We start from the raw sequence: 70,161 nt of genomic DNA, 5'->3' as shown, positions 1-70,161 counted from the left end.
AGGAGCATTAAATATTGGAACGCGGACAGATTGGCAGTACCTGTCTGATATCAGCACTGTATCTCTTCCCTAATCAGAAACACTATTAGCAATTTACTCTGACTGATCTTTTCTCTAATTGCAATAGATGGGATGAACATTGCCAAAAAGATATCAGAATTTAATTAAATGCTTTGATAGGCTGTTTTGATATTGCAAAAAAGCTTACACAAAAAAAAAAAAAAAAAAAAAAAAAACACACAACAACAATTTTAAGGAAGGCGATTAACAACATGTATTTAAATCTAGTTGCAGAACGGCACTTTTAATGGTTACAAAAGTGGATAGATATAATCCTTATAAAGTTTAGATTTTCAATTTACTTTGCTTTTACTATGCAAGTGCTTTAAAGAGGTTAGCTAAATGCTTTACCATTCTTCTCAGTGATGTTCCATGTGTTGCTGTGTTTTATCATGCTTTCACTATCCTTTTACAAGGCAAGAGTGATGTGTGGAAAAATCTTTAAGATATTTGCAGCAGTTACAATGTTTGGCCACCTGGTGGCGCTGTGTGCTTAGTTCAACTAGTAATCAAAGAAACTGCAGTTAAACTATAAAATGTGGCCATGGCACTGTGTTCCGAGTGTGTTGAATCACTGTGCATTATAGTAAACAAGGTACAAAAAAGTGGTAGACTGAACAGAAAAACGACTGTGGTACTCTTTAATAAAATAGTACTATGCACAAATCCCTGCCCAATATATATATATATATATATATATATATATATATATATATATATATAGTCAGAAGGCACCCTTCTTTTGTTCTGTGTAAATATTTGAATTTCTCAAAAACGGACAAACCTATTCATCATATAAAACAAGACAGGACATTGCATATTTTTTTAGCTAATTGTCATTGTTTTGTAACTATTAATAACCCAAACTCACTGCAAAGCACTGCCTTGATAAACCCATTGCTGCTCCAGCAATTACTCAAACAGCAATAGCAATTGCCTAAATCTGTGTTTTCATTGTCCCAGGGGAAATTGATAATCTCTTGTCTTCAGATAAGGCTTGTGCCCAGGGCATGAACAAGCGTACAGAAGCATGGCGCTGAGGAGGAAGCATCCTGAATTTATAACAGAAACCAAATTGAAAGCTCACCTGTGCTTCCTTGTATAAAATTTGGATTGCAAATCCGAACAAGAGAGTATAATAACCTGCATTAACTTCAACCCACATGATATGAATTCTAATCTTTTAAAAATACACCACCTTTTAAAGTTGAAAGGTTACTGGCCGAAGATTAAGTTATTAACCTCTGTTACAGCAGCTCTGCTGAAGACTCCAGGTAATTCACACAGGAGTGCACACAGCAGCGGATAAACCTGCTGACCCTTTCGATTACAAAACGCAATCACAAGAGAGAAGGGAAAAAACAGCGAGATTGGGTTCGCTTACATCAGGAAACGCTGTTTGTAAATATTGTAGGTAAAATTGGATTTTTACAGTACCTTGGAGAGATCATTTGTTTCGAAATGAAGGATTCTTTTTTCCACAATCAAATTTAAAACACAAATAAACGAACTCCCTAACTACTATAATATAGTAGAGTCAATTATCTGATCTTTGATCAACCGCACTGTCTAATCAACCGAACGCATCTGTAATCACGTGATGAATTATGTGTAGTGTATTACGGACACAGCTTTTGCTGCTAAAACGGCTACCAGATTTAGCTGCCCAAAAAGTACCTGAGTCAAATGAAAGTTACAGAATTATTCAGACCACCAAAACCTTAGATGGAGCATTGTGTGCTTTAAATTGTTGCAGTTAAGCAAATTAAAAGTCTCCTCGTTCTTGATTTTTCTTCTATTTTGTCAGTACAGACTGGAGATCCTGTCTATGTGATTGAGCAGCTAATAACTTTTATTTTATTCATTTCAATTGCACGTTATTACAATGCCTTAACAGCAACTATCAAAGTATAGAATCATTTTACTGCATTTTTGAAGTTTAATGATTCATAAAGTTCTGTAATGTGTCAAAGTTGTCCTGAATTGTATTATTTGATGATTTTGGTAGATGGCACGTTTAATTACAGTATTTCATTACCTTAACTGTAGGTGTTGACATTTTACTGAATTGCATTAATTTAATGATTTGTAAAGCTTTGTAATTTTGTATGCCTAATGTGATAGAATAGGTTACTAGCTATATATCATCAGTAGGTACTTGTGTATGTTAACTTTATTCTATACGTTATTAAAGGTACAGTAATTGTTATTAATACCTGTTTGATTATCCATACTAATCGATTATGCGAATTAGTATCAGTCCCAGTTAGTTTGGATAATTGACTTTCTACTTTACTGTATAATGCACTTTTGAAGGCGAAAAGCTAAAATACCCAAATATGCACCTCACATTTATACACGTGGTTTCATTTCCTGCATTTGTGGTTGATGGAGATGCATGGTCCACGTGTGATGTGTGAGTTTGCAGAAGAGCTTTGATGGTCAGGGAGCCTTGTTATGCTAAAACTTTTTTTTAGCGTCATACCAACTCAAACACTCATTATACTTACTCACAAAATGAAATACTGTACCTACTACCAGTTAAGCACATCATTAAATCAAATTGTTTCTAAACTTCTGGACATGGCATCACAACTCCAGACTGAGGTTCAGCTAGCACTCTAATCAGAAGTCAGCTTGCACTGCTCTACATATCGATAAACCTGTTCTTTTCAAACTCGTGAGCAAAGGCCACAGGTTCCTCTGTACCAACACCATGATTACACGAGTGGACAAACCTGAGCTTGTAATCACTTTGTGCGAAAGATGACGTGCGGATTCATTTTTCCATTACTCTCTGGTTTAATCAAATGTAACTGATAAAGCACATGTTTATAGAACTGCTGAGGCAAGCATAAATAAACATGTTGAATTGATTCCAATCAGCCCCTGTAAACGTTTCTGCCTCTCACTTATAGCTCACCACCCAGGCTGTTTGCTGGAGTTCCTTTATGTGCTGGAATTATAAATCTGTCCCCTGATGAATGTTGCTTATTAAATATTGGTCCCTGAAGCTCAGTGACTAATGAAACCTATTGAATGCGGGTAGACCCTGGGAGGACTGAGACGCAGGGCTGACCTCTAGAATATAAATACACACCTCCATAGCCGTTGTTTCATTATATCTCTTAGTGTATCGGTGTGTGTCTACCCCCTTTGGTAACATTAACCTGAATGCACACCACATCTATTTCACTGCACCTAATGTACTACACCTATTCCACAGCCCCTCTCATATCCAATGCTTACAAAGAGGGTACTCCGTGAACATCCACGAGTCCTGTCGTTATTCCACAAATGAGTGAAATAAACACAGTGCTCTAGGTATGTTCCTGGAGTATACTGTTTATATAACACACACACACACACACACACACACACACAGGTCTCCGGGGCTGTGGTGCTGTCATACTGACTTTGATATGCACCGGAAAGCAATGTAGATTGAAAAAGGAAATATAAGGGCTTGGTTGGATTGAAAATATGCTTTTAGCTTCTGATGTTCCCAGTTGAACAGTGATGTCACATGCGGGCAGGCTGCTGTCTCAATGGTTTGATTAAACCAACTAGAGGATTTCTTGATAGATGACATTTAACATCCTGTAGCTCCCTGTAAGAAGACTCATGACTTATCTGATCTTTAAGTCTGGGCCAAACAAGCCTCTGCATTTTGTCACAATCGCTAGCCAGCCGAGCGCAGTTTCATATGTTTCAATGATGAATTTGAACCAAAACATTAAACGACTGGTATATTTGCAGTGATCTTTATTCATTTTTGAGTAAGATATATGTATATAGAACGTGATGTTGGGTGGTAATATCTTACATCACTCTTATGTATCCTCAATTTACACTTTAGTTTGTTTTTACTATACAGTTGACTGCAGTGGTTTGTCAGAAATTAGTAAAAGCTGATTTGTACCGATTCCTTCTTCTCGTTTCTGCTTAAGGGCATATAATTTGGCAGAACAGCACAGGACTTCGATTTGACCAGCCAGAGAACGCAGCCAGGGCTTAGCAGCCTGTCTCCTCCCAGGACAGGCTTGTCTGCCATGGGTCTGGACCAATGAAGCACTGCCTAAGGGGTGGGAGCACAGGAACTAAATCAACTTATCAGCTCTGACACCTCGGAGAGGCATATACTGCGACGGGTTTAACTCCAGCCTTCTGGATCCGGGGCATTCTTCGCTGTCATGATCACGCAAGGTGTGAAAAACCCTGTTCGGAGCATGAATCAACCGTGTCTGGATCAAGTTTAGCTCTTTTACTTTATTTCATAAATTATTGGTGCATCAGCTTTAGCAAGCAATGACAAGTAATAATAAGAGCAATATAAAGACTATTAACTTGTTGACACTTTGGGGTCAGTTTGACATTCTGCTAATGCCGCGACTGACAGACCATAACAACTTTATTATCCAGAGTTAATGTTCCTAATAGCTCTCGGCTACTCTGCTACTCTGAAGGGTCCTGCCTGTGAACCAGGGGCTCTGGCAGCTTCTCTGATTGTACACAGACTCAGTCCCATTACTCTGCCTCAGCTCAGCTTGTGTGCCTGGAATATTAAACACTGCATATCTGCCGCCGAGCAGGCTGCAAAGGATATAGAAATGCGATTTTCTTTATCTCCAAACTTGCTTGGTTAAAAGGCACCATGGCCACCTGTGTCTAAGCAATATCGATGCCAGCAATGCACAATTAACATGGCATGTATAATATTTAGTTTTAATTTTAAAAAATAACATTCAGCAAAATGTAATAAAGGGAGGCATTCACCCTGACCTAATGTAGTCATAATGTAGTGAAAAGGATCAGTATATCTTGTAGCACACTTTTATAGCAGCTAAATTAAGCCATCAGTGAAAAACAGTAAATAGGTTGATAGGCAGGTTGATACTTTGACGTATGAAACTTGCCTACCATTTAAGTCACTATCTTACAAGATAAAATAACTTCAGATAACATGTACTTCCACTGATGGCTTCACCATAAAATTCCAAGTCAGAATTGAGAATTGAGGGGCTCCCGAGTGGCGCATCCGGTAAAGGCTCTCCACGTGGAGTGCAGGATGTGCCCTATAACTTGGAGGTCACTGGTTCGTGTTCAGGCTATTCCACTGCCGACTGTGGACGGCAGTTCCCAGGAGGGCGGCGTACAATTGGTCAAGCACCGTCCAGGGGTGGGGGGTGGGGGCTTATGTTGGCCAGGGTGTCCTCGGCTCACCGCCCACCAGCGACCCCTGTAGTCTCACCGGGCGCCTGCGTGCTTGCCTGTAAACTGCACAGAGCTGCGTTGTTCTCTGATGCTGTAGCTCTGAGTTGGCAGGCCTGCAGTGAAAAGAAGCGGTCGGCTGACGGCACACGATTCGGAGGACAGCGTGTGTTCATCTTCACCGCTCTTGAGGGATGGTAGCGGTAAGCTGAGCCTAAAATACAATTGGATATTTCAAATTGGGAAACAAACAGGGTAAAATCAATTGGCAACCACTAAATTAAAAGAAATAAAAAGAATTGAGAATTGTTTTGCTTGTAAATTGAATGCACACTTGAGGGCACAGTTTAAGTTAAACAGCCCAGTCTTGAAGAGCATTATATTTGCTACACTAAATAAATCATTCTTTTTTATTACAGCGCAGTGGAAAACAGCACTCAGTACAGCCAGGCACAGTGCTGGCAGGTGGCATGAGAGTTTACAAATACTACTCAGTTAAGCTCACCTCAATCCAGACCTGAATACCCCTGCTAGACAGAGGCTCAAAATCAATGAACTTTTAGCTAGGATTTTCCCCAGCTAAACAAAGTGTATTAATGAATTCAATTAAAAAATATATATAGATTGCAGTTCTATGGGGACATAACAACACCTGGACAAAACATGGCTGTGGTGGTGTTATTCCAGAAAAGCATACAGGGCCAAAGAATATGTTTAAATAAAAATTCCAGCTCAGGGCTCAAATAAAAGAATAGCTTGTTAGCTGTTAGGCCATATAACCCCTTAGCACCCTATTTGTGGGACATGTAATCAGTCTAATACACACATCTCTGCTGTGGTATAAAAGGCTCTATTTTTACAGTGTACAAACAAACCCAGTTGTAGATCTGAGTAGATTGTGTTTTCATCAATGCACTCTAATCTCTGTAAGCACTGTCATTTACTGTCGCCTGGAGCGTGGGAGTAATAGCTCTGCTCTCTGCTCCGTAGCTCTTACTTCATACCAGCTTATCTGGGGATTGTTGCTTTGTTTTAATTTTTTCTCTTGTATATTTCAAGCAAAGGGCATACAGAAGGTTCAAGGGTTATTCCAAAGGTTAATGACTTATGTGAAATGAATGCCTGAATCTTTAAAACAGTGCACTTACTGTTGTAAATCCATGCAGGAAGTGAACAATTCCAATGCAGCTCTGTGATGTAGGATCCATTCCATCATGAAGCGAATCCACCCTCTGCACGAGCTTCCAGACTCCAGTAGAAGTAATATGTGAGATAGGCTGATCAACAAACAAACAAAAAATCATACCCCATTGAAAGTAGTGTCAAAATGTTATTCAGCGAGCGTCATTTCAGCGGAACAGCCAAGCAAGGTACAGTAACTGTTCTCGCACTTACTCCAGGCTGTTTCTGAAGAAGTTTTAATGTTTAGTATTTCACGATAGACCTTAAAAAAACGTAAAAAATCCTGCAAATCTCTACCCACGAACCCATTCTAGATTTTATTTCTCACATACTTCCTTTAGGAAAAACAGCATCACTAGATAGGTCTGCCATTTTGGAGATGGTGCCGCCATGGTGTTCCCTCGATATTACCTGATTCGATAGTTCACAAATCTGGTTTATTCACGTTTAGGCCATGTTGACAGTACATGACTTATACTTTACTGTAAAAGGGACCTTCACTTACAAAGCGTTTTCACAGAATTGGATCATGCTTACCAGTATTTCTAATCCAGTTACTCTGGCATAATTCAATATTTAAACAGAACAAGAGGGGTCATTAAGTTCTGTTAATGTACAAACCCCAAATCAGACAGAGGTGTGTTTAATTTGTGAAAGAGGATTCATTCCTGTGTGTGGTAATTGCATTGGGAGGGAGGGAGGGGCAGGCAGGCAGACAGGCACACTTTCTGAGATTGCCTCTTGTCCCATGGGGCTGCCCCTCTGTCCTAACACTTTGCATTACATCACCGTCCCCCCCCCCCCCGTCCCCCCCCCCCCCCGTGGAGGAGCGTGTCACACTTCCCTGTGACTTATACTCTTTATTAGTCAACCTTTATCATAAATGCTTGGATGACACAGAGAAGAAAGTCCATCCTGCCCCCTGGCAGACAAAGCCAAAAGCATGAAAGCCCTCCAGAGTTTTGGGTCAGGTGGATGCCATGGGTTAGCTAGTGCACTAGCTTTCCACCTCTGAAGACCTGGGCTCCAATCTACCTTCGGTCAAAAGTGAAATATAACAAGACATTCAGGAATGAAATATGCTAGGCACGGGTCTGGGACCGAATGATAAGAGCTGATTGAAAAAGAAGAATCTAATGCAATGACATATCAAAGAAAAAGGGTAATTTTGATACCACTTAGCAACTGTGCACTTCTGCTGTTAAGGCCAACCTTCTTACCGAATTGACAGATGCCATTGGTCGAATGGTTTTGCATGTGCCTGTGATAAAGCAGCTTTTAAAGTTATCTCAATGAGACAAATGGTGGCCTATTAGATAGTAAACAATAACAATTAGTATTACCTACAGCACCCGCGTGCTACAGTAAATAGTTTTACCATAGTAACAATTTTCACTATTTTTATTCAATTCTATTGAAGTGATAAACAATTCCTGATCAATTCCACAGTTTTATTTGAAATGCTGCTTATTGTACAATGTTTCAGTCAGCTTTGGCAGTAAAGTGTTGCTTCTGTGCATTTCAAGCAAACAAACACAACAGACTAATGAAATGAGCTCAGGTGTGGGTTCAGCCTTCAATCAGCTGAAAGAGCACACATCACGATGTCGCCCTTAATTATGCATTAACATTTCCATCCACTTGCTTGTAAAAGCCCAAGTGACTCGCTGCCAGCTGCAAGCCATCCTATTCTCCTCCTGCTTCCTCTACAGTTCAAAGAAACACACGCACACACACAAACACACAAGCGCGTACACCGCCTCACATCAAGGATGGGGCTCGTACTCAAGAAGCTTAATCAAGGCAAGTGAGCCACAAAGGGGTTTTATGGAACTTAAACACAAGCAGGCTTGGTGAGCAATCTGGCCTTAAGCAGATGTTGTGTCCCTTTATGACCCTTAAGGGATGCCTCAGTGACACATGTGAGCACACCGCTGGTAGTTGGAGGCTAATTTCATGGAATATTTAGTGGAAGCAAAACAATTCTCCGTGGACACGAGGTACACAGCGTTTGTTTGTTCGTTTATTTCAAAGTTTGAAACAATCAGTTATTGGTTACTGATGGAGCATGGAACAATAATATATATTTCTCAAGAAAAGTCCATTCCAAATTCCTGCCATTTATTTCCTTTCCACAAACTTAAACTCCCAGACGCCTTCACCTCTTGACTTTCCCAGTTGTGATCATTTCTTTTTAATGACTGACGTATTTTCAATATCAACTGGCTTCCGTCATGCAACCTCTTCATGTAGTGACCTGAAAGTGTTGCATTTAAATATCTGCAAGGAAGGATCAACATATTTCTTAAAAAATAAACCATTAAAAAAAGTAATTCACCGTTTCCCTAATGTGTGCTTCTTTCATATAGAAAAAAAAACTGAGACCTTCGAAATGATGTCAGTACACAGTAGGTACTATAATTATTTTATTAGCTGTATCTACTTTAATTAGTCGGAAGGAGATATGGGCACCAGCATATCTTATTATTCATGCAGAAGAGTGGATTTCAAAAGCCTGCTGTTTGGTGCACCTTTGCTTTTCAGGATCACCACACAAACCAATCCTATTCCTCATTTACATTAGTTGTTTAATACAATAACGCCCAAGGAGCTCCGATAGCACTGATTGAAAAGGGGTCTACAGGTTATTTATTGCAGCCTTAAAAATAATAAGTACCTGGGAAAGATAGGGATGCCTCCAGCTATAAACACTATTATCGTGTAAACATTGCAGCCTCCCGATGAAAGCATGCAGTTAATGTAATGTTGCCCCAGGACTCGCAGTAATGATTCAAAGGCATGTTGTTCTTATTAATTGCATAGCTGCAAAAAAATGATGTTTTCCCAGTGTGTGTGTAACCAGTCACAGTGGACCACTTGGTTATTTATTTGACTGCAAACAGAATGAGGGTGCATGCATGCGTCTGTGTGTGTCTGAGTACTTGCCTTTTTGTGTAAAGATATAAAAACAATATAAAGAAGCTACCAAATGAGGCCCACGCACTACAAATCTTTGTGGAAAAAATAATATTGATGTTAGGTTTCTTCTTTAGATTTAGAGAATTGAGAAGGTTGCTACGTCTTTTCATCTCAAAAGTAATGAAGAGTTATGTGTGTGTGGGGGGGAGGGGGGGGGTAGGCACCAGGCGATGACAATCCCAGCAGCCAGACAGATGAAGCAGGCTGCGATCTATGAGGTTAGCTATAGGAGACTCATCTCTATTACTGTGTGAAAGTGAGTAATAGGAATAGGTTTGATTTTTCAATAATATGATGCAGTGTATTCTCCAGCCAGCCGCCCCAGTGTGCAGTAAAAGACGCAGTCTGCTTAAAAGAAGCAATGATCAACCTAATCGAAGGCAAAGACCCAGGCAGGGATACGGCTCACTCAGAGTTTGCAAGTGAAGATAGAAAATAATTGCAGGCAAAGACCGTCCTTTGTTTATGCACTTATATTTATTTCATACCCCAGGGAAAGACTTGAGTAGCATACAACTCAATCTGCATGTTTAAGAGAAAAGCAGATATGAGTGCTCAAAGTGAGGCTTCGGTGTTAAGGGAATAAGAGCTGAACTGGACACAGGGATGAGAAAGGAGAGAACCAGTCCTTCTGAGGTCTTCATTTCGTCACATGGGAATGATTACTAAAAGGGCAGGACATCCCAATACCCAACCAGCCTGCTTAATGAAAGACCTTTTCTTGAGTAAGTTATTTAGACCTGGAATAGCTCTATCGGTACCTTGGGGAGTATAGTGGGTACACTGACCCTTGTAAAAGTATAGTGCGGTATATGCTTTTACCATGGTGTTCCGCTGTAAACTTTAACACAGGATGGGAAATGCATAGCAAAGTGTAGTAAAGTATAACAAATGAAAGCATGGCGAACCACAGGAAAACAAGGCAGCAAATCACACACTAGTAAAGCAAAGCTGTAGCTACCCGCAATAGATCACAGTCTGTATAGGCAATGGGCCACGTATAATAAACTGCAACATTATAGAGCAAACTTTTCGAAGGGGTATTATCATTAACATTATTGGAAATGGACTGCAAAATCCAATCAGACTAATGTGACTCTCCATTATTGGGTGTAACAATACACTAAGGTCACCATGGTCCGCAGATCACAATATGATACTTACAACAGCAACTGTGGAAAACAAAAGGGCAAAGATATAGGTGCTGTATTCCTGAAACGTTTCTGTTGCATTCTTGTTTATGAAATTACTGCTGGATGAAAAACGTCCTTGACCTACCTAAGTGGTTCTCCTCCCTCCGCCTCCCTCTGCTGTTGCATCTGCATAACCTTTCTGTTTCATAAGCCATCGCATAAACAAGGGAAGACAATCTTCTAATATCATGTTTTAAAAGATGCAACCCAGACCTCAATGAAGAGTTATGGTAAGTAAGCCCACTGTACTGTACTGCACTGTACTGTACTCAATAGCTGAGTGAGAGGGCTCCCATTGAAATGATGCACAGGGGCCTGAGTCACTCTCTCAATTAGTCACCATTCTTTTTGAAGTTATGCACATGGGGTTAACCAAGGGTTTACTGAAGGTCGTTTTAATGCACATGAAAGTAAGATAACATGTTAAAATAAATAAGTGAATTATTGTACCACATTTGTGACATGACGTCACAGCTCTTGGGGTTGCGACCTTGGCAACGCTGAATCGAGTTCCTATGGATGACCTCAGTTTACTGGCATTACTGTATAAAGAGGTTCACTGTTTAACCATTGAAAGGCCTAGTGGAGATGGAAGTTATGAAATTAATGAAATAGTTCAAGTGCTTGCCATTCAAAGTGTTTGATTTCTTTTGACTAGCTGCTTTTCTAACGTTACCGAGCTGCTTTGTACTGCTGTAAAAGTGTGAGAAATTGGTTGATAGAGTGCCATAACAGCATTTACAAATGGTTTTACTCTGTTTTGGGACCATTTTAACGTTCACATTAAACAGGATCTTGATACTTGCATTTTATACAGTAACATGGTTTTGAAGCAGTCAAAGCGATCCATTCCAAACAAAACCACATTTTAAAAAGGGATTCCTCCACTAAGACATTAGCTCAGTCCATGATAGCATTAATATTCTCTGCAGGGGCCATTACCAATTGATCTTGGGAGACCTAACTGTTGCTGCAGTCAATTATCTGCAGGTAATGACCACTGAGCTGGGCATTAATGCTTGATTCCATTTGTTGGCCGAAGTGTTTTGTGATTTTCACAATGCACTTATTATTACGGTATACTAAGTATACAAATTACAGTGCCACAAAACTGCATTTCAATTTCACACTTTTTTTTTATCCTATTACAGAAACAATAAAACATTTATCCTAAAAACCTAGACTTTTTAAAATATTGTTTATATAAATAAAAAGGTTGTTTTGGTGCTTTTCCCTTTCATTTGCCTGAAACGACTTAATTTCTTTACTGAAAACATTCCAAAGAAATTGTTACACGCAGCCACCATTCGATTAGCTTTTCAGCTGGGAAACATTGTCTCCTATCACACAGCAGACCGAGTGAAAGTGGAACACGTCGTTTATTTTTCTTTGAATAATGCATCATTGAGCAATGCAGAGTACCCTTCTTTAAAGATAGGCTCAGTAAAACTACAGTACCGGCACTACTTATGGGAACAAATGATTTACAGCAAGAGTAGGGCTAGGGATTGGTATTGCCCATTTTTCTGCTACACTGAACAGGGTATAAACTCTTACTTAGGAAATCCCCAGGCATTTCAAGAAGACTGTACTGACATCACAACTGAGTAAAGTACAGTTACATAGCTCTACTAGCTTCTGGACCCTCATAATAACCAGAAACAAATACCAGGTCTATCACTGTACATGCAAACTATTGTACAGAATATTATGTAATAAGTGGAATCTCTGCCATTCGCTTTCATTGGGATTCCAAATCCAGTTATCCTGTGCAAATACAGCACAGTACAATTTGGATAAACAAATGTCACAAAGAGTCCAGTGACAGCATAGTGACTGTGCCTAAACAACCGACTCGATTGAAGTCAGAGTGCACACGGCACCTACCGGACTTTTAAAAAATAAAACCCAAAACTTAAAAATGTTAAGGCTAACTAAACACATTACTGGTGTGCATTTTTTGTAAACTGTACTGAAGCAGTAGCTTAGCAACTGGGAATCCCTAAAGGGATACACCTCAAGACTGCAGGCTTCTCATTAGCTCAAGTGCTGCAGGGGCTCCTGCAGGCTGAATAGGAGAGGGCAGGCACAAGACTGCAGCTGCATGAAATCTATTTCAGGCGCTGCATGATGCCAAAAAAACATACATTTCATTTTATATGAATGAGGTCACGAAGTAGAGGCTATGGAACAAACTTTGAAATGTCTCCAGTATGATCACATAAGTTATCAAGTCATAAGTACTCTTTCCTTCTGTGACAGAGAGAACCCTGGCTCTGGCTCTTGCGCGGATGTGTGCAGCTGGGATGCGTAACAGGAGACACGTTGCTAAGCAACCAATTGAGCAGGTGGGCTCGCTGGGCGCTGAGCTGATCGGGAGGTCTGGATTGGTTGGGGGGCGTGCCCGGGGAGGCTGTGTGGAGCTCAAAATGTGTCTGCGCCACAGCTCCAGACAACTGCACACCATGTTCAACTTGAAGACGGTGCCTGTGAAGGCTCTGCCCAGCCAGGACCGTCGCAACGACCCAGAGTCACTGGGAGGCCAGGACTTTGGGACCAACAGCAGTAGGTTAGTTTAGGGGATGTAGGTCCCAAACAGTACAGAGAGGGTTTGCGTAGTGTAGTAGGTTCCTGGAGCGGGACGTCTCTTTTAACGGTGCTAGCACTCGCCTTGTGTGGCAAACTTTTATTTGTATCTTTGTTTTGTTTTGTTTTCTTTATTAAATGTGGCACTAGGGCTACCATTGCTGGTACTCGAGTGGCAGCACTGTGTTAATTAAATCTGCGCTCCTGTGTGGCATGTCAACACCCAATGCTCTGTGTCTGACTCACTATTATTCAGTGACGAGCCATGCATGTTACACCTTCTGAAAAACAAATTCAATTGCTGCCATTGCATTGGTAACGAAGCGTATTCGTGTTGGGCGGTGGAAGCGCGCCCTGTATTTCTGATGAGTCTAGCTTTCCCTTCTACAGGGAAGCACATTCCCAGACATTGGGAAAGTGAGCAATTGTGAGCCCGCCCATTCTAGATTTTCATTATGTATAGCAGTCCTGAATGTTAAGTTTAATAAACAGATTCTGAAACAACCATTTCAGGTCAGCAGCTTACCAACTAGTATTCTGATCTCATCAGACATTAGCAGAATGGGGCTTGCTCCGTACTTGAATGGGTGACCATTTCATGAAGTGTTGTTGATTTAAAAAGGGAGCACTATTCTATCTGAGCTTAACCAGCCTGACTTTAGAAGCCATTTTAATGCAGGGACTGGCATCCCTTAGATGAGATGTTTTGGTGAAATTCTAATTACTAGTTAAACATCTGGCCGGGGTAATCACTGCATGTTGGCTAATTCCCCAGAAAATCTTGATACACCTTCCCATTAAAATGGACCTTGATGCAGTGAATCTGTGTGTTTAAATATCTGCAATACCATATTGTCAATTAACTCTCATACCCAGACAGGCAGAAGCAGATGGAAAGCCAGTTCATTTGGCTTGAGATGAACGGTGAATGATATGTTTGACAGTAGTGTAGAACTCCTGCATTAGACACCATTTGCCAGAGGAACAGATCAACTAGAAACGTCTGGGGTTACACATTAAATGTGCTCTCATCAAGCTTTTAGGACCATCACATGATGAAGATAAATGGTTTATTAAAATAAAATGTCTATTTCATGTGCACAATAAACATAACAATGGATAGGCTTTCTCTGCATTTCGCATAGTTTAGTAAGGTTGCTACAGCGAATTAACAAACTCTGGGTCATATGTTTTAAAGCACTACCCCCGTCTTTAATAAACTCCTATCATTACGAAAGCAGGAAATTCCATGTTAATGTTACACAGTGAGAACTAGATTCAGGGTTTTAGCAAACTTTAATTATATATTTACTTTTGCAAAATGAACACAAAAAAAAAAATCACACTTGACCGTGTTTTCACAATTCTTAACTTCTATTTGTTACGACTTTGACCGTTACATAAACCAAAGGTGACAGCAGCCACCTGACCAAATATACAGAGAGCAGTTCACCACAGCTTCTGTTGATTGTAAAAGGGGTTGGATCTCAGATGTGTCTTTCTTTATCCAGAGGGAGCAATGCCCCAATACACACACCCACACGTGTGCAGACACGCAAACAGAGATGTCTCTGCTCTGCAGATGAGGTGTGTACACAGATCTCAAATCCATGGAACATGATATCCAACAAGTGAACAGCAATGTACATACTCTACGCAACTCATCCCCATCCTGAATCAGGATGTTTCTGTGTTTACCACAATAAATACCACCGTAGACTTGCAGATAGAAGTTATTTTGTGCTAGATTCTCGAAGCTTTCGATTTTTGCAGTGTTAACTGGGGTGATAGATTTGAAGAGGTGATGCTGTATGTTTACAAGTGTTCAGTGGGTAACCTGTAGAGAGTGTATATCTTACTGTCATACAAAGAATGCAAGAGAAAGCACACTCTCAAAATGATTAGAGGTAGCCACTGAACACTACACATTACATCTGAATAAATAATGAGATGAAAACCTGATATTAATGTAAAACCTGCTGTGGTTTAAACATTTCAAATGCTTTGTCATTGCCGTTGTGAGTGCCAGATCTACACTATATACATTATAAGTGTAGTTGCTGCTAATTGGTTCCAATGGGGATTAAAATGTTTCTTATATTAACTATGATATACAAACCCTATTGCTAAAGGGTGTCTTATTCAAGTGGAAGTAGAATTTTAAAGAAGCAGGTGTACTAAAAATAACTAAATAACAATATAGTCATTTAACATCTTTTGCCCTTTATTGTTTGGTTCTGAAACACAATATAAAAAACAGTGCAAGGTGAAGTGGGGTGAATTAAACAAACTAGGATTTGAAGTAGTGTCTTTGTGTCAGCGTGATAGAAAACATTCTGTCCATGGGAGGTTTATAATTAGTCCGCAGTCCTAGGGGACCTAAATATCTTAGGATTCCCGTGGCTGTAACCCTAGACTCAGCAGGGAATGCAATTATTGGTCTTACACTGACAATAAATATAGGATAGATAAATCCATACACAGAATTATGTTCCTGCATAATCAGGGGCAGTCACAGGCAACACTTTAATAATTCCAATGGGACAGCTGTTACTCCCATCATAGCCCATTGTTTCCATTAATATTTCATTGAATTCAGTTTTGTGAGTTCCCAGGAGTGCTCTTATGTACAGTAGGTTCAGATATTATTGCTTTGTTTTATTTATTTTTCATTTTATGTCATTATGTCAAAGTGTTAACCACCTCTGTAAAATAAGACATGCTGAATGTGAAAGTATTGCACCAGTTTAGTATTGTTCAGTGAAGCTTTCTGGAATGGTAAACAAGCGGCTTTCTGCAAGAGAAAAAGTAAGTGTAAAATGCAAAGGTGCGTTTCCTATAGGAATATAACAATTTTAAAATGGTAGAAAACGAGCAGGAAGGAGCTTAGTTGCAGGAAGGAGCAGTTACATGTTTTTTTAATTTTTTTTTTACAGCTTAAATGATTTTCTTCCTGTCAGAATATTTGCCTTCAGAGAACCATTTCCTGTTTTTGTTAAATGATAAACTCTCCATAACCTCAGCTTTGCAAATACAGAGGTTGGATTTCAGAACGTTGTCAGATGTTTAGAACTGGTTTGTCAGCATCAATATTATTTAAAGGCCAATAGCTTCAGAATGTCAAGTTTCCCAAAAAGCACAACGTTATATGGAGCTGAACTGAGAGATTTAAAAGAGAAACCGTTGAGATGTTTTAACTTCACAGATTCAATTTCATTTATTAGCATCTGGCTGGCTGATGTATATAGAATACTAGGCATTGAACCGAGGGGCCCAAATGAGGGCCTTCACTATTAAAATTAAGCCTGTGATTTATGAATAATCATGTAGTGCTCCACACAGTTGATATATATATATATATATATATATATATATATATATATATATATATATATATATATATATATATATATATATATATATATTTACTGTATGAGCCAATAGAGGAAATGTGATTTTGATGTCTGTACCCACCTATTGTCACGCACTCACCATGACCCTGAAAGGTATGTACACCAACACCCCTGCTGGATATGTGGCATATTACAGATACATGTGAAATTAAATCTTAAGAGGAATACATTAAGATGAATGATATCTCAAACCCATACCAAGTTGCCCTTTAAGTACAGTATTTTATAGAATTACATTTTCAAAGTTCATCCATCAAGTTAGTTTTAAAAATGTTGTGTCGTTTTACTGGATAGGAAAGAAACTGTTTTAATTTGATTTGCTAATCTGATTTGATCACTGTGCCCAGGTGTTAGTTACCTTAATGGTTTAATTTCTCAGCAGCAAATAATGTTATCTTAAACTGTGCTAGCTGACAAATCAGTTTTGCCTGGCTGCTGCCGAGGTCTGTAAAATCTTGTTAGATATCCCCATGGACCAAAGCAATTGAACAGTGCCCACACTAGACCAAACCGCTACACATCCCACTAATAGGGTTTCCTTATGAGATCTGAGCACCCCACACAGAGTGAAACTGAATACAGATGATGGCGAAATTGTTTAGAGATTTGCAGACTGACAGCTGAGAAAACCCAGCCATAGACTGGAGGAAACAGGAAGGCAGGAACATCCAATACCACATGTGGTATGGTTTATAACAGTGCTCAATGTGTATTTATTGGCTGTTTGATGGTACCTTGTAATTCATCTCTTTATATTTGTACCACACTTGTTTTTATAGGAATGTGGGATTAGTCGACATGTGCTTGCAAAAAAAGAAAAAAATATACCCATGCTAAAAATAAAACAACAGCATGGTACCAGTTAACTGTGTTTCTCCACCACTGGGTATGCTATCTGGACATAACTACTGTGGGGTCTATTCAATTGATCTGAACCGCGGCAGACCTTATCACCACTGCCATTCAAACGTAGTCTGCATTAAAACTGTCTGAGGGATTCATTGCTGGTGCTGTGCTATCAACTTGTACAACACAGCTGATAAATCAAAGAACAAACTCAGGGGTGAACTAAATCAAACCCTCCCAGGCTGTGTGTGTGTGTGTAAATATCCATTTTCATATGCGTCGCCCATAACGTGGGTAAATACTGAATGCTGCTATTAAAATGCATTCTTTATGAGATGATGGTTGGGTTATCTTGAGCAATACCATCATTTGAAGCATATTTCACTGATTCTATGCACTTTACTTCTTTGCATTAATATTATTATTGTGATTATTATTACTATTTCTGTGTGTGTGTGTGTGTGCGTGCATGCGCATATGTGTGTGTGTGTGTGTGTGTGTGTGTGTGTGCGTGCGTGCGCATGTGTGTGTGTGTGTGTGTGTGTATATATATATATTAATGTGTATAGAATTAGAAGTGGTATGTATATGGTTTTAATTAATTCTTGTTCTTTTTTTCACTCAGTAGTCACTGTAAACTGATTTGCTTAGATGATTTTATTGCTCCTAACCATTGTTGTTTACCAAATTGTCTCAAAAGTACATGTTTATATTAAATCTGTTTTTGTCTCTTAATATTTCTGCATTATGCTTGGTAACGGTAGCCGCTGGTTACACAAATGATTAAAAAACCTCTTGACTTGTCGGCTATGGTAATCTATGTTTTAATACTCACAGCTTCTATCCTTTCAGGAGAAACTGTCATGCAACGAACAGAAGGATTGGAGAGGAATATTGTTTTTAATTGAATTAAACTGACTAACTGCAGTGGTGCCCATAAGTATTGACACTCTGTGGTTTCTGAGGCTCAGCCCATCTTTTAGCTGTCTCAGTGCACTGTTACTAACATCATACTTTCAATGACAGAACCTGCAATGACAATACCCTTTGTTACCTTCAGTCCTATACTGACACTCATTCCATTTATCTTTGCATAAACTTGGTATGACCTCCTTGAATTCCAGCTTCCAGATGATTTGATGATTATGTACTTTACTAGCACTTCGAACAGGTCTGGGTGATGTCTTTCAACTGCTCCTTACTCAATACTTCAGCGGTAAACAATAAACTAAATCAGCATGTACCGCAGGCGACTAAGATGGATAACATTGAAAATAATAAAGGTTAGACATGATTTAAAAAAGTAACCAGGATGTGACAGCTGCTACTGAAAACGATACAGAGTGCACCCAAACAACAGGAAGGATGGAATAGGTTAACTCTGATACAGCCGGGTTCCTACCAAGTTGTTCTTTATGAAGGGGTTATTAAACACTAATTCCCTTCAGTTGAACTTTTTTCCGCACATTTGTCAGATTTACACAAGGCTATTTACTGGAGATGGTTATCGAACCCGGGCTCCGGAGACCCAGGGCTGATATCAGGCGAGCGGGTGGATAATTAACTGGGAATTTCATAAGGCCTTGAGGAGAACATGCATTAGCCTGGACTTCTGCTATATGCCAACTGGAAAACCTGTTTAATTAAAAAGACACTTCATTGGGGCAGTCGGCTGTGGAGGCACTGTAACTAACTGTTGATTAAAGTAACAATTAACAGTGTATTAATGCAAAAGCACTGCATTTCGATAGATTCAAGCTGCAGGTCTGTTCAGAATAGAAGTCGTTCAGAATAGAAATCTCTAGCTATCGGCCTGAGTATCTATATACCAGGGTTTAGACAGCTGCATACAAATGGTTAAAGTTTGGTAATAATTCGGAACCTCTCAAATCAGACAATTCCAAAGCCAAAGGCTGTTAATGAATGATAATAAAGTATACAGATCCAATAATTTTACATCAAGGGGGCACCCTCGTCAGTATCGTGTACAGACCTCAGAACAGCACATTTCACCTTAATCAGTCTTGTTAGTAAATTGTGCCATCTACAGTTTAACTGATGTATATCCTCTAACAATGGTTGGTGATTCATATTAACTAAAGCTGTAGGACTCCTCGAAGCGATTCCCTGTGGTGTAAGAGGATATGCAAACATTAAAACTTTTCTCTTTTTACAATAGTAGTACTAGTCGTATTAAATCAAACGTTAGCCACCCTCATAACAGTAAAAACAAATACATAGCAATAAAAATAAAATAACAAGATTTGAGATAGAGAAGAACGCCGCTACCCGATTGGAAGTTGGAAGGAACTAAACGTCCAATGACAGATCCGATTATTGTGATATTCAGTGTTTGGCGAGAGTCAGTCTCCCGTAGTGTGACTGGTTGGGGTGATTGTGTATGAAAAATGGCGGCGCTGAGCAGTCAGTTCGGGGATCTGGTAGAAATAAAGAAACAACTTACTGTCATCATAGCGCTGTCCAGGGAGAGGGGGTTAATGCACAGTGTCAAATGGTGAGTCTTTAACTGGCTTACTTAGCAATGCTCTCGATATGTCTGAATCAATAGCACCGTGAAGCCAGTGGACGAATAAAATATTCAGTGCACTATATATATATATATATATATATATATATATATATATGGCTGTGTTATAGTTGTTTTCGGATAAGTGCTCTCTGTATTACGAATGCACCCTTTAAAAGTGAGATGCCATTCATTTTCCCCTTGTTTACATCCCTCAACTAATCAGCATTGAACTTCAGCGTTCTGCAGATAGCATTCTGAGCAGCAGGATCGTGACCGTTGAGTTCATAGAGACAGACTGGAAAGGAGAGCTTTAAAAAGGGAGGCAGCTTGTATGCCTGCAGCCGATACCACAATCGTAAGGGAATGTAAACGGACTCGAGAGACAGCAAGGTCTAGTTTCTGAAGTTAGAGAATGAGGCACTGCAGCTTTGTAAGCGTGTTTGGATTGTACCGATAGTTCACCACTGCTCACCAAAGAGTGCTTACTTTAAGTTAACCCGGTCAATAAACAGCACGTTATCAGCAAATAGGCAGTTGTCATGGTCTGTAAACCTCTGTTTGGTTATCCTTTCAGTACACAGATGAAGCACTGCTTTTTTTTCCCATGCCTACAATTTTCTTTTTCAGGGCTTCAGAACTTGCATTTGCGCTTGACCCTCTCCCTATGAACGAGCTGCCTCCACCCCCTCCGTTTACAGAGGTACCTGTACAGTGGCATGTTGTTTATTATCTCCAGCTTTAGAGTTTCTCTAGAGAAGTGTGATGAAATGGGGACATTCTTTAGCACAAGATGCAAATTAGCTTTACATCATGGATATGGTAGACTTTCATATGCATTCTTACCTCTTATCCAGTTGTGATCAAACGTGGTTACTTACTGAAACTCTTTCTCGTGACCTAAAGCTGGCACCATTCACACCCATACAGATGTATGTTTAAAATGGGATTTTGCAATAAGAAAAGCACATCTGAATTCTTTTCCCTCAGGAAGACGCGCAGGATTTGGATGCTTACAGTTTAGCAAAGTCTTTCTTTGACTTGAAAGAGTATGACCGTGCTGCATACTTCTTGCGAGGCTGCAGAAGTCAGAAGGCATACTTCCTTTACATGTACTCCAGATATCTGGTAAGATAATGCGTTTTAATTGTGCATATGTTTATGGAACAGTCCCAGCCACGGAGTTTGGAATAAAATGCAGTATTTCGGTCCAGTCAGTGGAAAACTGTTTTTGTTTTGAATGAAGCAGTCTAAGTCAAATTCTTTGAGGTGGGGGATGTCTTTTAAAAAAAAAAAAAAAAAGAAAAAAAATGTTTTGATTAAATACTTGAATCTCAAATTATTGATAAAAAATGAAATGCTGTTGTATCAGGTGATGAGCTAAATGCACTTTAATACCAAAAACTAAAAAAAAAAAACTGCTTGGAATCCCACTCCTAATGTGAAGTAGAGCTCCTTCTGTTTAAAATGTGGTTTGATAGATGTGCTTGACAAACATCAAGAGATAGGTACTTTTAAAAGTTTGAATGAACTTTCTCTTGTATAGTCTGGGGAAAAGAAGAAAGATGATGAAACGGTGGACAGCTTGGGTAAGGTTTGTTTCCCTAATTAATAATTCAGTTCCCATAAGAGGGTATTATAGACCCTGATCAAGTCCAAGGTTAATGGTCATCTGTGAAACATTGCTGTACATGCCTTGGTTTTACAGCATGATTCAACTTGGATATCAATTGCTGTGGCTGCTCAGTGCCACCTCAGATCAAGACAGAGAGTGCTGATTGAGTAACTAAGGCCTGCCAACCTATACAGATTTTATTGGAATTCATTTTAATTTGTTACGACTCCTGCTGTTACTTGTAAGTTCTGATCATATTCACTCGGATGTTATTTATGCAGTGTATGAATTTGCTGAATTGCTTAGAAATGTTTCTGATGTTGTGGCAGGCCCCTTGGAGAAAGGGCAGGTGAAGAACGAATCGCTGCGAGAGCTCAGAGTGGAGCTGAGTAAGAAGCACAAAGCCAGGGAGCTGGACGGCTTTGGTCTCTACTTGTATGTGACAGAATCTCTCAACTAACTCTTACATTTCTAATAGAAACATATAGTTATTTGCTTACTAACATCGCAGCCTAAAAATTCCTGTCATGCCAGTGTTGTAGCTTAAGTGTCTTATAAACAATTATTTTACTCTGTGCTGTCCAACTGCCGTTGAAATGCAGAGGCTGCAAATCATAATTACTGTACACTATTAGCAGTATACATACATATGAATGTGGTAGTTAGAATGTGTTGAGATTAGCAATGTGTATGCATTATTGGCAATCCTATTTAATTCCACATTATCCGAAATCAAAATCTGTTTCTACATGTATTGAACTCTATTTTTAGGTATGGAGTTGTCCTGCGGAAGCTTGACCTCTTGAAGGAAGCCATTGATGTGTTTGTCGAAGCGACTCACTGCCTGCCTTTGCACTGGGGAGCATGGCTTGAACTGTGCAACCTCGTTGAAAACAAAGAAATGGTAAAGAAAAACTCAAGCATTTAAGTCCTAAACAGGAAATCTGCTTTAACTCTGTTTTTTAAAAAATAAGCTTTCGTTTTAGCGTAACTTGCATTATCTCTGAGAATGTATTATTGCATGTAATGTTTTTCTTGCTTGTGTTTGTGCGATTTGTTTCAGCTGAAGTCCATGTCTTTCCCCGACACCTGGATGAAGGACTTCTTCCTGGCTCACATTTACACAGAGATGCAGATGATTGAAGAAGCTCTGCAGAAGTACCAGAGCCTTATCAACGTTGGCTTCTCCAAGAGCACCTACATCATCTCGCAGATCGCCGTCGCCTACCACAACATCCGAGGTTAGAATATCCTTCTGATCTCAGTGTGCTCTAAAAGTGCTCAAAGGCTTCCATACTTCCCAGCCAGGGCTGCCAAAACAAACTCCAAGTGGTTAAGTGATTTGTTTCCAGGATATGTACAAAGCATTTATTGTATTTACTGCCCTATTGCCAGAAGATATTATGTTTTTTTTCCTGGAAGATACTCTATGTGTAATAAATCTAGTATGATGCACAGTTTTTCCTGTTTAATCAAACTATAAACACCTTGTTTTGTTCATTCTGTTTTTCAGATATAGATAAAGCTTTGTCAATGTTTAATGAGCTAAGGGAACAGGACCCCTATCGGATTGAAAACATGGATACGTTTTCCAACCTTCTCTACGTGAGGGTGAGGAGGCCTTTATCACATACCATGTATAAGCATGTATACTGGTACTTTTTCTTTAGTTGACTCCACAGTCAAAAGCAGCGTTGAATATGAAAAAGATAATAATGCTAGACCTTTTACAACTTCTTGTATCAATATATTTCCAGTACAGTATATATTGTTTTAGAGCATGTGTTTTTCTCAGGATGTACTAGCTGTGAAGTCAGTTCACATGTAATTGCTCGGTCCTGTTGGTTACCTCATGGGATGGCAGTGACACATGGATAACAGTGAGGCTTTTGGCTCTGCTCAACGCTCCAGGGCTGGTTCTTGCTTAGGGACGAGACAGACAAGATTGGCACAAACAAATGCAGTAGCAGATAAAACCAAAGGGAGTGTCACTAAATAGCTAACAGATGCTAAGTTACGTCATTACCCCATACCCTGGTGAAATCCAATGAAGCCTGCAAGGGAGACATGTCTATCTAAATCTGTTACAAAGCCATATTGATGGTTCTCTTTTTATCTATGAAATCTGCATTTGTAATATGTCCTCTAAATGTATTTATTTTATAGACTATGAAGCCTGAGTTGAGTTACCTAGCACATAACCTGTGTGATATAGACAAGTACAGAGTGGAGACCTGTTGTGTGATTGGTAAGTTCAGCTTTTCTTTAACTTGTATTTTACAGCGTAACACACATGTTTTTCTGCTAATCAAAGTGGCATTGATTAAAAAATAAATACAAATAAGAACGTTCAGTGTAAAAATGAGTCTGCTTAATAAGTGACTGATGTACTGTGACCATTCTTTAGCTTGTCATTTTTATTGTAATAATTTCTTGCCATAAATTGTCAACTTTTCTCAACGGCTTTGTATTGTCCTACTAAAAGTGAATAATGACTCTGGCCCCAGGTAATTATTACAGTTTACGATCGCAGCATGAGAAGGCAGCGTTATATTTCCAGCGAGCACTGAAGCTCAATCCACGCTGCCTGGGTGCCTGGACACTAATGGGACACGAATACATGGAGATGAAAAATACATCGGCTGCCATCCAGGCTTACAGGTATCTCCAGCGGCAACCTTTATCAACAATATTAAAAAAAAAAAAAAAAACTTCTGTGATGAAAAAGAAGGAATAGGCTGATGGTAATTGTTCCAAGCGGTATTTAAAAATCAGTATCTAATGCACAGTACAAGATTTATGGAACAGTATGTATCCTAAAGTCTACTGGCAATGAGTTTCTCATGTACTGGAAATGGGAGTGTGTGACTGAAGGTTACAGCAGCCACAAAGAGGTTTTTGAGCAAGACTGGAACAAGCTTAAAGCTTTATTTTATTTGTTTGCAGGCATGCGATTGAAGTGAATAAGCGTGATTATCGAGCATGGTATGGATTAGGACAGACCTATGAGATCCTGAAGATGCCGTTTTACTGTTTGTACTACTATCGGAGAGCTCACCAGCTCAGGTTAGTCCATGTGCCACAAGACTTGAGAGAAAACAGAGCCAGCTTTATTATCCCCATACTGTAAAGACACTTCTATAGGACTTTCTTTAGTTAGTGACAGTATAAGAATCTGGGGGTATGTCAATAAAACTCCATGAATGACCGCTGTACTAGTATATTTTGGTGCAGGTTCCTTTTATTTAGGTTTTAGTTGGTTTTACCCAGTCTTACCCAGTCTTACCTTCACATTTGCAGGCCGAATGACTCTCGAATGCTTGTAGCTTTGGGCGAATGTTATGAGAAACTGAACCAGCTAGTGGAAGCAACGAAGGCGAGTCATTTTTTTTTTTTCTTCAGACTTTTAGTAAGACACTCAAGCTGAGTATTTGTTGTTTTCAAAGTGTTCGTACAATGAGCTTTCTTCTAACTATGTGTGCCTTTATCATGTAACTGAGATGAAAAATCTAAAAATCTGTGAACGTGAGGTAATCTGTTAGGTGATCCAAGATCATTGCTAACCGGGGTCTGTGAAACAGGCTGAAAGTGTTGAACTGAGCGTGTTTTCTTTTGTTCTGAACACAGTGTTACTGGAGAGCATATTCTGTAGGGGATGTAGAAAGAATGGCACTGGTAAAGCTGGCAAAGTAAGTATTATTAATACAGTATTTGCAATTATATAAAGATGAATGTATAGAACTGTTTTGTTCAGGAATAAACATTTTTTTTTTTCAGATTTCAAACTGTTTCCATGTGCGTCAATTTCTATTAGTTCCTGTTGTGTTCCCCTGCCCTAAAATACTCCTGCAACCTGCAGTACTCAGTTGGGAACCACTTTACTGCCTTTTTATAAAAATAATAATAATAATCCATGATTATTAGATGAAGCATATGTAGTTATTGTTTTGAAACCCTGTTTTTTTTTTTTTTTTCCTCCAGGCTTCATGAACAGTTGAATGAATCCGATCAGGCTGCCCAGTGTTACGTCATATACATTAAGGAAATATTTGAATGTGGGGTAAGCATATGGCTTTGTGAAATAATTGTTTTTAACTTAAACAAAAATGTTATTAAAGAGGTACAATAAATTTACGAAGACTCCTTTAAGGTCAAAATCCATTTTCTTTCCTTTCTGATTAACCCTGTATTCACTGCAATACCGGCTCTCTTCAGGTGGTCCATGGAAAGGTTACATAATTACAGAAAGGAAGCGGCAGAATAGTTTATAGATCCCATTGAAAACCCAACATTTGAGACCTTTAAAACTCAGCTACAGAAGCAGGAAGAAAATGCATACATGGAGAATAACTCATATATAGTTTTGGAGTGTCTAAAATGTATTCTTTACTAGGGGTTTTTCGTGTATTGTGCTCACGTGCACTCAACACAGCAGCTTGTAATGTAAGGGATAACATGACCGTGCGTGCATTGTGTTGCATTAACATACAGCTGTAGTTGGGTTGGAGGCTAACAGTTTTGTTGTCAGCACTGTTTTATGGAGCAATTGAGAGCAGCACAGAGGTTAACATAACAGAATTGAGTACTCTTGACCAGCTGAATTACTCTGAATCACAGAATTATCGTAACAGACTGTTTACATTTTCAAGACCAACTCTTTTTAAGTCAATTTTACCATTTCTTTAAATTTCATCAAAGCAATAAAAACACCAGCTGCCCAAGATTTTTAGTTTTCTTTGATTTCATGAAGTTGTTGACTTGTTACATCTTTGTGTCTCTTGGTTTTGCTTCTTGTAATTATCACTTATTTTTAAAAACTTTAAAATACATCACAACAATATATATATTTATTGCAAGTTTAATATGTTGTGTATTGGTAATGTATTCATAGAACTGTGCTTAGGTAAAAATAGATTCCGCCATGCATTGTACTATTTAACTGCAAGGTAAAAAATCCCCAACAGCCACCCATTGCATTAAAACAAAGATAAGTCTACGGTTATTCTTAGTATTATAGTGATTTTTCTATGTGCTTATTTTTCAGTCAGCTATCCTGTTTGTGTGGTCTGCCAAAAAAACAAATCCAGGTGGTCTGCGAACAAAGTTTGAGCACCACTGCAATAGGTGGTTCATCCGAATCACAAAATGAAAACTGACTTCTTACCACAGCACTAAATGCTTGATTTGTTTTTTTTCTTTCCTTCCTTTAGGAGTTGATGGAACAGGTGGAACTGAGCACTGCATTTCGATATCTGGGACAATATTACTTTAAAAACAAGCAATATGATGATGCCTCTATCTGTGCACAAAGATGCTGTAATTACAATGATGTAAGTAGTTTGGATTTGGTAACACTAAGATGAGGGTATTGTGTTAATTTTAATAGACTAATAATATTCTCTTGTTCCCTCCCATAGGCCCGCGAGGAAGGGAAATCTCTGCTTCGTCAGATTTCACAAGTCCGAGGCCAGGGAGAAAACTCCTCGTCTGACCTGTCCCTGCCCTTTATTTTTGGACCTTTATCAGCAAAAAACACTCCAGTGCGGAGAATGTCGCCTCTCAACCTCTCCTCTGTAACGCCGTAGAGCCTGATGACAAGAACAGTTTTCTTTGAACCATCTCTCCTTCCATAATTGTGTCAAACTGTGCTGCAGCCAAGAGAAGTTTACAGGTGGAGGAAAAATGCTATTTTGTCAATTTTTCAAGAACAGAAAGGTCCACACTCTCTTTGAAAGACTGATCCTAATGTGTGTTAGAAAAAAGTATTTTGCTATGCCAACCCCAGTATAGTAATATAAAACAAAGGCGAGTGCCTGAATAACATTTTAATGTTAATAATATTGGAGGTTGAAGTGATTTTACTATGTATTACTAGCATTCTTGTGGGTATTTTCTTTTGGGGGAAAAATTAATTTAGTTATGCTGTATTTACTAAAATATAAAAAGGAGATGGAAGCAGTGTTGTTCTCTTCTGACAAGTACAGGGTGTAGCAAGCTTTGTCTTTGCAATTTTATCTAAAGCAGTCGTGTAACTTTGGCTTACCTGTGCGATGTGCAGCATGGCCAATATGTATAGTTTCTTGAAATTAAATGTACATTTACAGGTTTTGATTTCTGGTAGTGTGTATTAACCATCAGGTGTTTGTACATTTTACTTTGTAAAGGTTTTCTGTTAAGAATAAGAGCTTTCTAAAGATTAGTGAAAAGTTAGCGTTAACCCAGAATCAATTTACATAACAAATACACAGGATCATCTTTGAAAAGCATGTTGGCTTGTTATTTTTATAAATGTTTACTTTACATGCATTAGATGTTGCACAATGAATGAACACAGCACAGACAGTATATAGTACAGTTTTACAAGTGTTGCAGAAGTTGAGACAGGAAAATATATATACAAAACAGTTCAGCATTTAGCTTCATGCTACTACAAGGTGAGTAAACATAATACTGAATTTCTTTTAGTTGCTCACGTATGGACACCTCTCCAGTAGTTTACATTTTGATATTGAACATTTTCTGGTCTTCTAGAACATGCAACTAAAAACACAAATAGTGATGTGTTGTGGATTTAGACGTAATAAAACTACTTTATATATGCAAGATTATAAATGCCTACCTCATGCAACTGAACCGTGAGAATTTAACTGAAGATAGTAAAAAAATAGAAAAAGGCACTGCATGCTATTACTGATTATGAACCAGTAAGTATTGCTCGCTTTTTAAAACAGGTAGAAAAAGGCACAAATAATTGCTCTTAATGTTTTAGATTTTCCCTCCCCTCAAGCACCAAGGTGTGGAAGCTCTGCACAACAGGTGCCTCACATTTTTATATATATATATATATATATATATATATATATATAAAAAAAAAAGTAGCAAAAACTTTGGTCTAGAAATGTAATATTCTAAATTCTTTGGGGGGGAGAAAGAAGCATATAAAACCAGATCCAAACCTTGTTGCATATCTCAAAATCAGCTTAGAACCTGGAGAGGTTAATATTTCATTCTGTATTTGCTGGGCGTGGCCCGAGGTGGATTCTGCCTGGACCGCATGAGGCAGCTGTAAGGACTGTTGGTGGCAGCGGGTGTAAGTTGCTGTCGCAGTGGTGTCTTGAGGACAGTCCGAAGGAAGGATCTCTTCTCTGGCTGCTGGTTTTCCATGTTGGCACCCCCCCGCTTCTTGCAGGAGTTGGGCTGCTCTTTCAGGGCGTGCACGGTGTGGTACTGCTCAGCAATGCAGACAGTCTTCTTCTTCAGGTCCATCTTCACCAGGATCATGTTGTTCTGAAGCTCAGCCAAGGTCTGGTCCTTGATTTAAATAAATAAAAGCTTGTCAAGACAGAAACAACAGAGAAAACTTCCCAACAGCAAAACGGAAGCTGTGTTTTCTTAGCTCAGCGATTTGGATACCCACATGCCAAGGAGAACCAGCCAACAAAACAACCCTTGTTATAGTTCTGTTAATATTTTCATACAGCAGTTCAGTTGAGAAATTGAGCTGCATTTTAGGGCAGGAGAAACAAGCACTTTTACTTGCAGGATGAGGAAGAAAAAAAAAGTAACCACACACGGAAACAAAATGTGAAAACACCCTTCTCCAAATTAAGTGTATACCATGCCAAAAAGTTAAAACCAACTAACCAATCCCATCAATTACTTAAGGAAAAATTATTTAAGAACAATTCTGGGCTAACTCTGCCAACACTTTTGTATCTGTAGGGGTTGGCAACTTGTCCTTACACTGACACGTATGTCCGTAGCAGTGAATACGTCTCACACAGACATACGTAACTGTATATAACTTCCATTTTGTTTGCCACTCGACATGGTGTCGCCCCCTGATCTGCAAACAATGAAGAGTAATGCACCAGATCTAGAAGGGTTTGGACCTTAAAGGTTACAAAACATGAATATTAAATAAATAAGGGATTATTCCAGCAAGAACAATACTGGAACAGCCATGCAGCATAATGATCAGGAAAGGGACTTGGTTAATAAGGTATTGAAGACATCATTAAATCCAACAGCTCAGTGCCCAAGTACAGTGAAATAAATGAAGGTGGCTCGAGTAGCAGGGTGATAGAATTAAACATCAATAGCAGGGAGCTATAGAAGGCACCGTTTAGACCTCACCTGGAGTACTGTGTACAGTACTGCTCACTGTACCATAGGAAAGATATTATTGCCTTTGAAGGTGAGGCGTAGAGCAACCAAGAAGAAACCGGATCTCTGTGATCTAAGTTATGAGAAAAGGTAAAGGAAATTTGGCTTGCCAGTACACCTACAATAGAAGGGTCTCTTATACTGTTGAAAATCCTTTTAAAAAACAAAAAAACAAAAAAAAAAAAAGGGATTTGTCACCTGGTCCAACAAGCACATGCAGAAAAAAAGGTGTAGAAACAGGATTGTTGCAGAGGTTGAGATTACCAGTACTTTTTATACACTGGGGTAAATTCAGTGGATTTAAACTCAAGAGATAAAAATAGACCCAAGCACATCAGTAAACCTGTTCTAGCAGCCAGTGGGTTAAACCTGGATTTAGAGTTCTAATCCTCTACCTGTTTACTTAGGATCTCATCGCAGGTGTTGAGGGTGTGCCGAAGTTTCTCTGCGCTGGTGTTTCTGCAGCAGGCTCTCTCAGCTGACTGGAGAGACTCGCCCAGCTTCTGGAGTTCCGAGCGCAATGCCCTGATGCTCTGGAAAAGCAGGACAAAAGACAAAAACGGCATATTCAGCAAGGTCACCCATTACACTGAGCCATAATCAGTTACAGAACTAAAGAAACGAGAAACTTAAAAACCACCTGTATATAGACCACACTGATCAATGCATCATGTATATACTACCCCACCCTGCAATGTTATCCAATATGGATTAACAACCATTTGCACACTCAAAACAGCTGAAATGTTACCTTCTGCCCATCTTCCAGTTTTCTGTCCACAGCGGCAGTCAGGGCGTTTGCAGAAGGGGGCAGGGTTACCAATTCCTGAAATGCCTGCAGTTCTAGAATTTAAAAAAAATAAAATTACTCATTACGCAAGTATCCTTGTAAAACATTTAAATAAATGGATCACTGAGGACAATTGGTGCGCTAGAAGACTCACCTTTATTTTTTTCCTGCAGCTCAGTTTTGACTAGCTCCAGCTCTGCATTGGTTTTCTTCAGATCCAGGGCACTGCTAGCAATCCGCTTGGACCTCCTCACTCCACAGGGGGATTCGTGCAGGGTTTGGGACCCGTCAAGGAAAGACTGCTCCAGTTTGGACTCCTTCGATGGATCCTGCAGGACAGCCATCAGCTCCTCAATCCTCTCATCCCTCTCCTATAGTAATAGAAAATTAATTGTTTAACAATGCAAAAGATTTGACTGGATCAACCTTAAAACACTTGCCCAATGCAGCCTCTGAATTCCATAGCCCCATATGAAGATAGTTGAACTTGGATTGCCCAGTCCTTCTCTCACAATGTGTTACAAAAGGTTTAAAATTGTATCATGATACATTACAAGCTCCAGCTCCTCCTACCTGAATTTCTTGTTTGTAATACTTCTTCAAAGATTCCTGGAGGTTTTGGATTTTGTTTTCATATCTCTCTTCCATAATTTCCTTCTCATTTTCAAGAATCTCACTAAAACAAGAACGATAAGTTATGCCTTACTTTACTCCTATATTGAAATAGGCAGCTGCAATATACTTTAGGTATTCAAGAACCACACAACATAATCCAAAAATGTAGCGCTAACATAGGATAAGAGTGTATTTGGGCAGGAGAAAACAACACACACACACAGTCAGATGTTTCCTAATTTAACAAGGCTACAGACACAAATGTGCCTACCTGAACTGGTTTTCCCTCTCGTTTATGTGCTCCATCATTTCATTAAACACTTGTTCCCGTATATTGAACTCCAGGGATAACTTATCCTGTTTCTCTTGGATTAGGTTTTCCTTCAGGACTTCAATTGCATTTAGGAGGGACTGAAGATTATAAAGAATATATTAGTGCCTCACATTGAAATCACCAGCAGCCCCCGAATCAGCCCCTGGACCCAAGTACCACTTTGATACAGAAGAAAGAATTTGAAAGCAACTTTTAAGTCACTTGTGACCGCAGACATTAGTAAATTACTGAAAATGGATCATCTCCCCCTTTTTTTTTTTTTTATTGATTGATTGATTCATTTGCATGGGGCTCCTTGCTCTGTTGCCAGCCCTAATGTGCAACTACTACAGATGTACCTTCTAAAATCTATATGCTTTTATCTATAGGACAGAATTGTATTTTATTATGATAAGAGATCTGGTCCCCAGCACTTAGTAAAATCAGGACAAAATACGTCAAGGGAAAAAAAACAAAAAACAAAAAAAAAATTAACTAACATCTGTGTCAAACACAGTGACGTCTCCTTCATCGTCACTCTCTTCGCCTTGCCCCTCCTCCTCAGACAGGCTGTCATTGGTTCGCATGCCATGTTCCCGTAGCAGGGACTGGATGTAAGCGACTCTAGTTTTGGAAGGTGGAGCATGTACAAGCTTGGTAGACAAAAATAAGAAAATTTGTATCACAAGGAGATCCGAAACCAATATTTAAGAAAACAAAAGTTGAAGGAAAACCTCCTGCAGGATTTTTATTCTGTACAATCGGTAACTAACTGGAAGGTTCTCCTCTCATTTTGCATGGGGAATAAATTGCATTTCCATGTTGCTTTTTGTGAATGTAGTCATTGAAAGGTTTCATTATGAACGCTCCCCTGCATTAACAAAGTTGTAATTTTCCCCACACCTCTCAACTAGCAACATCCTGGTTAAACTACTAAATAAAACCTCAAAGCTGCTCACCTGGGTGGCAATAGCGGAAAACTTCAAGGCCTGCAAAGTCTCATCATACATGGAGGCACACTGGTTAATATTGACGATCATGCAGGACTTCCCACGGCCGCAGAAAAAACCCTGGAACGCCCGCGTCAGCTTACTGTCTCTGAACGGAACCATGTTTTGTTTAGTCCTGTGTTGGGGAGAAAAGAAAAGCATGCACTTATTTCAATCCAGGAGATGAAGAATTTACAGTGACAAGGAAAGGCTCTGCCAATCCCCGCTGACAATAACATCCTGCTGCCAGTGCTTACTTGTGCTGCTGGTTCTGCCTCAGCGCTGCAATGCAGCGGCCCAGGGTGTGGAGGGAAGTGTTGATATTGTTGGCTTCTTTCATCCGGTCTCCACTTTTCTGTTCCTTGCACCTTTCAGAGCCGGCCAGATCACACAGAGATAACCTGAGAGGAGACACCGGAGATGAATCAAATAGCAAGTGTAACAATAACGCAGTATGAAGTGTTTCAACAGGCTTTTCTGCAGAATCGATGCATGAATAAAAGTACTTACTCGCTGATTTTGGGAGCCAAGTCGGATTCAGGGTCACCATTAATGTGCAGAATTCGAATAGAGAAGATGCTATGACTAACGAAAAAAAATAAACATTAACGTTACAAAACAATAATTTTGATTATAATGAAACTTATAATTTTGCTTATTGGGATAGTGTACCTTCTGCTGGAGCAGTGGTTCAGGTTGGTGCTGGCAAAGCTCTGGTTCTTCCTGCCCACTTTCAACACCTTCCACGCATCCTCTGCACTGCTCACATTGATCCAGTTCAAATCTAGATTATTAAACAAATCGTTTAGATTACAGTTACATATTTCAATAGTAATAAAATAGTATTCTGGATTTAAAAAGTTAAAACGTCTCTCACCTTTGACATAGGGGTTCCCGTACTTGTCCTCACACAGTTTCAGAGTCTGTCTCTTACGGTTCTGGTTAGAGGGGACCGTGTCAAGCAGATCATAGAGAAATTCATTGTAAATCTCAAAGAAAGAGACCCACACAGAGTACTGGACGCAGCCCTCCTCTCTTATCTCCACCACATCAGGATCTTTACAACGGCTGCCAGAATCTGATGGCACAGAACAATCTGACATCCACAAATCAGCTTTCATCTACTTATAAATCAGGGAGGCTGGAGATGCTTTGAAACTCAGTAACCCATACCGAGAGACTTACCTTCCAGTTGGCTGTGAAGTTGACTACTTAGTTGGCTAGCAGCAGAGAATGCGATGCCACTGTCAAAGCTGCTGGTCTCAAACCTGGATCTGAAACTGCCACTGTCACTTTTCTTCATAGGGGTCTGAACCTCCTCCTATTCAATTTCCAAAATTTTGAAGTGGTCAGTTTCTTCTATATTTTTTTTTTTTTTTTTAAATCTTTTGCAAGAATCTGGAGATTAGCAACTGGTGCAGAAAGGGGTAGTTTGTCATGCAGCTACAACTTTTGAAACTATATAAAATGAAAACACCCTTAAAATTAATTGTGGAGTATCATACAGATTGCATCAAACCACCTCTATTGTTATCATGTGGTTACTCCTAAAAATAAGTGGTTGATGCAATCAAGGGTAATTCTCCAGCAGTTATTTAAATACTTTAGCTCTAGTTAACCTGGGCAGGGTTTAGCATGATCAAATTGACCTCTTACTATCAAGTACAAAAATGACCTCAATATCTTAAGCTGTTTGCACACACCTCTCTTAGAAATGCAGACTTCTTCATCTCTTCTTGCATGACTTGCTTGCTCTCCAGCCAGATGACCTCGTTGCACAGGGAAGGTTTCAGGTCCAGCCCACTATACAGCTTGCCCTGGATACTATTGAATACAACTGACAGGGAACGGGGAAGAATCCCACCATCACGATTGGTACCTGCAGTAAACCACCAAGAGACAACAGAAGGCAATCAGTCACAGGGATCTATTCAACTGATCTAAAACAGTGTCAGATTTCAATACTGCCATGATTTAAATCCTCCAGTTTCAGATTTTTAAAAAGGCATCAGTAAACTAAAGGTGACAAATGCGAATTATTGGAGGCTTGATTTTTAAAACCTTGGGCACTATTAAGTTTTTAATAAACAGTATTAGTATTTAGATCTGTCATTTAGATGAAGTTGACTGGACCCCACTGTTACAATCAATTACATTATTTTCTGATGATTCTTCAATTATAAGTTGCTTTATGGAACAATAAAGCTAGTCCAAGATCTTTCTTTTTTTTTCATGCAAACATATCGAGAACTATTTTTACACAGGGGTTACAGCATTCCTTTGTTGAATCATACTGTACCGAAACTCATCTGCCCTCATATCCCCATTCACAGTTCTTTAACCTTTTCTCACCTTGTATGGTGTAGGTCTTTCCAGAGTTTGTGACTCCATAGGTGTAAACAAGTCTGTTCTCCCCCTCCAGCACATCTTTTACCACCTCCTTCATTGTAGCATCAAAGAACTGCTTCTGGGTTGTCTCTGGACCTAAAATCTAAAACAAGGCATTCAGATATTTTAGCGATCTGTAAAGTTTTGAAAGCCATTTCAGCTATTTCAGAACCGTAGTACCTGCGAGAAGGTGAATTTGTGCACGGACTGTCCAATCCCGCGCTCTGTGTTCTTCATTGTGAACGAGTCCTTTGGCGCATGTAGGAGAAGGGTCGCAGAGTTCTCAATAAACACACATCCCTGAAGAGAGAGAAAGGTTTCCTTTAGGTCACAGATTCACACAAAAGCATTATGTTGGCTTTGGGATTACCACCACCACCATACCGAAAACAAACAAGAGGCAGAGTGGCAATCAAACCCTGCTGAGTACACACCTGGTCTTCCCCCTTCTCCTGCTCAGGGTCAGTAAAGGGTCGCACGCGGAGGTAGATTTTCACTTTCTCGCTACAGTCCTCTGCTGACTGGAGAGAGAGAGAGAGAGAGAAACAAAAAAAAAAGTAGTTTTATTGAAGTACCAGCCAAGGTTTTGTTTACAGCCATTGCAACAAGACCTGTGCAGCTGTATTGTAATTTTAAAGTAGCCATGAGCAGATCAAAAACATTTCAATGCATCACAAGGCAAACCACTACATTTCAGAATGTGTAACAAACAACCCAAAACTCTAGAGAGATGGCAACATCTGGAAGAACAGTTATTAGGATATTTATACAAAAGAATAAAAGGTTGTTCTGTTTAACAGCTTAGTGTTTGTGCCAACATTGAGCTAACATACGGTATGCAGTATGTCAAAGCCACACTTGGTTAGAATTTCAAATAACTTTTTTCTAACCACTATAGTACACATGTTCTGTCGCGGTGAATGAAACTTAATCACCAGATTAATGCAGATAGCCACGTTCTACACTTTGAAGCCATGAAACCACAGCAGTAAGACAGTATCCGATAGCCACTCAATTGCATACAGCAATTTTGTCAGACACCACCTACAAACACCAGATACTAAACATGACAAAGAGCTGCCCTGTCTAGAAACATGGCGAGCTGGTCACAAGGAGGGAAGTTTACTGAACAAAATATAAAATCCAACACTGCTGACCTTTACATTGTGTGCGTTGCCTTCTCCAGGGGAGATGACAGAGAAGTCTGAAAGGAGTCCTTTGCGAATTCCTGAACCACACTCAGCAGCTGTTGATTCAAAAACAGGAGCCTCCTCTTCGTCAGAGAAAAAGGCTCTCGGAGAAGCAATTGTGTGTGCCATTTTGCAACAACTCTGACACCTACAGAGGAGAGGGAAGACAAGAGTAAGACACATGTTGTATGCTTAGATTGAATTTAATTGTGACAGTTTTATTAAAATGTACTGCCAAGCACAAGAACTTAGAACACTGGTGTCCAGTCACGGCTATTCCACTCCAGGTTTAACAGTTAAAATTATATAATGAACTTCTTCAGGTCTGGAAGGAGGTTTAATTGGTTCAATTAAACAATTTAGAACAGGGTTGGAACAAAGACTGGGAGCGTAAGGGTCAAGGTAGTTTTAAACGAGAATTTGGACTAAAGACTTCTTTTAATGAGGCTAAATGTAGCTTGGTTGTAAATTCTCTATATAGCAGGTAGTCAGCTGGTTTCCTAGTCCTCCTCTTGTTTGATCGGGTAATTCATTCCAGATCTGGGTGCACCCCAAGGGGAGTTGTGTGGCTTTTGATTAATTGTTTGTTTCCGACATATGGGGCACACATTTTTGCAACGGTTTTCAGAAAACGACTGTAACAGCTTTTCAAATATATATATTTTTTTCACTTTTTCAGTCAAGTTGAAGCAAGTTGGTATGTCAACAATCGGCAGGCTTAACCTGCAGCATTGTTAAACCCCGTAAACAATTATAGGACAAAGGTTGCTTAATTGATATAAACTGTTTAAGAGTATAATCCAAAAAACGCTGGTCAAGACAAGCTCTACTGTAAGAGCTTTACGTTTTTATGAACTTTTGGGGAATTTAAAACGTACCAAACACAGTGCAATACAACATGCAATTTTAAATCTACAAAGCATGCAAGAAATGAAAGTAAGCTTTAAAAAAAGGTTATATTTGACAGAATATTAATAAGTAAAACTATAAAAGATCACGGACAATGCTTATATAAAATCTTAATGAGATTCTACCGTTCAAAAATACTACGCCCTTTCGTAATAATCCAACAGTTTTGAGTCATCAGCGGATGGACACTTTAAAATGAAGGATTTCCTTGTTCTTAAAATCCTCTCCACGTGTATATTTCTAAATTAGAGAAATGCATTTATAGACTGCGGACAACACTCCTGTTCCTACTAGCATGATTGCAGTACACGACGTGTTTTGTTATCTTGCTGCATTTTTAAAATGCCCCACACTCATGCGACCTTTGGCACCTGTCTAGTCACACTCGTAGTACTTTGAATGTGCTGTTCCCTGGGTTTTTATCAGAAGAATGCTATATATTTATAATAGTATACAAATAAACGATTACCCAATTCATCTAACAATGATTTTTTTTTAAATGGGTAGATGCACGATTCGAGATAGACAGATAGGATAGAAAGTGTGTATTTCAAATAACTAGATAAATAGGATAGATAGTGTGTATTTTAAAACACATTTTATATCTATCAATCTCGAATCTACACATTTAAAAAATACTATTTGGGTTACTGCTGTTCAATTTAAAATAAAAGCACAACAGCAAGGAAAAAAGAACGTAATTTGATGAAGGATAAAATGGACGTAAAAATACGTACTGGTAGACATACCAGCAGAAACAAAACCAAGGCCAAAATTAGAAAACAAAATAGTTGAAATGTGAACAAAAAATGAATTATGCTGTTAAACAGTGGGTTTATTCCTACATAGAACATAGGCTAATTGTTTGCCATTGTAGTACATCATGGTGTAACGCCCCTCCCCCATCACAACATTTTCTAAATGAATAAAATTCATTTCAGTGCAAACCTAATGCGGGGACCACAGACTGTCGTTAGAGCAAACATACTTCTGAAAAAAAAAGTTTAAAACGTTAATCATTTTTTTCTGTAAATGGCTTAAATGTTAATAGATGTCTTTAAAATCGTTACACAAAAACACGAGGCGTCAGGGTGTGTTTTTAATTTGTATTTTTTTAACCTCATATGTTCCGCCACGTTGCATTAAGCCGGACTGTGACAGATTAAAACACCGGTATTTGAATTAACTTCAGACAACACGTTTCATTTGGTAATCCAGGTCGGTAAACTAGTAAAACGGCACGTTGTTAACCATTATTGTATTATCACAGTAGGTTTAGAACATTCTATAATCTCATGTATGATTAAAAATCGTTCACAACAAATGTTTTACTCACCTCTTTCAAACAGCTTCCTTATTTTCTATGTTAAAATGACTTAACTATTATTTTTCCTTTCTCCCAACGTAGTTTAGGAATACTGAGCTGTATACAAACCATCCAGTTTAAACATCGCGCTCAGCACGACAGCCAATCAAAACCCAGACTGATCGTCCACCCAATAGCAACCTGATCCTCAACGTTAAAACCTACAACGCAGCCAATCAGAATGCAACTTCCTGGTCAGTCGCCACGGAGATGGTCATGGAACTGTGACGCCATTCTGGCTCCAACAGACAGCCTCTGAAACAGAAGTGAAGGGCAGGTGTGCTCAAAATGGCGACCACAGTGATGCAGTTTCATAACGTTTTTGTTATGCAGTTGTCTCGGTTTAAATGTACCTGATGTCGTATGTAGTAGTATGAACACATGCAATACCAACTTAAAAACGCTCTGGTCCTAGTTATGTAAATTCTAGGTCCCCAGTTAAAATGAATGGCACATTATAATGTTAATAATTAATGTTACCGTAACATTTATTTCACAGTATGTGTTATTTGAATTGCTTTGAGCCAAATTCAGTTGTAAGGAGTACTGTGTTATTTTTAATAGTTTAGCAAAATATTTTGATTAAAAGGCACGCGTGTAAATATCACTTGTGTCCATTTGGCAGAGCTTCTGTTTGAGAAAACCTTTGGGCAAATATTAGAATAGCAGTATTGAATAATTTTTAATATTGTGTTACGCTACATTAATGCGGCAGTTACAGTGTAGCCGGGGGGAGTTAAAACTGTATTCTGGATTTTTAACCAGAAAAAAAAAATATCAGCAAGAATGTGGGTGTTTGTCGCCGCTGTAAATTTGAAATATTGTATAAATAATTGGAAAAAAAAATTACAACGCTTGTAACTGTTTTTTTTTTTTTTTTTTTTTTAATTATTTAATATTTCAAATTTACAGCGGCGACAAAAATCCTTTCTTGCTGATACTTTTTTTCTGGTGAAAAATCCAGACCATGTTTAAGGGCGTTTAATAAGACCTTGCAAAATATATATTTTAACAGCCATATACAATTGATTTGCTTTGCCAACATAAACAGATTAATTTCAAATGTTTTGTATAGAGAACGAGAAGATGTGACACATTTTATTGGACTGATTAAACAGAAAATAATCACAAGCTTTGTATCAAAGTAAGACAGTAGTTCTGAATTGTGTTTAAACAATCATATCAGTTTCTATTAACAGATAATTGTAAAGATTATTATTTACAAAAAAAAAACGATTGGAGGATGCGGGCATCGATCCCGCTACCTCTCGCATGCTAAGCGAGCGCTCTACCATTTGAGCTAATCCCCCGACTACGTGATGTAATTGTTTTTGTTTGAAATTTATTTGCATAGGTCAAACAAGTACATTTCCCAGAATCTTATGCCCTAGTTCTTGTTGACCTGGATGTACATGTATGTAGTAACAAGAAAAGAAAATGGCAACCGGAGTGGGTAGTAAGTATTGTATATCGGTTCAAATTTATTACAAAAAATAAACACCAAAACATACAATTGTTGCACAAAACTACTGTAAACACGCAAACCGGCATGCGGTGGCGCGAAAACGATGGTAGAGGAAAGGCCGAGTGTTCGATACATTTTATAAATAAGGATGTTTTCTTACTCCTCAAAACAAAGCCGTTTGTTGTAGCATACATCCCGTTACTACTACTGTGCTATCTCAGCACACCCTTTGTTCATTATTCGCGGATTATTAATGACATCCACTAATATGTCCATTACTATTTCTCGTCAAATTCGTAAACAAAATAAGCACATTTAAAACTGGTGTAGCATAGATTATCGACAATATGCGTATATTTTAGTTTGATGTATTTTTTTTCTTCTTTAAGAGCACAAGCTGACGAGCACGGGTCCGACAGAGCCATGGTCCATCAGAGAAAAGCTGTGCCTAGCCTCGTCGGTAATGAGGAGTGGAGACCAGAACTGGTGAGAAATCCCTCGGTTACAGCACAGCATGCTCCGTGTTTATATGTTTGGCACAAAGGTTTGGGGTCAATTCCTCTCTTTCAATTCCACTTCCAAATCTTTTTAAAAATCAATTCCCAATTCCAGTTCCTTCGAATTCGATTGTTCAACTGCTTTCATTTGAAGTCAATTTAATTGACTAACAGAGTGATTTCAGTGTAGGATCTGTTGCCACTGTGAGAAGCTCATTTTTTTGTGTGTTGTAATCAAAGGATAACAATTTCTCCCTGTCTATGTATCTTTGTTTATTTGTGTTGTCATTAATTCGGTCTACTGTAATTCATTTTTTGATGGTTGCCAGGGTTTCGGTTAGCAGAGCCATCAAACCGTTTGCAGAGCCAGGCAGGCCTCCAGACTGGTTCTCACAGAAGGTAAGATGTTCTTTGTATTACATTGGATGTGTTGTTTCTTGAATTGAATTCTATTTTCACAATTGCTTTGGCTTTCCCTCGGGTCAGCTTTCTGGAATTAGGAAACCAAAGACAATGAGCAAAACAGAATTGAGCTCCAAAACTAGTGGGAGAAAACCAATGATGAGTTTCCCCTGCACAAATTTAAAATAAATTCCCTTAGTTAGATTAAATATATTTATGTATTAAATGTGCAGTAGTTTTTGACAAACACATGTTCCTTTTCCTCCCCAAAGCATTGTGCATCCCAGTATTCTGAGCTCCTAGAAACAACGGAGACCCCAAAGTAAGTGAGAGAGACTTTAGTTTCCTCTGTTACCCTTTTATCTTATATGTGAGATGTTAAACAGTTGAGCTCTGTTGTGTTTAACTCAGGCGGAAACGTGGTGAGAAAGGAGAGGTTGTGGAGACTGTGGAGGACGTGATCGTTCGGAAACTGACAGCAGAGAGGATTGAAGAGCTGAAGAAACTGATTAAAGAGACTCAGGAAAAACACAGGTACAGTACCAGCCTGTTGGCGGTGCCAAACACAGGTGCATTATGAACCATGTACAGTGAAAGATTCTGCAGAACTTTTTCAGAAGAGACAGTGCTGTTGCAAACAGGGTTAAACAGCTGTCAGGAGTTACAATTCAGTGTAGATGTAGAGGTTGTTATTAGGGAATATTAGAAGTAATGAGGGGGGTAGATTCAACTATTGAAAAGACGAAATGGAGATCTATAATAATGTTTGAAAAACATGTGCCTTTACCAAGGAAACTGAAGAAAGAAGCAGAGCTGATTCAACTTGGTCATCTGGACAACAAAGTAGAAGAAATCTGGAATGACATTGTCACGTAAGGGTGTTATTATATACACACATAGACATATGTGTGTTTATTGTTTATTTATTTAGCAGATGCCTTTATCCAAGTAGACTTACAGAGACTAGGGTGTGTGAACTGTGCATCAGCTGCAGAGTCACTTACAACTGCGTCTCACCCGAAAGACGAGCACAAGGAGGTTAAGTGACTTGCTTAGGGTCACACAATGAGTCAGTGGCTTAGGTGGGATTTGAACGGGGGGGGGGGGGCTCTTGGTTACAAGCCCTTTTCTTTAACCACTGGACCACACAGCCTCCTCTCATATATATATATATATATATATATGTTAGTATTATGTATTTGTTTATTTTAGATTCATTTTCAACATCGAAAGTGAGCTGCTTGAAATGATAAATCGATGTAATAAATTTGTATATATAGATACATTTTTATCTTCATGAGATGTTTGAATTGTGTTTTAATGCAAAGGAAGAAGCAGCAGGATGAGGAAGAGGCTGAGATGAAGAAGGCGGCAACTGATGCTGCATACCAGGGTACAGTGGACATAATCACATAATTGCAATTTAGAGGAATGATGAGATAGCACTGTTGGCTGTCATGTACAGCAGGACCGGGGTTGTATTAACACACTTGCTTTGGTTCTCCAGTCCGACAGGCTGCCAAGAACACCCCAAAGAGGCTGCCAAGCGTGACGGTGCGCTCACCAGTGGGATCCAACTCTCCTGGAATGGACTACCCCATGGCTGACACCCCTCAGCCAGCCGCAGATGAGGGCAACGCCAGTGTAAGTAACGGGTAGCAAGGAATTCATTAGAGGACTTCACCAGGACTTGGTATCACGCACTGCCAAGTGTGTGTTTTTGATATATTGATTTTCATTCAACTTTCAGTTGTGAATAAAATGATACAAATTCTAACTATAATGAACTTGAACAGAGAAAGAAAAGCCCTATATTAAAATAAAATAAAACCAGTAATAATAAAAATAAAATTAAAAGTAGTTCATGTATTTTGGTGACCCATCAAGAAATTGAATTGAGTTTCACTGGTCTAAGCCAAACTGTTTGTTCTTTTTCTGCTCTCTTTCACAGGTAGCTCCAGGAGCTCCAGCGGTCCCTGCAGCTGCCCCAATCTTCATGCCCGCCCCAGAGACTCCCGCCCCCCCCAGCACAGCCCCTGCAAACCTGGAGGCCAACCTGAGCTCTCTGATGGAGGACTCGCCCCAAAAAAAACATCTGGGGCAGAAGGCTACCCCACCCCCCTCCCCACTGCTGTCTGAGCTGCTGAAGAAAGGCAGCCTCCTCCCTACTAGCCCCCGCCTGGTAAGTCCATAATGGAATGCCATGTAGCCACAATACAATAGGTCTCAAAATACGTACATCCTGGGTGCAGCAGTGGAAATGTTCTTGTAGTTATAAAAATCACTGCGTACATGTAAAGGTTACTGTGTTAAAGGATACCAGGATCAGTAATAATGGATCTGTTAGAGCAATCCCAATATACCAAAATGAAATATCCCAGCAGGAAGTGCCTCTAATTTAGTAAATCCTCAGCTTTTCCAGTAGCTCGTATCTTATAAACAGTTTGAGATGCCAACTTCATAATTTCAGTATTACGGAAACTACTTTGGCAAAATGCAAAAGTACCCTTCACTTTGACTCCTTAATTGGCCACCATATTGTTATTGGGACTTTGGCTTGCTTTCAGGATGATAAATACCAAATGCTTTGAGAAACTGGCTTCCAATATTATTCTGTCAGTTTAGTTGAATTATAGTTGTCCAATAAAAACCACTGCCTCTGCTACTAAGATTTCCAGTTATACCACCTTTCACTGTCATTATTTTTGTTTCAGGTCGGTGAGACAGAGGTGCAGATGTCTGCAGGTCACAGTGCCAATGCAGGTGTGCACATGGAGCTGGGTGGCATGGTTCCAGGTGTAAACAGTACAGAGGTACAGATGGCCCCTACAGCCATCCCTGCATCGCCTGCAGCCACAGGTAACCATTTTCTTCTATATTTTGAATGGAACCCTTATTTGAGTTCTGAAGACTTTACATTGTTAACAATTTGACTAAGTTCTACTAAGCTTGATCAGATATAGGCTGCAGTAAATACCCTGAAAGGATTATTTTATTTAAAATTAGAATGTTTTGCCAACATTGTATAGAAGTTACGTTTGCTAATGTCCCAGCACGAGAGACTGAGGTCTGAAATGTTCTAAGAGAACACCATGCAGTTAAAGAAGGGAGCAGCACAGGGATCTCCAAACAGTTCTGCCAAAATTTGAACCTGGAATAGCTGAAGGTCTAAGGTCAGGGTCCTTGACAGCCATTCCTGGAAAGATCTTTTTTTTTTTTCAAGACAGTATTTAACTTCTGGCCATCCTTCTGACACTGATTTTAAATTTTATCCTCTCTAATGCTTATTGTTATTTTTGTCTTTGTTTTGTTCTGTGTGACGCATCACATGTGCTGCCTGTCTCGCTGCCTAATTTTAATGTGCTTGTTTTGTGTCTGCTTTCCGTGCTCAGGGGCCCCCACGCTCTCCCGGCTTTTAGAGGCAGGCCCTGTGCAGTTCACCTCGTCTCTCGCTTCCTTCTCCTCTGTCAGCAGCGAGCCTGCCTGTGCTGTCGCTAAACCTACCGCACAGCTGCCTCTGCCAGCACAGCCCTCCTCAGAGCCTGCCTGCCAGCCTCCCGCCACGGAGCCCCCGCCCACAGGTCTGACTTGCCTCCTCTCTCCCTGCATGCACTAGAAAGCTTGTACCTCCCAGGGGGACCCTTTGGAGCTGTGTTTCCACTGCGCTCTGGTGCTTCATCTTGAGGAGCAGCACACAATTATAAGGAATTTTCTTTTGTGCGTTCAAACCTGGAAACAATGTTGTATAGGTGGTTTATTTGTAGATAAGAAGCCCAGTTGGCTCAAGGAACCATTCTCATTAAACCAGAATAGCACGTTGTTCATTGGGTTTCCAGAATGCTGCTATGGACAGTGGAAACACAGCTTTGTTTGTTCTTTATATTCAAGCAACTCCTCCTTTAACTATGGTACATGGCGAGCTGATGAGAAGGAGGCAGTTAATTGTAAAAGATGTCAATTAAAAAAAAAATATTATATAATAGAATAAAACAGCTGCTACAAGATAGAGAAATAACAGATGTCCTTGTATGTGATGCTTGCTTTTTTTTTTTTTTTTTTTTTTTGCTAAAAAGTTGTTCGGACACCTTTCAGTGCAATGTTTCTCTTTTTATTGGACCAAAGAGCAGACCTCTGTAGTAAGTCCTGTGTGTTTTTATAGCTAGTGAGGCTGCTGTGAAGCCGGCCTTGGAGAACTCCAGTGAGCAGGCTGTGCTGGCGGGGACCCCCTCCTTAGTGCCAGGTGCTCTGAGCAGCGAGTGTGTGCCCAGCCCTGCTGTCAGGGGCACGGCTGGGGAGCCGAAGGGGGACCTAGGGGTGGACGAGGACCTGGTTGCCGTGTCCTACATGGGGGACGAGCTGGACCTCGAGACCGTGGGAGACATCATCGCCATCATCGAAGAGAAGGTATTTAAAATCTACTGCTGTGGAGATAACCTCAGTGCCGAGTGGTACAGCCAAGTGAAGCTTGACTAATAATAACTGCAGGAATTAATCAATGAGAGTTTGGGCAGCTTTTTTTAAATCAAGCCTAGACCTGGCTAGTGCACAGAAACACCAGTCTTGTGGGCATCTGTGAGTTTCCCTCCCAGCCCCTTTAGAGGTAGAAAGTGCATGAGCTTGCTGCGTCACCCACCCCCTGGCTCTCCTTTACTTCACTTTTCAGTATCTCTCTTTCTCTGTCTGTGCAGGTGGATGATAACTCTGAGGCTCTGGATGCAGCAGCGGTGGAGGCAGCCCTGTCTCTGTGCGAGGAAGCCGCTGATTCACAGGCGCTGTCTGGGCCCTGGGAGCAGCCCTTCAAGCCAGAGCAGGACAGGCTACAGCCGCCAGAGAGCACCGCAACACCCCCTCAGGACTGTGTGAAGAATAGCAAAACCCTGGTCACTGAAAGTGTGGAGATAAAGAAGGAGATGATTGAGGAGGAGCTAGGGAAAGAGAGCAGCGTCCCCATCACAGTCCCTGACCCCCACCCAACATCCCAGAACTCTGAGTCTCCTGCAACCACTGCACCAGAGTTCACCATCAAAACTGAGCCCGGTTTCAGTGCTGTAGAGAATGGAGTGGACATGACGGCAAGGTCCGAGGTGTGTGCATAAAACTGGTATATATGAGAGGGGACAGTAGTGCATTAGGTTATTTCTGCCTGTACTGAAATAAAAATGCACACGCATACGTAGGGTCATCATAATCTCATTAATACACATTAATATATAAATGCATTTTCTGTGATTTATGCCGAACAAAAGCCGAAAGTTCTAGAAGAAAATAATTTAGACAGGTAAAACGAATCAGTGCATTTTGAATGAGGTCCCTAGGACTTTTCTTACATGGTTATATAATGAGCCTGTTTTGTAACAAAATAAAGTAGCGTACAGTAGCAGTTCACATTTTAAAAACACTGCAATGGATATCTCTTAATAAGCCCAGTGTTGTTTCTGCTCCAGGCCTCCCCAGTGGCCCATTCCTCTCCGTCGAACATCAAGTGTGAGAGCGAAGAGTCGTCTCAGCAGGACTGCCCAGGTAGGCATGTCTTTTACTCCCTGCTCTATTAGCCACTAAACAAAAGATTTCTGCCCTTTTATACATGTGGCCACTCCCCAATTAGCACTCAATTACCTAATCGCCTGCGATTGTTGGCAGGGACAGATTTAACCCCATCCCTGCCAACCTTGCATTCCCACAAACACACACTACTTACATGAAGGGCTTTCTCCCTGCCACAGCACCAAATGTATTTTTCTTTGAAAAAATCAGAACATAAGCTGTATTTGATATAAGACTTCACTTTTGCGGTTAATGAAATTACAGTAAGTTATCATAACAATATAGTTAAAGAGAACATTTAAGTAACAGGTAGATGCCAGTTAAAAATACTACCCAAAAATTACCAAGTAGACTGGCCTCAAATGAGGACAGTGGCACTGAGTGGGTTAAGGGTCCTTTTTAAAAAGTAATTGAAACCTAAGCTGTTGAGACAGAAACATTTAGAATAACAATAGGTATCTAACCAAAATGAATTCTCCTCCAACAGATTCAATACAAGATGAGAATGGACCATCTTGTAAAGCACACCTTAAGGTAACTGATACACCTTTAACTTTTACCCTATTAAAAGATTATCACCTTTTTATATTACCTGGATATCTGATAAACATCTTGTCCACTGTTGTGCTTGTTTAAAGCATCAATTCGCAGTACTTGCACCCCCTGTGTCTTTTTGATTTAGATGTGTTTTTCTTGGCATGTGTTTTATTTCGAGTTTGACCTCCACATTGCCTTGTGAGCGCGGCACTATCTCATTGGCTGATGTATTGTTTGATGTCACTCCTCCCAGGACCTGACGGAGGAGGATGGCTGCAGTGAGGAGGCCAGTGTGGACGAGCCTAAGGAGGAGGAGTCTGGAGAGGCGTACCTGTCGGAGATGGAGAACGAGCCGCCAATCAGCGAGAGCGACGACGGCTACAGCATCCACAATGCACCGCTGCAGATGCACACCCTACCCGAGTCCATCCCCAGCAGCCCCGCCTCATCACAGTTGTGAGTAAAAAGAGTTGAGCACCTTGAGCCACTAGCAAGGAGAAATGTTATTATTTTACCTTTTAATGATCCAGAAAAATCCCATTGAGACTAACATTTCTTTGATAGGGAAGACTATGCAATCTCTTGAGCTTTACATGAGATTGTCCTCTTTATTTATTTTTTACAAATACAATATATGCTGTATTTATTGTCCTGTTTTCTTAATTTCATACTGATGTGCTAGTTCTGGATTGCAGTGCTTTTAGGTTCTTTTGACTGTGGACCTCCCCCAGTGACAATGCTTGTATGTCTTTTCTCAGCTCAGTGTGCAGTGAGGACCAGGAAGCTATTCAGGCCCAGAAGATCTGGAAGAAGGCCATCATGCTGGTGTGGAGAGCGGCTGCTAATCATAGGTAAGAGCCGACATGACCAGAAAATCATTCCAAGTCAACGCTACTGTCAATGTGTCCATTCTAGATTTAGAAAATATACCTGTATTGTTTCTTTTGTTTTACAGGTATGCAAATGTATTCCTTCAGCCTGTAACAGATGACATTGCCCCAGGATATCACAGCATAGTGCACAGGTAAGAGAAAATCAAACTCCTTATCCATTATCCTTGCCCTTAAATTAATGAAGGATGGTTTGTGGGAATCTTTGCTGACAATCTGTTGTTGCTTCAGGCCGATGGATCTCTCCACCATCAAGAAGAACATTGAGAACGGTCTGATCCGCACCACGGCAGAGTTCCAGAGAGACATCATGTTGATGTTCCAGAATGCCGTGATGTACAACAGCTCCGATCACGACGTCTACCACATGGCTGTGGAGATGCAGAGAGACGTCCTGGAACAGATACAGGTACGGCCAAACAACTGGCAAATGATTAGCTTCAGTTACGTTGTAAGAACATCTTAAACACGGATCTAAAGTCTATTTGTTACTTAAACATTCATCAGAAAATAATCAGTGAATCGGCATGCAGTGGAGATCGGAGAAGTCCAGTCACAGCACCCTTCATGTTCCAGCCCTGTGCACAAGTCTAATGAAGCCTGTTTTTTTCTCTCTTGTTTTCTTCATGTTCCAGCCCTGTGCACAAGTCTAATGCAGCCTGTTTTTTCTCTCGTTTTCCAGCAATTTCTGGCAACCCAGCTGATCATGCAGACGTCCGAGTCTGGCATCAGCGCGAAGAGCCTGCGAGGGAGAGACTCCACCCGCAAACAGGACTCCTCGGACAAGGTCGGTGTGTGTAAGTCCGTGTGTGTGCCTTTCTTTTAGTTTTTTAATTGAGTTTTCCAGGATAAATATGCATCCGACCTGTTGTGCCTGTTTGCTTGAATAGTAAATTAAGTTTGGTGTCCGATTACCTTTTTTTTTTTTTTTTTTTGCAGTCCAGTAACAGAGTTTGTAGGTTCAAAGACACCAGTGTGCAATTTAAGTGTTCTTGGATTTCTGTGCTTTCAGGTCATGATGGTTATAGTGACTTTCTAGAGGGGATAAACAGGGTGTTTTTAACTACGAGGTATTTCAAAAGTATATGTGACATTTCATAGTTCTAGGTAAAAAAAAACTGATTAGCATGTCGGAAATACGTGCCACAGGGTAAATAAAACGATTAAAAAACAATAAAAAAATAAAAAGTTGTAGAAATGTTAAGAATATCTGAGTTGCATAGCTTATTTGTTGTGTTTCAACTGTAAGCATTCGTAGGTTGTGGTCTTGTGAAAACACTTTGCTGGATTTGGGTGTGTTTTAGACGTGTTGCTAAGTCTTATACTTGTGCTTGACCTGTGACTCCATGCTTGCAGATTTTAAAATATGTCCTGCTAAACCATGATTCTTCTTGAAGAATTTTTCCATCTTTAGATGACACTGGGAATTTCAAATCCCTCAATTTTACATGTTTTTTATCCATAGCAGCATAATATGTTTGTATAGATACATACATACATACATACATACATACATACATACATACATACATACATACATACATACAGGTGTTTTAAACTAGTGTAGTGCAAGTTGTAGACATTTTGTACATTTTTTTTTCCTGGATTGAAGTACATAGCGGTGCTGTTGCTCATGAGAACAAGCTTCAAAATCTGTTAACTTATACATGTGATTTCCTCCTCTTTCTGTAAAAACAAGTATATCTGTTTGTCGTATGTGTGTCCTGTGTGGTGCTGTGGTTGTGGGTGTGTGTGAGTCTGTGTCTCGGAGAGATTCTGTGGAATCTGATTGGTGTTTCTGTTTGTCCTCTCACAGGACAGTGTCCCCATGGGCTCTCCTGCCTTCCTTCTCTCTCTCTTTGTAAGTATCGAATGACTGTGGAATGATTCTGTTAGTTGAAATACAGAGCTGCTCAGGGATTTGAGCAATATGCCTGGGTATTGAGAGAGATGCATGTATGCGTACACACACACACTGAGTGCATGTGTCCACTTTCTGTCAAATCTAAATGCTTTTTTTAAAGAATAGAGAAGACAAGGTTAAACAAGGTCCACAGGCCACTGTTGGACACAGTGTCATCTGTCTGTCTGTTTGCTGCAGTAATGTCAAAGCTGTTGCTAAGTGGCAACGTTGGTTCTTGGCATTGGCGGCTGTCAAATCTGAACTATGAACCCTCACAAAACTCAGACCACTTGGAGTTCAGGATTAGTAGTACTAAATACCACAGGCACACATTTATTGGTAACATTCAATTGAAAGACTGTCCAGTCACACAATATAGATCATGATCTGATGGATGTTTATGAAAATATTGTATGTATCATTGTTTATGGTAACCACTTTCAAAGCAGAGTACCTGCATCTGGCATTCCTAAAAATGTAGTCATGTGTGAGGTAATGACCAAAAAAAACCTGTACTTTGCTGCATGGCTGCATAGCCCACAGCAGAGTTTTAAAAAGTATTTTGTTAGGTAAGGTACGGTAGAGCATTAAACCAGAAAAAAGCATAATATCCAAGTTCCCCGTCCCGTCCCATCCCATCACGTCCTGTCCCGTCCCCATGGTTTCTCTGTAGGAAAGGATGTTACAGAAGGAGGAGTACATCAGGATAGCTCTTTGCATGGACTGCGCATGTAGACATGTGGGAGATTAGTAGAAAGTTCCCATCAGGATACAAAGTTTTCATCGTCCAGAAATAGGGAGAGGAGAGGAGTCGGTAGAGAAGTTACTAAAAGGAGCTTTCATCATGGAAAAGGTATGTAGTCAGTAAGTTAGAGATCAAACCTTGTTTGCAAAAGGTAAACTATTGGCCCAAAATTTGAATGTGCTTGAAAAACTTTCGTTTTTGCAAACCCTTTTGTTTTCTTTTGTGTTTCAGTTCCTATGAATGTACTCGTCCTGGTTTACTGACTTGTGTGTGTGTGTGTGTTTTTTTTTTGGATACATAAGAATGAGAAGCTAGTTTTTTTAAAATCAGATGGACTAATCGTGTTACCTTTTTGTTTGTTATAAGATGTAGTAAATAATGTGTGTGTCATGATTCATCAAAAACTGAAAGACTGAATAATGTTGGCGCCTATCCATTGAATAAAATTACTGAGCTTAAAAAGTAATATTCAACAAGAAACAGCTGTCATGGTTCTAGTATGTTTAACGATACAATGTGTGTAAAATATTGATATCGTTTTTTTGAAATGGATACACATGTAAACAATTTACTGTACATTTTATTATTATTATTATTATTATTATTATTATTATTATTATACTTTTCTCTTTGTGTCTGTTAGCAAAGTTTCTGACTTCTTTTCTGCTTTGTTTAGGATGGCGGGACAAGGGGTCGCCGGTGTGCAATTGAAGCAGACATGAAAATGAAGAAATGAACATTTTAGCCGACCAGCAATGTTGTTTTTACCAAATCTGACAAAAGTGGGGCTAACTTCTGAACAGATCCAGGTCCCCATAAAAAGAGAATATGATCTTTTGCAGTTTGAAAATCAGGGAGGTAGCATATTTATCATGAAGGAGACTTGGACTGAAGCCCTGAAACTTTAATGACTGCATTAAACAGCACTGCACCTGTACCAGACCAGTGCTAATGCTTGTTCTAAACACATGTAAGATGCTGCCCCTTCAAATGGGGGCATGAGCTTTCTTAAGTGGTAGAAGGCCAGAGAAAGTATCTGACCTTTACACAATACCCCGTACAGGCACTAGTGTTTGAACCGTGGACGGTAGTTCACTGGTATGTGCTTATTGCCACTGATTTTGTCATTTATAACTTTTAATCATTAGTTGAAAGTTGATGAGTGGTTAGTTACTCTCTCTTGTTTCAGTTGTAACACTGCATGGAGATTGTCCTGGGGCAGTAGAGATGGGGGTTGGTGTATTAAGAAGACCTGGCCTTTTTTTTGGTACGACTCACATGTTTGAAGATGCTGGATAGATCAACTCTGGCAAACCCCTGCTTTCAGGAGCCGAATATATTGATTAGATTTACCTTGATTGTAGAGTTTTGTCATATTTGTTAGTATTGCTGAAATGCAGATCTTATGTAAGTTTGTAAAGTAATATTGTATGTACAGTTTTTTTTTTTCTATTTAAAAACAAATGTGTTTTAATAAAAAATAAGAATCGGTTTGTTTCATTGTTCTTTTTTTGTGTGTGCAGCAGGCTTCCATTGTTGCGTTGCTTTGATCTTGAGCTCATCCTGAATATTTACTCTTTGTACGACTAAAGTATAATAAACCGCGCCAAAGAAAATAACTTTTTATATGAAAAGAGCATTGTGACTTTATTTGTTATCCCTGCATGGGTACATAAACAGTACGTATCAGGAAGCAGCAGCAGCTTTTCATCTGTAGCATTGTTTGTGAAATATTTGCAATGCAAGCAAATGAACAGAAGAGAAGTTGCAGCAGTGGCAATTTTGCAAGTGCTAATAAACCTTGGTTCGCTCTCATTTATAAATGAACTAGCCAACATCAGTAATGTAGTCATCAGTCTGCAATCTGTATAATGCACATAGTTTTGTACAAATTCATGATGTTCCGTATTAGTTGCAGTTATTTTAAAGGGACCAATACAATGCAGTGTGCCGAGAGCACCACTCAAAAAACGATCACTAGCATGTACTGCTGTATTGCTCTTTCTTTAGATCTGACTTAAACATCTTGTTTGTTTGTTTTTCCAGTTTCGTTCTACGTTTTTCACATTCAGCTCAATACGAATCAGACATGGAGCAGAAGGAGGATTTAGTAATAGTAATCTGCTTGTGTGGTCCAATACTGCCCCTTGTTTCTTAGGAATCTGATTCTGACTCCGAGCAAGAGGAAGATGTGGAGAGCGAGACTTCTAGTGGGTTCCTTCCAGAACATCTGGATAATCAGGGGTCCGAGCCAGAGAGTGATCAGGCAGAGTTAGGAGAGAGCACAGAGAGGGACAGTATAGAGAGTGACCGGCCAGAGGAGGAGAGAGATGGCACAGAGAGTGAGCCCCTAGAGGAGGAGCACAGTATTGACAAAGCTCTCAGTGCCTCTCTGGAATACAGTTCACTGTAAATATTACACTGTTTACTACCCTGCGCTCAATATTAATGCCTAGTCAATAACTACTTTCATATCACTCTGTAAAAGCCAGATTTGACCAACGTGTCTTCCTTCAATCAAGGTGTGTGTAAAATATAAAATAGATATGGGCTCAGATGGCAAATGAGTGGATAATAGGAACTGTAGTAATTAAGACTTCAGAAACTGTCATTCGCTTGACTATTCAAATAAACCTTTATTTTTGTTTGGTTTATACTATTAATATGTTGTTCCTTGTTGTCTTCAGTGCAGAGTCTAGCCCCGAGAGACAGACCTGCTCTCAACAAAATAAGAAGATTCTACGGCAGACATGGAATGTCATAGCCAGCCACAAGTAGGTGCAGCCTGGATTCTGTAGCCATGTGTGTACTCTTGAAGTATATCCAGGGGGTCAGGTGACCGGCCCAGTGCAGTTTTGCCTTGTATTACTTGTACCTAAGGTCTTTCTGATGTGCAAATGGAAAAATCGATGGATAAATCTTGCTGTGCAGTTTATTATTGATTCGTTGTATTTACAGGTACGCTTATATGTTCCTTAAGCCGGTTAATGAAAAATTTGCTCCAGAATATTACCGTGTTGTGAAAAGGTGAGTCTGGGTTATGCAATTTTCTCCTGTTTGCATATTTGACGAGCCCAGCCTGACCTTGGTGGAGGCATGATGCTGTAATCTTGCTGCAGACCCATGGATCTCCTGACTCTGAAGAGGCGCGTGGCGAAGGGGCTGGTGGACACTCTGGAGGGGTTCCAGGGGGAGGTGATGCTCATGTTCCAGAATGCCTTGATGTATAATGATCCCGACAGCGAGGTGTATCGCAGGGCGGTCAGCATGCAGGGAGACATTGTGGAGCACCTGCAGGTATGTCAGGGATTTCACAAAGCCAGCTTTTAGTTCATCATCCCTTATAATGAGGCAAAAGAGCTGTCAGCAAACATCCAGTTATCAGTGAAGTATAAGATGAAAGGCAAGTTCTTTTGATATCAATAAGCCCTTACACTCATCCTTATCATTTAGACCAGGACACTGATAAAGGGATGGGAAATCTCAGAGATGACATCGTTATCCTGAACCATGCTCAAACTATGAAGATCATGTGCTGCTGCCTCCCACATTAAATCTACCAGATGTTACACACACTGTATTTTTAAAGCAGAAACATTAACACATTGTATTGTTCTCTCTGTTTTACAGATGTTGATTTAAAGAGGTTGAGATGAGAACGCTGCGGAGCGCTGACGCTCTAGATCTGGGTGTGCATGTGCTGTTTTACCTTCAGCGATTCTTGTGATCCTTTCCTTCTGCAAGTGTTTATTGTTCTGAAAGTATGTTATAATATACACGGCGTACTAGTGTTTTTTAAGTTTTAGAAGGTTTAAAATACATATGAAAAGCTGGGAAAATATTTATGTCCCTCCCTCCACTCACAGTCCTACCTTGTGGTTATTCTCCATGCAGGTAGAGACTGTGCTATTTCCCTTGAGAAGGGGTGTTCCTTGTTGGTATTCCAAGTTCTAAAATGAAGGAAATTACTGTCTGTTTTTGTTCTTGTTGTCATGTTAAGCTTTTAATTGCTGTTCTTGTTATGTGTACTGTTAAATAAAAATGTTATTATATATACTATCATAAGATAAAATGATTGGTCTCCTCAATACCTGTTTTCGCTGTATGGTCCCGATTTTGAGGAAGGTGTCCTAGGATTTCAATATGTCTTCCCGGGACACCTTGCTGTTTTTAGTCACATCCATGTAGATCAGATTACTAAATAAGTTAATAAATCAAGATAATATTACTGCAATATTAATTGGTTGTTAGTACTACTGTAATCACAAAATAACCTCCAGCACAAACTGCAATATTCACTTTATGCAGTAGGGGGCTCACTGAAATAGAAGAGCTGTAAGAGGCTGGTGTTTTCGTGACCTGGAAGAGGAAGCGAGGGCGGTTTAGTTTGGTTCAGAAGACACTGGAAGACCCGCGTGTCTTTTCTGTGCCGCAATATATTAAACAGGAAAAAAATGACTAAAGCTAAAAAGGAAAAAACTACAGGCGAGGAGGAGGAGGAGACCACCGGGACCGAGAGAAGCTACCAGCAGCTGATTACAAACCTCAACCCAATTGCCCAGCCGCTGGCCTCCAGGAAAGTCACAAAGAAGATTTATAAATGCATTAAAAAAGGTAAACTTCTTAGCGGAATGCATGGTGTTCGTACAGCACGCTACTACTGCTAGTACCCTTCCTATTAATTAGCATTACATCAGCTTGAGTAGTTCGAAAGCGTTTTAGGCAATGGTAGAGTTATGTAGAAGTTTGATTTTGCAGATCGCTGAAGTAGTTTGTTTGATGCTACTTGTTACACGTGCTGGCGTTACCATGGCCATTAACTACAAACACGTGTGCTGTAGCTACAGTGAGGAATAATTAAAAGACTACTAATGATTTAGTACGGTAGTTGTAACATGTAATCTGGGAACAACTGGGTCTGCAATAAAAACAAGGATCACCGATTCGTTACTACTCTCAAAACAGAGAGGCGATGTCGCACAGATGTTTTCATTAATGGAGGAAATGGTTACGAGGTCAATAAGAATCGAGAAAATAAAATGTAAAACCCAGCAGTATCGCTGTTAAAGCACGTTGCATATACCGGAACACCCTGAGTATTATAATGTAAGGGACTCATTTAGGTAATCAATACCTGCCACTGGTCTCTTTCGGAGGTGAAATTTAAATTCCTCTGCATAGCAGTTTCAGGTTTTATTCGAGATTGATTATTAGCCACTCCAAGCAAAACGAAGAATGGATCAAACTGCTATGCAGTGGTAGTCATATTCCCATAAAAGTAAAAGAAAATCAATATAGGCTGTTCACTTCAAAAGACAACACATGATTTGTTTGTTCCCTGTGTTTACAGCCTCCAAGTTGAAGCAGATAAGACGGGGCGTGAAGGAGGTGCAGAAATTCATCAATAAGGGCGAGAAGGGGTAAGTGGAGTTACCGTAACTACAAATAATGGCCGGTCTCCAATACGCGCCGGGTCTGCTGGCAAATTGTAAGTAAACGTTTAATTGAAGTTTTACGGTATTCATATCTGGAGCAATGTGTTTATTTATATAAGTTAATTACATGTCGAAAGCATTCATTCAACAATTTCTGTCGGATGTTATACACATCCAATGTGAGGTTTTAAAGACCATAAAATGCCTTTTAGTTTGTCATTTTTGTTTTTATTTAATCTATTGTACAGTGGGTGTCTGCATTACAGGCTTGTTAACCCGGTATTGTTTTTATTTTAGGATTGTGGTGTTGGCAGGAGATACGCTTCCAATAGACGTTTACTGTCATATACCAGTAATGTGTGAAGAGAGGAACCTCCCCTATGCGTACATTCCATCCAAAGTGGTAAGGCTGACTAGAGAAATGGGGTAGTTGTAACTGCTGCTGGCTTGAACCATCTTTTTTTTTTGGGGGGGGGGGGGGATAACATCTGGATTGGAAAGCATGGGTTGTGTGCTGTATGAGATGCTGACCTTGGTAGAACTTTAGGTACAGGGACTAATTAGTATCTGTACTAATAATAGTAGCTCATATAGCCCCTTGGTGTTTACTGGCTGATGTGATTTTTGTGTTCCTTCCATACCAGCGAAGTATTGACCCCTTCTGTGTATTTTAATGGGATGGCCCCAGATGTCGACATTCTAACAGTAATATGCAGTTGGCTGACTACCAGTCTACTTTGGGAATGCCCTTCAGTTGGATGCCCAATGGAAATGAACAGCTAGATAAGTGGGGAAGAAAGCTGGTGTGCAGTTTAGTTCTGTTGGTGAGCATGACGTACGCTGCTCTCTCCTCTTGTTTTCAGGACCTGGGGACATCCGCTGGTTCCAAGAGGCCGACCTGCGTGATTATGATCAAGCCGCACGAGGAGTACCAGGAGGCCTATAATGAGTGCCTGGAGGAGGTGGCTTCGCTGCCCCTGCCTGTTTAAACGCAGACCTTTTTACTGAACACCTGGACAGTATTCCCTTTAACCTCGGGAATCCTCAGTTTCCACTCGCTCACGTGTGCCTCGCTCCACTTCACTGGCCCAGGTCTGATGCAGAGTGCTTTGCATGCTTTGGGGAAGCTGTGTCAAAACTGGAGGAGAAAGAGAGTTGCAGAACAAGAATTCAATTTCCTTAAATAATGGAACTGTACGAGTATGCTGTACCGAGTATCCCCGGAGTAATAAAATACCAGCGATAGGATAGACACGAAATCAAGACTGTGGCAGAAGACCTTAGATCAGTCCCCATTGTACTCTGAGGAACCCAACACCATATAAACATTCAATAGTGCTGAGTTTAGAAATACAGAAAAAAACATCTGTATGTTTTGATGTCTTTTTCACTTAATTTGTCATTGAATGTTAGTTTATTTTTTAGTATTTCTAAATTCAGATCAAGAGCTGATGAATTTCATTGAAGTTTTTATAACTTTTTTTAAATCATTAATTTTACTGAAAGTGGTTTTGATGCTGAAATGTTTTGTCAATTACAATAAACCAGGTTAATTTCCATCTACTGTGTTTGTGTTTAATCCGTTTTTATAGAACTAATGTAAGTGTCCGTTTCTGTGTTGGCAGTGGTTTGTTCTTTGTTAAATATGTGAAGCAGATTGCTCAAGCCAGTTCGACAGCAGGTCAGAATGCAATCTGTATTGTGTCATTCTGACGTCCTATTTGTAACTTTTGGCAGCTGTCCGTGATGCTCCTTTTGCAATTTAAAAGCTGACGTAGCTGTGGTCTCTACACAAACAAGCTTACATATTTCTTAAGTAACTTGTGTGGTTACTCCTAACAATGTAACTTTCCACAAATCATTTAAAAAAAAAAAATGCTGGCACTGGTTGTGTCACTTTATGGAGTTTTATATATAAAACCCTTTAGAACGAGACCTGATATCGGCAAACGTTTGGAATAATCGGGATCTGGGGAAGTATGTAGGTGCCTGTCCATTTATCTACATGTTTCACACATTTTTGCATACATCTTGAGAACCATTATTGATACTATTGTAATCACACTTAACAATTTCACATGTACAGTACAAATCCTGGCTGTAGGTCAAGGCACTGTACAACCAAATAAACCTGATTTAAAACAATGTTCTATCACTTTTCAAATGATACTTAATGGTTGGAAAGATTTTAGGGGACCGAAGAAGCAGGTTCACTAATTAACTAGTAACTAATTATTTTATATGCAAGAGGGCTTTACGATAGTCTCGCCCACAGACCACATTTTAACCACAGAGCAAATGTACCTTGGATAATTATTGCTTTTGTTCCAGTCTGAAACTGGAGGGGTGTCATTTGAAAGTGTTTTGCACTATTGTGTCACAGAGGAGGAAGTAAAAATGAGAACGTGTGAGCTACAACGTCTAGGACAGCTAATTCTGGAGACAACTGATGTAGTATTTGTGTGGACTCGGCAGGGTAGTGATTAAAATGTTGTTCTGCTTTCTTTTTTCTCTTTTTGGTAAGTGTTGTATATCTTTTTCTGTTAATAAGGTAATACAGGTAATAAATTACCAGCTTGTCTAAAAAGTAAACGTTTATATATATATATATATATATATATATATATATATATAAAAGGAAAGATGTTTCAGAGTGATGCCAGGCAGATTAATTCAATTGCTTTGAACTGAGGAGGCAATCAGTTATACACTTCTTGATATTTGTTTTTGGTAGAAACACATTAACCTAAATCTGCCTAAATTAAGTGTACATTTAATACTTTATTACGAATGACAGTAACAGATTTCTGCATGTCCATAGCTGTAGCAGAGATACATGTTATTAACACGTGTGTTTGTACTGTATGTTTGTAAAGTTACATCTATTGTTTTCATATACTGTATAACCATTAAGACATTTTGCCCTCTCTCCAGTGCATCGGATTGAGTCGAGTGACTGGGGCATAACTCCCCCGTCGCTTTACGTCCTGAAGGATCACACCGCTTACCTGGACTGCGAATTCTCTTTCCCAAAAGGCCATTATTTAACAAAAGCGTACTGGTACAAAGATGGATACCTTTTTTTCTGCAGACCCCAATATGATTGTGATGATTATAGAGTTGTGTCTGACCCCAGGGTTAGCATTTCAGAGGATATATCTACGAGCAGGAACTGCACGCTGACCATCAACAACGTGAAGATAAGCGACAGTGGGAATTATTATTTTCGATTTTATACAAACACCGAGACGCGGTATGGTCTACTTGGCACTCGGCTTCATGTAAATGGTATTTACTTTTGGATAATATCAAATATTCTTCAACATTGTTTTTTGTTTGTTTGTTTTGTAATTGTACTTTATTCTCGATGTAAATACAGGAGGAGTTACAGTGACTCAGTTATCTTAAATAAAGAAATGTAAATGTAGTAGTTTACCCCAAAAATGCATATTTATTCCTTTTCAGTATTCTTTTTCTGATATTACTCATAACTTTCCAGCACGGCCTGAGAACCTCACTCTATCAGTGCCCAATGTCCTTGAAGCAGGCAACCAAACCACCATCACGTGTTCTGTGCACAACGTGTATCCCAGCAAGTCCGCCTCGATGCAGTTTGAGAGTGATGGCATTGAGGGCACAAGCACGCAGCAGACCCAAAAGAATGAGGACGGGACGTGTGTAAAGACTGTAACATTTACATTCATTCCACAACATTTTCACAACCGGAAAAACCTCTCCTGCTCTGTAGCGCATCCGAATCTCACTCACACCCTGCAAGCTAATGTCACTTTGGATATCAAATGTAAGTAATAACATGATCTGTGCATTCTTTTCTTTATCAACTTCCAAGAACTGTAAGCAAATTCCATTTTTTTTTTTTAAATCAGTTTAGGGGGGTGATTTAGAGAGAGAGGAGGGTAAAACAACAATAAACCAGCGCTATACTTGTTATAAGTGTTTGTTTTGGCCCTCGTGGCTTTGTGTAGTTTTGTTTAAACCTTTTATTGTGATAAGAAACGCACAAGCAGCGCGTTGGTACCCCAGTCTGCGACTGTTGTGTGGTTTATTTTCCTGGCCTGACGTCATCCACCCGCCACCCTATTCACATGCATGTTCAAGTTTATCATGTTGCTTTTTGAAGTGATTTGATTAAGTAGAAGAGTATATATGAAGCTCTCTTGTATATACTTAAATTTGGAATATGCAGATAAAGACAATGCAATCAATGAAAAGTTCCTAATCAGCAAAGACAGCATGACACAGTTTATCTACAGTACAGTGTTGTATGATATATATATATAATTTTAATTCAATTTCATGGAAGACGGCCCTCGCAATGTCAGCGTCTCTGTGACTCCAAGCGGAACCATCAAGGAAGGAGACAGCGTGGTGCTCTGGTGTGGAGCAGACTCGAACCCGGGAGTCTCTCGCTACTCCTGGTTCAAGCAGCCCGCTGAGAGCAGCTCCTGGGTGGGCGTGAACGGGTCGGCAGTGGCCGAGCTCAGGATACCCCTCGCGTCTCGGACAGACAGTGGCCACTACCGATGCATCGCAGAGAATGCAGACGGTGAAGCAAGCGGAGCCACTTCGCTTGATGTCCAGTGTAAGTTACAGTGGCAGAAAACAAAACTAATGGTAAAGTTAAACCACTGTACAGGCTTTTTATCAACAAAACCCTTGTAGGCAGTGCTGTACAGATCGAGCAGGGATACGGACTTGAGGAATTCAAGACCTCGCAGAACAAAATCCCAAAAAAGATTGCCAAAATATCCTAGGAAGGGAATTGAAAGAAATTCCAGCGACCAGTACTTTTCTTATTCAATACATTTCAATTACAGAAACTGCTGCCAACTTAATTATATTATTTAGATAAATCCAAGTGAGACGAGCATCAGCTTTCATTAAATAGAATCAATTCAATTTTCCAAGTAGTAAATGGTTGTCTTGACAGTTTTTTGTATGCCTATTGCCGGTACAGACCCTCCAGACGTGATGCGGGTGAGCCCCTGTGATAACCGTAGCCTGTGCTGGGTGTGTGAGGTCGAGGCGAACCCCCTTGCAAACCTCACCTGGCTCGAGGACGGTGCTGCAGGACGGAGGCTGATGTCGGGAGGGGAACTGCTCCACAATGGCACTAGAACCAGCCTCAGGATCCAGATGGTGCAGCAAAAGGAGGAGCTCATCTGTGCGGCAGTCAACTCGCATGGACAGAAACAGGAAGTGAAGACAATCAACAAGAAAGGTAGCTAAATAATATGCACAGCTTTGTGTTCTCCCCTCACACTGAAGAACCAGAATTCAGTGAATCCATAGAGCACTTGACAGACAGACCTCCCTCCATATACCCCAGACTGATGCACTTAATGGATTGTGCTGTCGAATGTTCAAAATTCATTTGAATTCAGATACTTTTCAGATGACATTGCACGATATTGCAAATTACTAAAAATGTTTTTTTATGACACAATCCTTCTGTACAGGACATATAAGCAGGTGTCTCGGGTTGAATGAAGGTGGTTAAATATTTTTTTTCTTCTGTATTTCAGGTGGCACAGCATTAAATACTATACTTCCAGCAGCAGTTGGGACCCTGGCTGCTTTCATTACTGTTGTTGCACTGTTTTGCATTGTGCGCAGAAAAGGTAACTCTAATTTTCAACACTGCTTATGCTGTGGTACTATGTTGTCTAGAACATTGTTATCATGGATATGTTTGGTATATTACTGCTTGGCATTATGGTTACTATTGTTTGTCAAATTAATTCTTGCTTAAATGGTGTATTTTTGGGACTTAAATGAAGTGTTATCGACAAGGGTGAAATATTATTTAAATGCAGAATGACCAACACACACACTCTCACTGATGCATGCCATGACACCAGCTGGTGGATGTTGCATTTCACAATATGTGATGACACAATGAAACCAAGCACACACGCAAACCCTGTTATTGCCACAGTTTGTCCAAGTTTACTCAACTACCTCACAAGACGACTGATTGACAGTGCAACCTTTTAACAGGAAGAGAGACCAGGCAGAGGGATTCCTCAGCGGAGGCCAGTCCTGAAGTTATCTACGATGTGGTTCAGAATCTCACAGAGGATCAGGTATGTCTAGCCTCAGCAGAATGCAGCCAGTTTATAAGTTAACTGTTTTAAACTGTTAACCTAATGTAGTTTTAATAAATCAAACCCTGAACAACTCCTTTTAAAAACACTAATCATAATGGCCATTATACAACTTGAAAAATCTATAAATTATGATGAGGCTAACTGGTTTGCAGTCCCTGAAACTGTAACCAAAACAGACAAATGTTATTGAAACTTTCCTGTGAAACTACTGTGCGAATTTACCGTGGTAAATATTTTCATCTACCTGTATGTTTTGCAAGGGAGGGCCTGGGTTCGGTAGTATTCTGTATACAGCTTCCTCAATGGTAGTCTATTTGTTTTGATTGGTTTTCTGCAGGAGCTGGCAGCAAAGGTGAGCGATGAAGAGGAGGATCTGGTTTACGCTGATCTGGACCTGGCTCCCAGAGGAAAGAGGAAGCCTGTCTCAGAGTCTGAGCTGACAGAATATTCGGATCTCAAAACCGTGGCTCAGCTCAAAGCAGGAGACACAGCAGCAAGCCAGCAGTAACATTAAGAGCGAACTGCACACATTTGACAATTTCTGCATTTCTAGCAGAATAGATAAGTTATGAAACTACTGCTTAAGGAGGGCTGTATAGTTTGTATGCTGTGCAATAAACAGGATGCCCCACTAGTTAGTCATCATATATAATATGTGATTATGATACTAAACTGGAATTTATCATATATTTTATATTTGTTTTAAATTAATTACATTTAAGATTTCTGTTTTGGAGGTTATTTTTTTTCCAATTCATAATGAGCTTACTTCATACGCCTCTGCACTATGTTTTTTTTTTGTTTTGCAATATGTAAAGGGAGAATTCTTGCAACTATTACGGGTTCACATGGGCTTGGGTTAGTCATCTTTCCTGTTCGAGAACAACTGGTACAGAAAAGGAAGCAACAAGCCACGATGGCGACATTAAAAAGTGTTAAGAAAATTCAATACTGACTCCATGTTTAATATAATGCACATCCATTCTGCTGTGTCACTCTGAGCCAACTAAATCACTGTTTGCAGCAGTAAGAGGTTATAAGTGGTAGAAAAACACCTTTTTAAATTTCTGTTTTTCTTTTACTAATATTATACAGTAACATGTTCCAAGCATGGTCTTAGTTATGTACAAACTGTTTAACACAGTGTAGACTACACCATTTTAATAACCTGATATTTTATTTGAGAAACCCAGGGCTTTTCTATTATTGTTCAACTCTGTGAAGTAAATAATGATAGAAATGTATAATAGTAAAAGCATAGCAGTGTAACAAAGCATAGCAAGCATTTTAAAGCAAAGAGTATGGTAAAGTACATTATGGTAAATGCATGGTATTACCATTGCAAAATTGGTGTGTACATTTACTGTGGTAAACTTTTATAAGAGTCAAAGAGGCACAAGGACAGGTAAGATCTGCAGGTATAAAATAGCAATAGCATACAGCAGAAGAGTGGCAATAAGACTCATGTTGCATAGCAGTTTTACCCATTTCAGGTTTTATTACGAGCTTGATAAGCCACAGTGTATAGGTAACAAGCTCAGGTGTGTCTTATTTAACTCAATCTTAAAACCAGGAATAGATCAAACTGCTATACAATGGGTCATATTCCCATCCCTGCAGTAAATTATTATTATTATTATTATTATTATTTATTTCTTAGCAGACGCCCTTATCCAGGGCGACTTACAATTGTTACAAGATATCACATTATACATTATTTCATATTATACATTATACACATTAAGTGAACCACATCCGTATTTAAAGATATCTCGCCATCTGTTGATTTTTGAATAACAGGCGCAGAAGATTAAATACACAGCAATGTATTTTGGTTGTAGATGACGTCTGACTGATCCTAACTAGCGCAATCTTGCCTTCCTGTTTTACTGTGATCTGCTGCGCTGCTGGGGAGAGGCTGTCAAGATGGTTTCAGCAGAATCCCAGGGCAGGGTCTGGGATTTCTATGAGAGGTGCTTTGTCTGGAATGGTGGGGTGTTCTGGTTATTCCTTGAAAGTTGTTTGTTGTAGGTCTGTCTGTCAAGTGCTCTATGGATTCACTGAATTATATAATTGTTTTTCAATTATATAAAACAACTAGAAATAAAAGAACTGCCGGTTTTGATTAATTTGTATAAAAGTGTTTGTGTTTTAATGGTAATCCTTCGAAAACCGGTGCATTTATGATGATTAAAAATAAAAACAGAACTTATATTCAAGAGCAGTACGTCAGTGTTCTTATGGTTAAGTCCAGCTGCTAATATCTTATCCCTGTTCTGTTTAATAGTGTGTGGCACACAATCACAGTTCACTGCAATATTTTTCCACAAATTCAGATTTGTAAAATGTTTAACACATAACATGCAGAACTTTTAAAGAGTATTTCTGATAGTGTAGAATATTACGCTGCAGACAGGTACAGTGTTCTCCAGGTGTGTTTGTTTTATTTTATTAGTCCATGCTGAGAAACACATTTGGATTACACTGGGAAAAGACTTGTACAAGGAAATTAACACTGACTGTTTGTGTGAGACACCTCGGAAAGTGTAGTCTTTTTTTTCTGAACATTGGTTTGGATACTAAAGGTGCACAAACTAATTTGAAATGTTTAAATATATAGGGGCCATGCATTCAGTTTTTCTTTATTTCTTTTTAGAAACTACTACCAATTTCTTCAAGTATGTACTGTACTTGTATTATAAACATTTATATTGTTGACTGTATGAGTAAAAATTTATGTGATATTTATGTAAAAATAATGTGATATCTTGTAACAATTGTAAGTCGCCCTGAATAAGGGCGTCTGCTAAGAAATAAATAATAATAATAATAATTATAATTATAATAATTATAATAATAATAATAATAATAATAATAATAATGAGTATTCTGCATTAAAGTAACTCCTTCACTTCAGAATTGTACCTCTAGATGGCAGTGTTACTTTACTTTTAGAATCAACACCGTTGTCTGTAAACTCCTATCACTACCAGCAGAGGGAGGCCAAGATGTTTTTATGCGTTGAGCACACTGTTAGTTAAAACCAATACAGAACTGCAGCCTTTTAATGGACATCTCTCATATGGGCCCTCACAAACTATGATGAGCTACCCAGAATAGGATTATACATGTTTATGTGTAGCATCATCATGGAGAGGGCCTCTCAATGCTTTTAACTCTGAAGCTCATGTATTTAAAGACAGCTTTTTCCTGTGCTGTTTTTGGGTGGGGTCTGGATTGAACAGGTGTGTCTGTGAGTGATCTGGGGGTTGATAGACAAGCCCTCCAGCTCCTCTTCGCAGGCAGCGCTCCAGTTCTCCCCTGGTTACGTTGGGCCTCGGGCCTTGCTTTATGCAAACGACACACCGATTCAGGGCCTGCTCTGTTTGTGTGCTCAGCTCTACCCTCAGCACAGCCCTGTCAAGATGATAGATCGTTGGGAGGTGTTTCACCTGGGATCTGTGTGGTTAACATAAACACCCACGTGGATAAATAGATCCGTTCAATACAGAAATAACTCCTTGAATGATAATGACAATTCCACAGCTATAATTCAAGTCAGGATACTTTGGTAAACTATGTTTGAAAATGTCATTGAAAAGAAGTGTGCAGGTATTTTTATTTATTTATTAATTTATTTGAAAGACGGGATAGTTCATATACATATAGGAGCCCATGCATGTATCTGTATATGCACTGTCCTGTCTTTTAAAAAATGGGTTTACTGTACCCTCATTCCCTATAGTGTGGATTAAAGTTGTGGCTATACTGGGCGGGACTGCTGGTAATGCCTGGTGTCTAACTGATTGATATGCATTTCCTCCTCAAAGCAGTAAAACACAGTAAAAAGTCTCAATCCTCGCAAACCTCTTCATTTAAGCACATCTTGAAAGCCTGTGCATCTATAAGCCTAATATATCCCACTCTGCATGATAAATAGAAGTGTACTGTGTTTACTTTAGAAACATGCAGGCAGTCAGCTAGCAGGTGCTGTGACAATGACAAATGCTTTTTCACAGTTAATTCTGTATGTCTTGCACGGTTTAAAAACAGGTGAAATCTCACCAGACATGTCGAGATGTAACAGGGAGATAAGCTGATCCAGGTAAGTTATGTAATGTAAGACACCCTTGAACCGTAAAACACAATTGATAACACAATGGCCGTAAATCCATTTCAAAGTCTATGCTATTTTATTGGCAATCCATTATGAATTTGTGGGCTTCTATGAAAGCAATGTCAATAAAACCATGACTTAGTTGAACATGTTTTGATTGTTGATGATCTGTCCTTCATTGACAATGCTATTTGTATTCTTGTGTACTGTCTACCTCGTTTCTAACACTGAGTTCAAGGTGGCCTGAATTGATAAGGCAGGTGATTGTTTGTCACTGAATTGTTCTCGTATCTCAGACCTGCGTATCGACAGGGCAAGGTCACCCAATGCACAAACAGGGACTAGATACAAACCACAAGATCTCCTGCTCTGCTTTACCATTTGTCCACTTGCTCAGACAAGCGCTTTACAGACTTCATGTCTTGCAGTCTTGTGCACTACCTCATTTACACTGCAGGGGTCAGTCTCGTACTGACTTCCCCTGTTTATCGTACACTACCCACCTCCCCAACACTACCGCCATCCACCTCCACACATCCACAATGCTTGAAGTGTTACATCAGCACAAGCTGACAAACAAAATCATCTTGGCTATCCCGTGGCGCACATCTTTAAATATGTTAGCAGCTTTTTCTATAGCACATATGTGAAAGCCAGGTTAGCCTAGCCAAGTTTGACTGCAAAAAGAGCTGTTGACAGACCTAGATGAGTATTTTCCATAAAGGTTTTCCAAAAATGCAATCCAGCCTAAGGATAACAAAGGCATAGTTGACACTCATCCATTGCAAAGCATATATTGGGATATTGGGAATGCTCTATTTGGTACGACATCAAAAAACTATTAAATTAATACATTTCCCATTTATTGAAGTTGAGTTATAATATAAATAATTGAAATGTAATAAAGAAATGTAACCACATGAAAGTGACATGATGTCGGTTTTATGCCAAACCTGAAATATTTGTTGTAGCCGGAAACTAGCAATCTAAGTCTTAATAAACATTCTCAACACACATATGGAATATATGAGCACAACATTGCAATGGCAGCCTAGAGGTGGATACAACCCTTTACATATTATTATTATTATTATTTATTTCTTAGCAGACGCCCTTATCCAGGGCGACTTACAATCGTAAGCAAAAACATTTCAAGCGTTACAATACAAGTAATACAATAAGAGCAAGAAATACAATAAAACAAGTAAAATACAAGTTTGACAAACCACAATTCAATAATACAGCAGGTAATAGTGATAGTTACATCAGGATATGATTAAATAGTGATAGTTACATCAGGATGTGATTAAATACAAAGTACTACAGGTTAAAAACTTGGCAGATTACAGTATTCTGAAGTACAGGATTAAATGCAGTAAAATAGGGGCTGATAAGAGCAAAATAAAGCACATTTACATGAAGGGTGATAGTGTCCCAGGATACAAACAGAGGAGTTCTACAGGTGCTGTTTGAAGAGGTGAGTCTTAAGGAGGCGCCGGAATGTGGTCAGGGACTGGGCAGTCCTGACATCTGTAGGAAGGTCATTCCACCACATAGTGTAGCTATTGACTGTGTATTGACATGTGACTGAACATCAATAAATGGGGATTTGCAGATCAATAAAATGCTGAGGCATGTATTGCACGAAAAGTGTTACTAATATATTTGCTACTCAAGAGATATATTTCTGAAGTCAGATATGTTGAAGAAGTGTTAGCATGTGGTTTTGAGATATACCATAGCTGCCACTTTTAAAATAGCCATTACTTACTCAGTAAACGAAAATCAGTTGGTAAAAAGCAGAAGCAGTATTCAAAAGCATAAAGAGATTAGGAGTCATTTATCAAGTCAGTGTTCATATTGTCGTGACTTAATATGCCATGCAAGAGGCGTGTGCTTGAGGCTATGTGGTATTTAAAAAAAAAAACTATATAAATATGTTAGCAGTAAATATGTAAACTGATCTGGCTCTTAATGAGTCTCTCAGCACCCTGTGACACTTACTTCTCTCTCTCTCTCTCTCTCTCTCTCTCTCTCTCTCTCTCTCTCTCTCTCTCTCACACAGGTGTACAAACTCATATGTACTTTTATGTAAGCATTACCTCTGATGGAGGCATAGGACATGACAAAGCACAAATAAAACTAAGATATTAACAATAAGAACTAAGTCAAGTAGACCAGCATTTCAGCCAGTGCCTCCTTCAGTGCAGACACGATCCCCAAATGTTCGCCCATGTGACTTTGTTATAGTTTTACTTTAGCATTCTGATTGAGCATTTTGAAGGTAGAGATGTTAAATCACTACCAGGCTAATAATCCTGTCTCCCTGTCCCTCAGCTCTGACCGCTAAGCTTCATTGCCTCCCAGTGTTTAGGTCATCGGAAGAGTGCCTATGTGTTTATTAAACTGTACTCTGCCCGAATCTGGCTGTGGAGCTTTTGGGCTGTTTGTGTTCACAACACAGCGCTGTTCATTGTGAGCACAGAGCTCCCTGCAGTCTGGCTGTGCCTGGAGATCACTGGTGAGCTGGCTTTGGAGCACAGAGCTTTACTGAGGGACAGGAGAGCCTCTTTGTGAAGTCCTGGCTCCTCAAAGAACAGATACATGATTATGTTGAAACCCTTCCTTTACTGCTCTTGCTATTACAGACCTGTGTGCTTCAATCAAACCTACAAATAGACTCTCAATTTCCTTCAGAAGATCAACAGCTGCTTTTTATACTGAGTCTGAGGAATTCAACTCTGTAAGAAATCCCCACAAATTGTATAGTAGCAACTCAGGGTTTTAATCTTGACATTTATCACCCGATCTACAATCAATGAATCGATTAATCACACCTGTTTGCAAGTGGTATGAGATTGTAATGAAAGACAATTACAGGTAATCACTTTTAGTGACATGATGTGACCCTTTCTTTTGAGCTGTACTGCCCGTTTGCCACGTCTAAAATAAAAAGATTAAAAACACATCAGGAGCATATATATTAATGAGCAGTTGCACTTCAACCTAGAACACTGTATTTAACACATCCGTTTATGGCATACCGTAACTTTTCATGTTTAACAAAGGTAACTTATCGAGTGCTATTTCATTTAGGTTAGCTGAAGATAAATGCCATTTATTGAGTGTTATTTTATTTTAGTTAGCTGAAGAAAAAAATACTATATAGCCGTTTGAAAGAAAAATCGTCTTACTTGTGACTAAGATAATACAATAAACGTGTAATACTGCAACCATGAAGTATGACTGGTTCCATAGTGATTGCATTGCTAATACAAACCCTGCTGGAAATACAGTGTACAGTAATTACAGAAAATTAAGAATGATGTTGCATTGTACCTTTCCATCCAAATGTGTAACTGAAATGTGTTATTACACTATGAGTGCACTGTAGTTAAAGGTGTTTAATGTGAAGTGTTACTAAGGCAAGAAATGAATTTTAAATCAATTACGCTGTCTTTTGCTGATACTGGAGGGCAAGAGCTACAGTACTGTGTAGACTGGCCTATATGTCAGCATACAGCCCATCTCAAATGGATTTTACTTTCTGTCTGCAATACAAAGAGGCTCCCTTTGTATTCCAGCAGTGACCTTCCCTGTGTTTACATGGCAGCTTGTTTGTGAGCACACAGAAGAGTGGGCCCAAACACAGAGAGCTTTGTATTTAGTGAAGAAACACTCTGTGTTAGCTGATAAACACCTCTGATACTAACACCACCATGCACAACATGTGGCATAGTTCATTCCTACCACCACATTGTAAATAGTTGATTTGTGGTGTTGACATTTCAAATATTTTATGATAAAATAGAATACAAGTGTTGTGTTGTTTTTTCCTCTTCTTGTATATAAAGCTGATGGTGAGACAGGGACTCTGTCAGTCGAGTGGACTAGTCAGGGGGAGTTTAAAAGGCAGCACATGTTACTTGGATGTATGCTGAAGACGGGTTATTTTGGATACCAGTTTGAAACGCAGAAACAGAGTTGAGCTGTTAACCCATCTTTCAGGAGGATCGAATATGCGTGGTTGTCAAGGAAATGAGCTAGACTTCCTGTTCCTGTGGGTCCTGTGGAACTTTGCAATTGTGGATTTTCTATATTCTTAATTTCCTCAACCAGAGATGGTTTCTCTATCAGCTGCGTGGGATTAGCGGCTT

General features: G+C 39.5%; 5 protein-coding genes, 1 long non-coding RNA gene and 1 other non-coding gene across 13 annotated transcripts in view; 5 read left to right on the top strand and 2 right to left on the bottom strand.

Annotated features, from left to right (window-relative positions):
• Positions 1-19,795: 19,795 nt before the first annotated feature.
• LOC117412899 (cell division cycle protein 23 homolog) lies at positions 19,796-27,828 on the top strand. The gene is made up of 16 exons (XM_034021524.3): positions 19,796-19,985; positions 20,628-20,700; positions 20,988-21,125; positions 21,544-21,586; positions 21,942-22,047; positions 22,384-22,516; positions 22,676-22,853; positions 23,126-23,223; positions 23,779-23,860; positions 24,120-24,273; positions 24,559-24,678; positions 24,913-24,988; positions 25,240-25,301; positions 25,594-25,672; positions 26,823-26,942; positions 27,030-27,828. The coding sequence occupies exons 1-16, from the start codon at positions 19,879-19,881 to the stop codon at positions 27,195-27,197; spliced, it is 1,737 nt and encodes a 578-aa protein (XP_033877415.3). The 5' UTR covers positions 19,796-19,878; the 3' UTR covers positions 27,198-27,828.
• Positions 27,829-27,862: 34 nt separating this feature from the next.
• On the bottom strand, positions 27,863-38,482 carry LOC131699641 (kinesin-like protein KIF20A). Its single transcript, XM_058996851.1, has 19 exons — positions 38,309-38,482; positions 36,031-36,211; positions 35,308-35,394; positions 35,054-35,173; positions 34,838-34,976; positions 34,189-34,364; positions 33,671-33,806; positions 33,363-33,563; positions 33,158-33,269; positions 32,996-33,070; positions 32,743-32,886; positions 32,456-32,621; positions 31,997-32,149; positions 31,455-31,594; positions 31,142-31,244; positions 30,723-30,939; positions 30,530-30,621; positions 30,174-30,311; positions 27,863-28,923 (listed from the first exon to the last, which is right to left on the bottom strand). Exons 2-19 carry the CDS (start codon positions 36,190-36,192, stop codon positions 28,609-28,611), a joined length of 2,676 nt encoding a protein of 891 aa, XP_058852834.1. The 5' UTR covers positions 36,193-36,211; positions 38,309-38,482; the 3' UTR covers positions 27,863-28,608.
• A 1,093-nt stretch (positions 38,483-39,575) lies between these two features.
• Positions 39,576-39,648, bottom strand: trnaa-agc (transfer RNA alanine (anticodon AGC)). Its single transcript has one exon. It is a non-coding gene; the product is annotated as a tRNA-Ala (tRNA).
• Positions 39,649-39,717: 69 nt separating this feature from the next.
• Positions 39,718-54,380, top strand: LOC117964556 (bromodomain-containing protein 8-like). 6 transcript variants are annotated; one of them, XM_058996845.1, is made up of 25 exons: positions 39,718-39,794; positions 40,193-40,289; positions 40,630-40,699; positions 40,975-41,024; positions 41,114-41,236; positions 41,494-41,574; positions 42,031-42,095; positions 42,210-42,346; positions 42,654-42,884; positions 43,417-43,561; positions 44,095-44,283; positions 44,862-45,106; positions 45,391-45,786; positions 46,147-46,222; positions 46,734-46,780; positions 47,037-47,239; positions 47,542-47,634; positions 47,739-47,807; positions 47,905-48,082; positions 48,356-48,460; positions 52,480-52,730; positions 53,009-53,095; positions 53,280-53,348; positions 53,441-53,618; positions 53,952-54,380. In XM_058996845.1, the coding sequence occupies exons 1-25, from the start codon at positions 39,776-39,778 to the stop codon at positions 53,961-53,963; spliced, it is 3,216 nt and encodes a 1,071-aa protein (XP_058852828.1). In that variant the 5' UTR covers positions 39,718-39,775; the 3' UTR covers positions 53,964-54,380. The 6 variants fall into 6 exon arrangements, with proteins under 6 accessions (XP_058852828.1, XP_058852829.1, XP_058852830.1 ...); XM_058996846.1 differs by lacking the exon at positions 44,095-44,283; XM_058996847.1 differs by lacking the exons at positions 52,480-52,730; positions 53,009-53,095; positions 53,280-53,348; positions 53,441-53,618; positions 53,952-54,380 and adding exons at positions 49,490-49,534; positions 50,998-51,811.
• A 271-nt stretch (positions 54,381-54,651) lies between these two features.
• On the top strand, positions 54,652-57,315 carry LOC117413158 (H/ACA ribonucleoprotein complex subunit 2-like protein). Its single transcript, XM_034021942.3, has 4 exons — positions 54,652-54,935; positions 55,672-55,741; positions 56,054-56,159; positions 56,620-57,315. The coding sequence occupies exons 1-4, from the start codon at positions 54,776-54,778 to the stop codon at positions 56,743-56,745; spliced, it is 462 nt and encodes a 153-aa protein (XP_033877833.1). The 5' UTR covers positions 54,652-54,775; the 3' UTR covers positions 56,746-57,315.
• Positions 57,316-58,129: 814 nt separating this feature from the next.
• Positions 58,130-62,836, top strand: LOC117413174 (sialic acid-binding Ig-like lectin 10). Of its 2 annotated transcripts, XM_034021973.3 has the most exons (8): positions 58,130-58,275; positions 58,691-59,044; positions 59,256-59,558; positions 60,081-60,359; positions 60,735-60,998; positions 61,303-61,398; positions 61,778-61,863; positions 62,225-62,836. In XM_034021973.3, the coding sequence occupies exons 1-8, from the start codon at positions 58,245-58,247 to the stop codon at positions 62,393-62,395; spliced, it is 1,584 nt and encodes a 527-aa protein (XP_033877864.1). In that variant the 5' UTR covers positions 58,130-58,244; the 3' UTR covers positions 62,396-62,836. The 2 variants fall into 2 exon arrangements, with proteins under 2 accessions (XP_033877864.1, XP_033877865.1); XM_034021974.3 differs by lacking the exon at positions 61,303-61,398.
• A 6,925-nt stretch (positions 62,837-69,761) lies between these two features.
• Positions 69,762-70,161, top strand: part of LOC131699640 (uncharacterized) — a 9,525-nt gene continuing 9,125 nt past the window's right edge. The window contains exon 1 of the long non-coding RNA XR_009308233.1: positions 69,762-70,161. This exon is cut by the window's right edge and continues 453 nt beyond it. This is a non-coding gene — a long non-coding RNA (uncharacterized LOC131699640).

This window comes from Acipenser ruthenus, chromosome 23 (assembly GCF_902713425.1).
Source record: "Acipenser ruthenus chromosome 23, fAciRut3.2 maternal haplotype, whole genome shotgun sequence".
Taxonomy (NCBI): Eukaryota; Metazoa; Chordata; class Actinopteri; order Acipenseriformes; family Acipenseridae; genus Acipenser; species Acipenser ruthenus.
Note: the sequence above shows the minus strand (reverse complement) of the source record. Positions and strands in the feature narration are given on the sequence as shown.

Excerpts from the sequence above, each read along its gene's own strand:
- LOC117412899 (XM_034021524.3), top strand. The coding sequence starts at position 19,879 with ATGGCGGCGCTGAGCAGTCAGTTCGGGGATCTGGTAGAAATAAAGAAA. Across the intron at positions 21,587-21,941 it reads TGAAACGGTGGACAGCTTGG|GCCCCTTGGAGAAAGGGCAG; the intron begins GTAAGGTTTGTT and ends ATGTTGTGGCAG. Across the intron at positions 26,943-27,029 it reads GATGCTGTAATTACAATGAT|GCCCGCGAGGAAGGGAAATC; the intron begins GTAAGTAGTTTG and ends TCCCTCCCATAG.
- LOC131699641 (XM_058996851.1), bottom strand. The coding sequence starts at position 36,192 with ATGGCACACACAATTGCTTCTCCGAGAGCCTTTTTCTCTGACGAAGAG. Across the intron at positions 33,564-33,670 it reads ACTTCACAGCCAACTGGAAG|ATTCTGGCAGCCGTTGTAAA; the intron begins GTAAGTCTCTCG and ends CTGTGCCATCAG. Across the intron at positions 30,940-31,141 it reads ATTACAAACAAGAAATTCAG|GAGAGGGATGAGAGGATTGA; the intron begins GTAGGAGGAGCT and ends CTATTACTATAG.
- LOC117964556 (XM_058996845.1), top strand. Across the intron at positions 42,885-43,416 it reads TCCCTACTAGCCCCCGCCTG|GTCGGTGAGACAGAGGTGCA; the intron begins GTAAGTCCATAA and ends TTTTTGTTTCAG. Across the intron at positions 47,635-47,738 it reads AGAGCGGCTGCTAATCATAG|GTATGCAAATGTATTCCTTC; the intron begins GTAAGAGCCGAC and ends TTTGTTTTACAG.
- LOC117413158 (XM_034021942.3), top strand. The coding sequence starts at position 54,776 with ATGACTAAAGCTAAAAAGGAAAAAACTACAGGCGAGGAGGAGGAGGAG. Across the intron at positions 54,936-55,671 it reads TTATAAATGCATTAAAAAAG|CCTCCAAGTTGAAGCAGATA; the intron begins GTAAACTTCTTA and ends CTGTGTTTACAG. Across the intron at positions 56,160-56,619 it reads CGTACATTCCATCCAAAGTG|GACCTGGGGACATCCGCTGG; the intron begins GTAAGGCTGACT and ends TCTTGTTTTCAG.
- LOC117413174 (XM_034021973.3), top strand. The coding sequence starts at position 58,245 with ATGTTGTTCTGCTTTCTTTTTTCTCTTTTTG. Across the intron at positions 60,360-60,734 it reads CACTTCGCTTGATGTCCAGT|ACCCTCCAGACGTGATGCGG; the intron begins GTAAGTTACAGT and ends TTGCCGGTACAG. Across the intron at positions 61,864-62,224 it reads AGAATCTCACAGAGGATCAG|GAGCTGGCAGCAAAGGTGAG; the intron begins GTATGTCTAGCC and ends GGTTTTCTGCAG.